Source organism: Conger conger, chromosome 7 (genome assembly GCF_963514075.1).
Source record: "Conger conger chromosome 7, fConCon1.1, whole genome shotgun sequence".
NCBI classification, from domain to species: Eukaryota; Metazoa; Chordata; class Actinopteri; order Anguilliformes; family Congridae; genus Conger; species Conger conger.
Window position 1 is genome coordinate 60,331,326 of NC_083766.1, and position 72,089 is coordinate 60,403,414.

The 72,089-nt window shown below is 40.3% G+C and overlaps 7 protein-coding genes across 7 annotated transcripts; all 7 read right to left on the minus strand.

The window, feature by feature from the left end:
• Positions 1–1,696: 1,696 nt before the first annotated feature.
• Positions 1,697–8,524, minus strand: LOC133133502 (putative gustatory receptor clone PTE01). Its single transcript, XM_061249603.1, has 2 exons — positions 8,477–8,524; positions 1,697–2,724 (listed from the first exon to the last, which is right to left on the minus strand). Exon 2 carries the CDS (start codon positions 2,672–2,674, stop codon positions 1,697–1,699), a length of 978 nt encoding a protein of 325 aa, XP_061105587.1. The 5' UTR covers positions 2,675–2,724; positions 8,477–8,524.
• Positions 8,525–10,890: 2,366 nt separating this feature from the next.
• Positions 10,891–11,868, minus strand: LOC133133503 (olfactory receptor 1D2-like). The gene has a single exon (XM_061249604.1). It carries the CDS (start codon positions 11,866–11,868, stop codon positions 10,891–10,893), a length of 978 nt encoding a protein of 325 aa, XP_061105588.1.
• Positions 11,869–16,227: 4,359 nt separating this feature from the next.
• On the minus strand, positions 16,228–17,205 carry LOC133133504 (olfactory receptor 52B2-like). Its single transcript, XM_061249605.1, has one exon. The coding sequence runs from the start codon at positions 17,203–17,205 to the stop codon at positions 16,228–16,230; it is 978 nt and encodes a 325-aa protein (XP_061105589.1).
• A 2,826-nt stretch (positions 17,206–20,031) lies between these two features.
• LOC133133505 (putative gustatory receptor clone PTE03) lies at positions 20,032–21,009 on the minus strand. Its single transcript, XM_061249606.1, has one exon. The coding sequence runs from the start codon at positions 21,007–21,009 to the stop codon at positions 20,032–20,034; it is 978 nt and encodes a 325-aa protein (XP_061105590.1).
• Positions 21,010–24,343: 3,334 nt separating this feature from the next.
• On the minus strand, positions 24,344–25,321 carry LOC133133506 (olfactory receptor 52B2-like). The gene has a single exon (XM_061249608.1). It carries the CDS (start codon positions 25,319–25,321, stop codon positions 24,344–24,346), a length of 978 nt encoding a protein of 325 aa, XP_061105592.1.
• A 4,159-nt stretch (positions 25,322–29,480) lies between these two features.
• LOC133133507 (olfactory receptor 1496-like) lies at positions 29,481–31,882 on the minus strand. Its single transcript, XM_061249609.1, has 2 exons — positions 30,920–31,882; positions 29,481–29,942 (listed from the first exon to the last, which is right to left on the minus strand). The coding sequence occupies exons 1-2, from the start codon at positions 31,880–31,882 to the stop codon at positions 29,481–29,483; spliced, it is 1,425 nt and encodes a 474-aa protein (XP_061105593.1).
• Positions 31,883–38,172: 6,290 nt separating this feature from the next.
• Positions 38,173–39,150, minus strand: LOC133133508 (olfactory receptor 6N1-like). The gene has a single exon (XM_061249610.1). It carries the CDS (start codon positions 39,148–39,150, stop codon positions 38,173–38,175), a length of 978 nt encoding a protein of 325 aa, XP_061105594.1.
• Positions 39,151–72,089: the final 32,939 nt, after the last annotated feature.

Sequence of the window (72,089 nt, forward strand, 5' to 3'; positions counted from 1 at the left end):
TAATGATCTGTACTGACTTCGTATTGCATTATATTTTAATATACAGCAGGTGCTTATACTTCCACAAATTACATGTTGCAATACAATCCACAGAGCTGCATATTATTAATATATAATATTTCGGCTACAAAACCACGCCACTGGAACAAAAACTGTTACAGTCATCCTCGTTCTCCCATGAGCACATTAGAATGTGCAGGGGAGAACGAAACATTATCTCATTATTTCAGTTTTTGGGCAAATTGGTATAGTTTGGGCCTATTGCTTTCTGATGCCTACGCAACACAGCAGACCAAAAAGCACAGAAAAGAGACATGGTTTGACATGGCCGGTCACACTGTAGTAGGCTACCAGGCTGTGAATACAACGCTTGGTTACGTTAACAACTTGCATATTTTTTGACTCCATCCCGACTTGATTGATCTAAAATGACTGTGTTCGGCCTCCTTATTAACTCTTCCCTTGGTCCATAACTAGCCATCTAATTAATCAAATGAACATGGGCCATTTTACATCACAGCCAAGTAAGCTAACCCGAATCTATCTTGGACTTGGCATTCCTTCAAAGCAAGTCTGCGGGTGATAAGGTTCCATTGGAATGCGTATATGCTATACTCACGTAAACATGAGATTCTACTATATAACGAACTGCTATAGGAACAACGTGTTAACAATTTGGTTTTAAGGTTAGCTAAATGATAGCAGCGCTATTTTACCCAATAGTCTGTGTTGATTCTGATCGATAACACACTACACTGAGACACTGAAGCAGATTCAGCACATCTATCAGGATTCCTATGTCTAATATGTAAGATAATTAAGGCTACACTATATTTGCCTTCTTATCTACGACCTACCCTGTTGTACAAGAACAATGCTGCTTCTTCATATCCGTGTTTTCTGCTTCAATCAGTAACGTACCTATCTTAGTGACGAGGTGACTGACTTTTGAACGGTGATAAGCTTTTTTATTTATTTATATTATTTCAATGCCGAGTCAAAATGACATTCTGCATGTAGCGTTCAAAAGCATAGCCTACTCCAAACCTTTTGGTCTCCTCTCCGAAATGAAAGAAACATTTTTCCAAAACTTCCAATATTTCCTTCTGCAGTTCCAAAGGGTAGTTCACATGCTTTCATAGTTGAGAATGGCATGTTTGTATGTTTTGATACAGAAAACATGACGAATATAGCATCAGTAACCAAGAGGGGCGGGGCTTAGCTAAGCCTCAGAATCTGAATAACTCAATAATTATTTTGACTAAGGTATATGACTCGGACCTGGAAGGTTGGTGGTACATCAACCATTGTAGCCCTTGAGCAAGGCCCTTAACACCAGTTTGATCCATTGGAGATTGTCCCCTGCTTAGTCAAAACAACTGTCGCTTTTGATGAAAGCATTAGGAAAATAACAAATTAAAAGAAAATATAAAAATGCATTTCCCTAGGCGAACACCCCTACGGTGGATCATACCATTTCCTCAGCTAGTGTACGGAAGCATATCCAAGCCGAAGGCGGAATTAAAATGCAAATCAGCAATTATGCTTTGATTTCATGTGCGTAAAAACCACGTTTTGCCGCTTTTCATTTTCATTTTAAAGTTAATTTAAGCACTTTATCTGACCATATTACAATTTAAATGCAAAGTCACACACGAAAATGTAAATGCATCCCGCCCTGTCTGCAACCTTGGCTCTACAGCTGCCCTGACCACGCTGCTACTTTGACTTTCTGGAGCATAGCCAGTATTCTGTTCTTTATTTCTTTGGTTGCCAGGGAATACACAATGGGGTTCAGACAGGGCGGGATGCATTTCGCTAAAGACAAGTTCAGTATTCTGACTTCTGGATCGAGTCGGAAAAAGAAAAGTTCGATGATGCACACCGCCGTGATCGGCGCGTAGGAGATCGCCACTAGAACAAGATGTTCTGTGCAAGTTAGAAGTGCTTTGTATCTACTATCTACATTTTTCATTCTAAACACTGCTGTCAAAATAGACGTGTATGATATCACGATTAAACTAAGGGGTACAAACACAATAATGAAACCCACAGCAGAGGCGGTGCTCCACTGCAATCTGTTATCATTGCAAGCTAGTCTGTACATGGGAGTGTAGTCACAAAAGTAGCTCTGCACATTAACCGAATTACAGAAAGACAGCCGGGTCATAATTATGACCGCGAACACAATACCACTTACACAAATTGACCAAACAGTCCCTAAAATACTGATCATGGCGGTGATTGTGTTTATAGAACTCTGTCTCAGTGGGAAACATATCGCAATGAACCTGTCATATGCAAGTACAGTGAGGGAAAATGATTGTAATGCCACAAAACAGTAATAAAAAAACATCTGCGTCAGACATGCGTTGTATGAAATGAAGTTATCTTTCAGGAGAAATGTCTTTATCATACAAGGAATGACAGATGTACTGAACACCAAGTCGACGATCGCCAGATTTGCCACAGCGATGTATTTCGGAATGTGTAGGCGATGATCTATCCATATAATGGAAAGGATAACATAATTAAACAAAACCGTTACAATATAAACAACGGCGAGGAAAATTAAATATACATGACTAAACTTTAAATAGGTAAGTCCTACAATGTAAAATCCCACTGGTCTAATAATGGAGTCATTTGTGACTGAAGTGGTCAGAATTCCCATTGGTCCTCCTTGGAGTTCAGGACCTTCTGGTTTCTGTCTTTCCACCGGGCCTTGAGAGAAAAACAAATGAATGGCAATCAATGAAAACGACGCGACAATTCAGGCTAATGATCTGTACCGGTGACTTCGTATTGCATTATATTTTAATATACAGCGGGTGCTTATACTTCCACAAATTACATGTTGCAATACAATCCACAGAGCTGCATATTATTAATATATAATATTTCGGCTACAAAACCACGCCATGACTACACGCCGAAGACTGAATATGCTTGAAGCATTTAGCGTATACAGAACTATTATAATTGCATATTTTCCCTAAGCAAATTTGAAACATTTTTAAAGAAAAATGTCAGAAGTAGCCATCTTGACAAAGAGCAATATAGGCCTAACCATCCGAGGAAAAATATTGTATACAGTCTAACGTAAAAGACTGTATTAATACACAGTATTCATACGTCTGAATGTAGTTATCATACAGAACGAACCAATTAAAAAAGAGAACCAAACCGTGGATGCAATGTCACGCATGTGTCTGAACGGATCGCCTCTGCCTCTTCCTCTTCCGATATGGATCTAGAATTATAATAAAAATAAATGACAGCCGCTTCAACGGAAACACACAATTATTTCCGTAGGCTACAGCAACGCATAATGTAGAGCAGTTAATATGTGCCCAAAAACACAACGCAAAAGCAGGAGGACACCGGATAAACTGATGTTTTTTGGTTTTTTTTGTTTTTTTACTTCATGTTTTACTTAGTTCTCTTTCTTTTTTTGTCCGCCACTCAAACATGTTTTTTTCTTATGGTTGTCGAAGGTAAGCCTGTAAGAGACACATTTCCTCCTGCTGAATTAATTTTAAAAAACAAACGATTATGTGCGCAGAAAAGAGATTGGCTTGCAAGTCTACTCACTAGTTCTCCTCGGCATAGGTCACCGTCGAAGCACGTTTTTCTTAATGCGTTTCTCCGCTCATACCGCACAATATATCTCCTGGTGTGTGTGTGTGTGTGTGCGTGCGCGCGCGTGCGTGCAATGCGTACAGTTCTTCTGGGACATCAATTAAAATCCGCAACTGCCCTCCCTTACCTATTGAATACATAATCCCAGGACTGATTAACGTGAAACGGATCAACATTCCTTGTTTTTTTCCGGGAACGACATTCCCATTAGTCAATTATTGCCCTCTTTTGTCATCAGTGCTGTGTCGAATAACCTCCCACTGCAATCTCAATAGTTTTTCCAATTGTCGCTGGGGTAGTGCAGTGCCTAATTGAGTAAATGTAGCAAGCTGGTTGCTATGTAAACTTGATCCTGAGAGTTGATCCTGCATAAAAGTGCTAAATTTTATCCAGAGTGTTCATCACAGTGTTGTTTCCAGAATTACAAATGTTAAACCTGAATTGATTTTCTAATGTTGATCTAGGATTGTCATCATATTGTGATATTCAGTACACCTAATTAAAAAAAATCTAATGTTAATAATGTTAGAAATAGGCCATTTTATATTTCATGTTTAAGAATAAAAGTCTTTATTATTCATTTGTTTTATAGAAAATAATATACTTTCGGCCTATTCAGACATTTTTTTGTTCATAGTGTGGGTCTGATTTAAAGACACTGGAGCAAAAAACTGTTACAATCATCCTCATTCTCCCATGCACACATTAGAGTGAATATTTTAATCCACAGACAAGATAAATGCATTTGATATGATTATAGACCATCAGTACAGTTCTTGGAAATTCATGGCGATTTGAGTTCAATCAAAAGCTGACGAAATTGAACTGTTACAACTTGCTCCAATGGATTGTAACAAATCTGGGGAAGGTTGTAGCAGCATATGAAAAAAATAAAAATAAAAAAAGGACTGGAAAACGTTGTTGTTTTCAAACACATCAAAACATTTTTTAATTCAATATGTTTTTCATCGTATAAATGGTCTATATGTTGTCAAATTAACCACATATGCCACCATTAATATCTTATTAATGTCTATGGATAAGACCGTCTGATACATATGACAGAATAATGCGTGCTTATTTGAAAATACAACCTTGGTCCGTGTTAATTAACTTTACGGACTACATAAAAAAACTCACCGATATTGTGTTCAGGTGTGTTGATTTCTGTGTTTCCATCTCAAGAGATAAAAACGTATTTCTGAATAATAAACGCTGGGTCTTGCAATCACGGAAAAAAGCTTCATATGTCAGGGGAAAGCTGCTTTTAATAGAGGATAGAGGATTAATGGGAGGGATATCATAAAATGAGTGAGGTCTGAAACAATGAAAATTCAAATGAATTATAAACACAAGCTTTCAAGACAATTCAGACGTAACCATTTCAAATTCGCTTTGAGTAGCATGAAACAAGTGTTTGGGTTTACGATATGGGGAGGAGCTCAATGAACCATATAGCCTTTGGTTCTAATAAACAGCTTTCTGTCATATTAACCCCTACTCTGTCAGACGTTTTTAAGGAAAAATGTAGGGCTTTTGACAATAAACAAATTATAATAATTTCCTGTTTAATAAATATATGTGATGTTATATATCAACATAAAGCTAAGACAAAAAGCGATCATTATCAGTAATGTATGCCTATTTTGCATACATTATGAATAAATGATGCCAACAATCTAAGAAAATATGGTTTCTAACAGGAATCACAAACAAAATCCTCAATTTATTACAAGAAACTGATTTCAGGACACCTGGCAACTGTTATTGGTAATGATAAAACTGGACGAGACCCACGCGGGCAAAAGGGTTAGGGTTAGAATGACACTTGCCATAAATTCATCATGTGTCATTTCTTTTGGAGGTTTTCTGTAAAGCCAGCAACGAGTGGTTTGCTTTAACCATCGGTTCCGCGAGAATTTTAGCTTTTACATGCATTTTACCTATCGAAAATACGTTTTATTACCGTCTCAAGAGTTAAAACTCAGCTTTTGAATGAAACTCCGAACCTTTATGCTGTGTTGTCAGTTACGAAAGTTACCGACCAAAGAATGGAATGAGTCTTTTGAGTAATTTGCTGTGATTCACTCCACAGTAAAGCTACTGTGAATTAGATCACAGTACTAATGCAGATACTGTAATTACTAACAGCAGTAGTGATATTGATGCTGTAATTAATACAGTAATTTTATGCATACTGTAAAAAAAATCACAGTACCCACAGGGATTACTGTAACAACTGACTACAGTAGTGATATTGATGCTGTAATTAATACAGTAATTTTATGCATACTGTACAACACATCACAGTACCCACAGGGATTGCTGTAACAACTAACTACAGTAACAACAAAAACTACTGCAATTTAGACAGTAATATTGACTGCTGCATTTTCATTTACAGCAATTACTCTAAAATATCTAAAATATAACATTTAAAATACAGAGAAAAAGAGATTAAAGGTTTAAAGGTCCTTTATTTTAACTGTGCACCCATAGTCAACAATCACACTGTGTGTTATCAAAACACTACATGGGTCAATTTCTTATAAACACCTTACCAAGGCTAGACAAATGATGAGTGAGATGAAAACTGCCATTTCAAAAACTCTTCACTCAAAAAACAAAACAAAACCAAAAAACAAAGATGCTACTTTAAGTGAACAACAACAAAAAACACATCTTTGATTTAAAATAAATTACAAGTTGTAACTGAACCATTATCACGATCAGGTGAGGCCATGGGAGTGTCAATTCAGAATCCGTATCCTATCAAGTACAATAACAGATAGGTAACAGATAATATTTTCCTCATTCATGTAAATACATCACTACGCATGAATATGCTCTAGTTCTATAAGCAAGATCATTTCCAGCCAAAGGTAATCACTGCCTGCAAGACTTACAAAAATGTACTACAAAGTGAAGAGACAATGCAAAAGTGGTCCATTATAAGAACACTTGACACAAACTAACTATATACAAATATACACTATTTACAGTTGGGGGTTAATACATTGCAAAATACAGGTTTAGGAATGTTTCATAGAGATTTTTGGAAAAAAGTTTTTTTCACATCTACACACTCCCTAGTACTCAAAACCAACTGTTTCCAATTTTTCTTGATGGTTTTAGTGACCCCAGGGTAAAGGTCAAAGTCAAAGCATTTTCAATGGACAATTTTCATAATGGGTAGATATGGTAAATAGATCTAAAGATATGACCCCCTCGAAGAGATCATGGCCTAGGCATGGAGGAAGTCCTAGCTTGTAGATGTGAAAATTCTCTAATGCATTGAAAACACAATCAAATTTCACTCCATCTACAGACTTTTCGGGTACCAATGCTAGCTTCCTCACACTGTTTGTGTAGCTCTCTGGGGTTCTGGCAGCCTGGTGGGCTCACTCATTTCTCGTAATAAGGCAGTACCCTACTTACTAAAGTTCTTGTTAAAGCCTCCATGGGAATGTGAACCTAGATTGTCACCTACAATGGCAATTAATGCTCCCTTCACAGTCTCACCTTCACTTACAGCAATACCTTATATTTCAATGTCTTTCATATCTTTCACAAGAGAGGAGAATACCCTCTCCTGTCCAAAATACTCAAAATCAGCCTGTCTGCAAAGCATCACTAATTGAATTGGGTCGATAGATGACCTGTTATGAGGCAGTATATCCCCCAACGTCAGGTACACACCAAGGAGCTTGTGCTTCTTCTTACCAGATGAGAGGGGATTCGTTACCTCAAAGGCATCTTGGTACAGGATAATAGTGAACGGATGGAGATTCTCAGAGGAGGGAATTTTCTCTAACAGTCTTGCCATCCCACACATCCTCAAGCACATCTGGACATACTGAACGGATTCTGGACAAATTGTATTGCTCCTTTACAGATGGTGAACTCAACAGCACTTTCAGAGTCTCTTTAACCGGCACATACTGACAGAATCGTTCTTTACCAGAAGCATCTAAACCAAGACGGACCTGTGCAGGTGCAATGAAACTGAAATTCTTCTTGAAGTACGTCTTACGAGTTGCGTCAGATATGAAATGACCCTCATTATACATTCTCAGAAAATTTTCCCTCGACAGTCCATCTATGATCTTATCAATTGCTTCAGCAGCAATCCCTAGTTTGGACATTTCTTTGCGGAGCCTGACAAACATGTGTGACATTGCATTGGTGCAGATTTCCTCAAACTCCTCTATTAAAGTGGATATTGTAGAGGCAGGTAGAATCATTTTTGCTTGCATTCTCAAGTAAAAGAGGGCCAAATTGGTTAGAAAAACTTGCTTGTCTCTCTCTTCACCTACAGAATCAAAAAGCTGAGAACATTCTGCAGCTTCAGCCAAGTTCTCATTTCCAAAATCAACCAATTAATTGTGCTCACTTGCTTCACCCACCAATTCAGTTACACCAGAGACACAGTCACCCTTATGCTTTCTGCTCACATGCGAAGTAAATGAAGATTTGACTCTGAATCACAACCACTGAAAGGACAAGCTACCATTTCCCCACAACTGATATGCAATTTCAAATGCGCACACAGGCTACTGAAATCTGCACATACAACAGGGCATCTTTCCACACGACAAGTAAAATCAACATGTGTGTGCCTAACGGGCTTGGGTGCTGAATGTTTTTTATACATGTGAGTCTGTAATGCACTGGCTGTCTTCAATTGAGAGGGACATTGTGCAACACCACAGGGGAAACGAAAGTTGGCGCGGTTTCGGTGCATTTTCGCATGTTTCACATAGTTAGGGATGGCGTCTAAAGATGACTCGCAGTATCTGCACTTAAATGCCATGTCATGCAAACTCCACAATACCTGATTTTGCGGTGTTCCGGTAGCTTTTACCCTCCGTACCTCTCCCCCTTCTCGCTAATGTAGCCTACCTGGCAAGGAAAAATTTTGACAATTAGCATAAAGACTACACAATTTTGACATCAAAATGTATATGACAAATTACTTAAACTAAACTAAATTCCTTTGGGCAACTTGTAAATTTGGAGACTGAATGTGCAGTAGGCTAGCTAGATCCACGTCTGGGATCAGGCAACTTGCTAACTAGCAAGTGGCTAGCGAGACGTAGCTGCCACCCTAGCAGACCACTACAAAATAAAAAAGACAACAACTCAAAATAAATTGCTATACTTCCTAATTAAACGATTCAAAACCAAGAAATAGGTACCAACATGAGCCAGCCAAATGAACAAACAGCAGTACTTTCTCTATCCAAGAGAGTGAACTGAACTTGCCTGAAGCATGAACAACCTCTACTGGCACAGCACACTGGAGCAGACTGAAGTGAAGTGTCGGGACGAACGTTAGCGAATACCGATGTGATCCTCCGACTCCCGCTCGAACTTGCTGTAGACTGATTCACAGGATGAACGAATTTACTGTAGAGTAGATCCCACTTGTCCAAGATCCTTGGCGAGTGGAAATGACAAAATCTGGCTCCACAGACACACACTGAGTGGAGGCAGTCAACCAGGAATTACAAGTGTGCTATTTCTGAATTCCGCCCAGGGTGATCGCATAGATATCGCATAGATCGATATTGGTCGGCTGCAGCCAGTTGCTGTACTTTATTAGGCTACAGCAAGTTACATAACACAGCGTTTGTACGCACTGGAAACTTGCTACAGACATTTTTTTGCTCCAACAACCAGACTGTTCAATGCTTAATTCTCGCCAGATTTCTAAAAATATAGTAATAAAATAGCCTAGGTTTTTATTTATGTACAGGAAACCACCCCAATCATTTGTCTCAATTGTCCGCCATGTTGGACTTTTCATGAAGTTGACAAGAGGGGAGGAGTCAGATTGCTTTTTACCGCGTTATGATTCGCGGCAAAATTTTATTACTGTAGTTTGGCGAATTTGCCAACGAGGAACGTTAGTACAAGCACTGAAAACTTGCAACAGGCATTTTTTTGCTTCAACAGCCGAACGTTCAGACAGATCAATGCTTACTTCTCGCCAGATTTCACAACATATAGAAATAAAATAGCCTAACTTTTTATTTATGCGCAGAAAACCCCAACCGATTGTCCGCCATGTTGGATTTTTCACAAAGTTGACAAGAGGGGAGGAGTCAGATTTATATCTACTGCGTTATGATTCGCAGCAAAATTTTATGACTGTAGTTTGGCGAATTTTGACCATAATCCATAGCGAAACTACAGCAACATACTCTATTCACAATTACAATAAATATTTCTTCCATATACAGTAGTGATGCTGTGAAAACCACAGAATCTTGTTACAGTGTGGTTTGACATGGCAGGTCACCCTGTATTAGGCGACCAGGCTATAAATATAACACTTGGTTACGTTAATAACTTACATATTTCTTGACTCCATCACGACTTGATTGACCTAAAATGGCTGTGTTCTGCCTCCTTATTAACTCTTTCATTGGTCCATAACTAGCCATGTAATTAATCAAATGAAAATGGGCCATTTTACGTCACAGAAAAGTAAGCTAACGCGAATCTATCTTGGACATGGCATTCAAAAGCAAGTCTGCGGGTGAAAATGTTCCATTGAAATGCGTATATGCTATACCCAGATAAACACGAGATTCCACTGTACAACAAACTCGGACTAGGAACAACACGTTACCAATGGAAATGTGGGCGATATTTGGTTTTAACGTTAGCTAAATGATAGCAGTGCTATTTTACCCAATATTCTGTGGTGATGCTGACCAATAACATACTCCAGAGACACTGAAGCAGATTCAGAACATTTATAAAGATGTCTAATATGTAAGATAATTTAAGGCCACACTATATTTGCCTTCTTATCTATGACCTCCCCTGTCATACAAGAACAATGCCGCTCCTTCATATCGTTTTTTCTGCTTTTTTATTTATTTATATTATTTCAATGCCGAGTCAAAATGACATGACGTATATAGCTTTCAAAAGCATAGCCTCCAAGCCTTTTCGTCTCCTCTCTGAAATCAAAGATCAATATTTCCAAAACTTCCAATATTTCCTTCTGCAGTTCCATAGAGTACTTCACATGCTTTCATAGTTGAGAATAGCATATTTGCATCTTTGGATACAGAAAGCATATAGCATCAGTAACCAAGAGGGGCTGGGCATAGCTTCGCGTCAGAATCTAAATAAGTAAAAAATCACAGGTCAAACAGCTAGACTGAATTAAATCACTCTCATGAAAATGTAAATGTATGGCCAACGCATCCCGCCATGTCTGCAATCCTGGCTCTACAGCTGCCCTGACCACGCTGCTACTTTGACTTTCTGGAGCATAGCCAGTATTCTGTTCTTTATTTCTTTGGTTGCCAGGGAATACACAATGGGGTTCAGACAGGGAGGGATGCATTTCGCTAAAGACAAGTTCAGAATTCTCACGTCTGGATCGAGTCGGAAGAAGAAAAGTTCGATGATGTACACCGTCATGATCGGCACGTAGAAAATCGCCACTAGAACGAGGTGTTCTGTGCAAGTTAGAAGTGCTTTGTATCTACTATCTAAATTTTTCATTCTAAACACTGCTGTCAAAATACAGGTGTATGATATCACGATTAAACTAAGGGGCACAAACACAATAAATAAACTCAGAGCAGAGGCAGTGGACCACTGCAATCTGTTATCATTGCAAGCTAGTCTGTACATGGGGGTGTAGTCACAAAAGTAGCTCTGTACATTAACCGAATTACAGAAAGACAGCCGGGTCATAATTATGACTGCGAACACAATAACACTCGCACAAAATGACCAAACAGCCCCTAAAATACTGACAATGACGGTGATTGTATTTATAGAACTCTGTCTCAGTGGGAAACATATCGCAATTAACCTATCATATGCAAGTACACTGAGGGAAAATGATTCTAATGAGACAAAACAGTAATAAAAAAACATCTGCGTCAGACATGCGTTGTATGAAATAAAATTATCTTTCAGGAGAAATGTCTTTATCATACGAGGAATAATAGATGTACTGAACACTAAGTCGACGATCGCCAGATTAGCTACCGCAATGTACTTTGGAGTGTGTAGGCGATGATCAATCCATATAATAGAAAGGATAAAAGAATTGAAAAATACCGTTACAATATAAAGAACGGCGAGGAAAATTAAATATAAATGAGTAAACTTTAAATAGGTAAACCCTACAATGTAAAACCCCACTGGTCTAATAATGGAGTCATTTGTGATTGAAGTGGTCAGAATTCCCATTGGTCCTCTTTGGAGTTCAGGGCCTTCTAGTGTCTGCCTTTCTGCTGGGCCCTGAGAGAGAAACAGATGAATGGCAATCAATGAAAACATACAACGACGCTAATGATCTGTAAGGGAGATCAGGGTCCGTTGTGACACTTTGTGACACTATCCGACATATATGTGAAGCATATTGTGGTTTAAAATTATATACGTTATGGTTTGTTCACAGCTAAACACATGACAGTAGTTGAAAAATCTGATGTAAAAAATACCAAAAAAAAAAAAAAAAAAACCTTCTCAAATATTTGTTGAACGACGTCCGAAATTGACATGGAACTGGTCCGTTGAAATCCGAGGTGAAAAAGAGTGGGCAATGTGAGTTATAGGATGCTAGCTTCTTTCTGATCGGGCGAAAACATCGCGTAACAATGGACCCCGTGTCACTACAGACCCTGATCTCCCCTACCCATCACCTATAATTTGCATTGCATTCTAAAATTTTACTGATACGAATGACGACTTCCATGGATTACATTTCTGATACAATCTTTAGAGTTGGATATTTCAATGAGTCTATTATATTTTGCCTCCAAACCCAGATAATTATTGCGTCCATTCTTAGTAAAATTCAGGAAAATCCAAGGAAACGACAGCACTTACAGATTAATAATACACATGAATGTAGTATTCATTCAGAACAAACCGCTTAAAAAAGACAACCAAACCGTGAATTTGATGTCACGCATATGTATTTGGGTAGATCGCCTCTTCCTCTCCCGATATGGCTCTAGAATTATTTCCAAAATGACAGCGGCTTCAACAAACACGCACAAGTATTTCCGCAGGCTGTACAAAGCATAATGCAATAAATATGTACACGAAGGAAAAGTAAGAGTACAATGGCTAAGCTATTCACTTTTGCTTTTTTTTTTTTTTTTTTTTTACTGCGTTGTCTTTCTTTTTACCCCCACACAAAGCATGTGAAACATCCACACTCAGTGAATTTTGAAAAAAAATAAAAAAATAAAACAATGTTCACAGAATAGAATTTACACAGAAGGAAAACGCTACTCACTAGTTCTCATCGGCATAGGTCACTGTCGCAGCTCGTTTGTCTTTGTGTGTTTCTCCGCTCATACTGAAGAATATATATCCTGTTGTGTGTGCAATGCGTGTACTTGAGAGTTCTTCTGGGACATCAATAAATCAGCAACTGCCCTCCCTTGCTAGTTGAATACATAATACCAGGTCTATCCAACCCTATTCTTGGAGGCGTACCATCCTGTAGGTTTTCACTCCAACCCAAACATAGCAAACTGTAGGTAGAAATATAATTGAGCTGTTATTGAATCAGGCGTGCCAAATTAGAGTTGAAATGAAAACCGACACGATCCAAAGGAACAGGGCTGGGTAGCCTTGAATAATCCCATTCATAAGAGGCATTGATTAGGTGACCGTTTACATTGGATTTTAGCCTTTAACGAGACCCACTTATCCATAACAAATTACACATTGAATTTTTGCACATAATTTATATAGAAATTAAACTTAGGTAGCTCGATAACTAGCTTGTCAAACATAACAGTTCTTGAGTTAGCTAGTTAGGTAAGCACAATTTCTATAACGTTAATTCAGTTCTGTAATTCAGTTTTGTTGGCTGGTTTACCATTGCCAGCTAATGTTAGCTTGCCCGCAGGTATATTAATGTAGCTACCCAATGTAACCGTTAAATATCGCCGAATGCTTCTATAAAAATGGCCACAGAAAAGTAGAAGCCACATCAAAAAATGTACTCACGGCTTTCTCGCATAAAATTCTCTAGCTGGCCTCCACGTGTTTACTGCTGTGTGTAAAAGGCTCTGCATCGGCTAGCTAGCGATGCTTTTGTGAATATGTAGTGCTTCATATGTAATATCTCGATTATTTATATACATTGAACCACGATATAGGCTACATCTAGCTAGCTAGATAAAAAGATCCCGAGCTAGCTAGGAATAAAAAACAGCTATGGCTAGCTATGGTTAGCGAGCGATCTATCCGTCTGGCTGCCTCGCTAGCTAGATATTTCTTATTTTGCTAGCTAGGGAGCTAACTTAAATATGTCTACATATGTCATGCTTATCTACTTCTCTACATATATTTATTGCCGAATGGTTTGCTGTCCGTTTCACTAACTAGCTAGCGGTACTGATATTAGTCCACGGAGAGATGAGCTCTAGCTATCTCTATCGCTATCTTAAACGGGAGGGAAATTGGCAATTTGTGTTTCGCTAACTTACATACACCGGTCTAAATAAATGCTTATTGACAGAGTAATGACAAAGCGTATGCCGTTCTCAAAAAGACACGCTAGCGGCTAGCCAGTTGACGCTGCCGTACGCATCAGGGGAATGTATCTTATAGATCGCATCATAGCAACCAACAGATAAAGCTTGGCAACCAAGCTGTCGACTTGACGCTAACTCATGACGTTACTTACGCATGAGGGGAAAGTAACCGGAAATCGGAAACCGCAAACGTGACCCCGGAGGGGATAAGTTTTGTAAGGGGGATATAATTGTGACACTGCCTTTGTTCGTCGCAAATAGCAAGGAGATCCAATTCATGCTAAATTGTTTTGCTAGCAACGGCTGATAACTTATGCTAAATTATCTTGCTCTGTTCGCTAGCTAAGCAACTTAGCCAACATTAGCAGCCAGGGGTGGTACCTATATAAACCAGTTACCATAACGCCTTTACAATATAACGTCTTTTTGAACTTATGGTAGGTATGCTAGTGTTCATAACTGACAGTTTCATTATAAATGTTGAGTGCTATCTTTGGTGTAATGCAGTATTTATAAGGGGTAGTGATCAATTGAATGTGGGTAACGTAGAAAAGAACGTCGACACATTCACCTGTCCTCCGTCTCGCGTGACGGAGTCCCCTCCCGCGTGACAGTGGCTTTTGCTTGAGAGACTAGGTGGCCAGGCTTATCATATTATAATGAATGCAATAGGCTATCATATGCTAATTTTACAATGTAGGCTATTCTCTTAATATTCTGGAAAATAATAGGCCTATCAGCGCAACCTATCGCATAGGTCTGAATTTCAAATTGGCGTGGCCTAACTGGCTCTACTCCATCAACAGTTTTGGGAGCCCGTCGGCAGCTGTTCGCGGGACTGGCAGCCGTTTGCACGATTGACTGCATTCGCCAACTCTAGGCAGTCTTGTCCCATTTGCTCTAACGGAGGCTACCTCAAATTTAAATGAAATGTATTTAGCCTAATTTTTGGAAGGTGGTTTTCCATGACCTTTGCCCCGGTCTACGCTACTTATTTTCTGAAAGCTAAAATACCGTTGAATGCATACTACCTTTTACGGCTTAGAGTTGAGAATAGTGAGAATATATATATATAGATATAATTTTCTCACTGCGAGTCCCCGTGGCTCACATCATTGCTTTGCATATAAATATATTAGCTTAGTTATTTAGACAATGCTTGTTCAGTTGCTTCTGCTAACGTTACAGTTTTGTATATACACTCGCCAAGCACTTTATTAGGAACATTTTTACTTTATTGCACCTACTTATTCACGCGATTATATCATACAATCATGTAGATACAGGTCAGGAGCTTCAGTTAATGTTCACATCAACCATCAGAATGTGGAAAACATGTAATCTAAGTGACTTTGACAGTGGAATGATTGTTGGTGGCAGACAGGGTGGTTTCAATATCTCAGAAACTGCTGCTCTCCCGGGATTTTCACGCACATTACTCTCTGCAAAGAACGCAAATTTATCTCATCCATTGTAATTTTCCAAGTCAAAACTTTCCGCAGAGATTTATATTTTTATTTTTACATGCAAATGTGTGGACTTGATGTCTGACTACAGGTTGCGTTTATGCCTGTTTGATAAATCAGGCAGAGTTTGTTTCTGATCACACATACATTTGCACATGGATTTATTGCCAAATATTGATAAATTAGTTATATACTTGGAGCAAAACATGGTACAGTCATCCCTGGTGTCCCCTATATGTATTCAAGTAAATATTTTTCAACCATATAAAAGATGCATGTATTTGCCATGATTGTAGTCCATCAGTACATTTCTAGGAACATTCCTGGCAATTAGAGTTCAATCAAAAGTAGTAGAAATTAAACTGTTACAACTGTCCCAGAATGATTGTAACAGCTTTTGGGCAGGTTGTATCAATGTTCGAATATATTGAAAATACCACTTTACTGGAAAAGCTATTGTGGCTAATGTATTTATAATCGGTGGGGCATGTTGTAACACAGCATTAAAATGTGCCTGCTCTGTGTTAGTTGTACAAGATAATAGCTGACACGTGTCTTCTTGCGAGTGAAATTGAAAATTTAGTCTACGCCTGTAGTTCCCGCGCTGCAACATTGACTTTCTGGAGCATAGCCAGTATTTTGTTCTTGATTTCTTTGGTTGCCAGGGAATACACGATGGGGTTCAGACAGGGCGGAGCGCATGTGGCTAACGACAAGTTTAACATTCTGACATCGGGATCCAGGCGGAAGAAGAAAAATTCAATAATGAACACGGATAACATCGGCACGTAGAAAATCGCCACTAGAACGAGATGTTCTGTGCAGGTTAGGAGTGCTTTGTACCTGCTCTCTATTTTTTTCATTCTAAATATTGTTGTCAAAATACAGGCGTATGATATTACGATTAAACTAAGGGGCACAAACACAATAATTAAACTCAAAGAAGAGGCAGTGTACCACTGCAATGTGTTATCATTGCAAGCTAGTCTGTACATGGGGGTGTAGTCACAAAAGTAGCTATGCACATTTACCGAATTACAGAAAGACAGCCGGGTCATGATTACGACACAGAACACAACGGCACTTACACAAAATGACCAAACAGCCCCTAAAATACTGATCATGACGGTTATCGTGTTTATGGAGCTCTGTCTCAGTGGGAAACATATCGCAATTAACCTGTCATATGCAAGCACACAGAGAGAAAATGACTCTAATGAGGCAAAACAGTAATAAAAAAACATCTGCGTCAAACATGCGTTGTAGGAAATGAAGTTATCTTTAGCGAGAAATGCCTTGATCATAGCAGGAATAAGGGTTGTACTGAGCACTAAATCGACGATCGCCAGATTAGCCACGGCAATGTACTTCGGAGTATGTAGGCGATGATCTATCCATATAATGACAAGGATAAAGGAATTGGACAAAACCGTTACAATATAAATCACGGCGAGGAAAATGAAATAAAAATCAGTACTATGTAAATAGTTAAATCCGACAATGTAAAATCCCACTGGTCTAATAATGGAGTCATTTGTGATTGAAGTGGTCAGAATTTCCATTTGATCTCTTTGGAGTTCAGGGCCTTCAATTGCCTGCTTTTCCTCTGGGCCCTGAGAGAGAAACAGATGAATGGCAATCAATGAACACATACGACGCGACAATCCAGGGTAATGGTCTGTACTCTGTACCCTGTGCCCATTACCTATAATTTGCATTACATATCAATGTGCATTTTGCCTGTGTTTACGATATTTAGGGTAACTTATACAGAACCAATCGATTTACACATGTTTCATAAACAAATATTTAGAATTCAGAAGTAGCCTTCCTCCTCATATGCGGTTAGTATAGACAACATTATAGACCGTTTTTAGATGAGAAATGTTGGATTCACAAGCTTTTGGCTTGTGTTAAAGCAGCATTTCCCGACATTTTTGACACTGATTAAACTTGCCTCGGAACTGTTTAAACTTGCCCCGTGGCCGAGGCACGTTGGATTACTTCCACTCGGCCGCTTTCGACTGAACTGTAATCACCAGGAATGTCCTAGAACTTCACTGTACAGGAATGTCCATAGCAAATATATATACATATATATATCTTCTTTCCGGATCAAAAATATTTGCTCGAATGTGTGGATATTTTTTAATTCGGCGAAAACCTAAAAGTGTTTGACTGTTTCCCCTCAGTGCAAAATATTCTGTATTTTATATCGTGGGGCGACATTGGCTAAAGAGATCGAAGTGACCCTGAGCAAGACACCTAACCCTCAATTTCTCCTGATGAGCTGGTTGGTGCCTTGCATGGCAGCCAATCTCCGTTGGTGTGTGAGTGTGTATGCGAGTGGGTGAATGAGAAGCATCAATTGTACAGCGCTTTGGATAAAGGCGTTATATAAATCCAGGCAATTTACCATTTCCGTATATTCTAACGGAAAAGACAGCGCTTACAGGTTTCTAATACACATGCATGTAGGTTTCATTCAAAAGAAACCGCTTAAAAAGAGAACCAAACCGTGGATTTGATGTCACGCATATCTCTTCCTATCCCGACATGGTTCTAGAATTATTTCCAAAATGAAAGCGGCTTCAACACACACACACACACACACACACACACACACACACACACACACACACACAATTATTTCAGTATAGGCTGCAAAAGGCATAATGCCGTAAATAGTAAGAGCACAATCGGTAAGCTGATATCCACTTTGTTGTTTGTTTTTCTTTTCTGTTTTACTACGTTCTTTCTGTTTTACCTCACCCAAAAATGTGATTTCTTATTTCGTTATCGTTGTCGAACGTAAGCGTGTGAAACATCCACACTCAGCGCGCATTGTTGAATTAATTCCGGAAAAAAACTGACAGATGAAGTGCGCAGAGTAGAACTTGCACAGAACGAAATCGCTACTCACTAGTTATCATCGGCATAGGTCACTGTCGAAGCTCGTTTGCCTTTGTGTGTTTTTCCGCTCGACTGCAGAACATATATCCTCTTGTGTGTGCAATGCGTGTACTTGGGAGTTCTTTTGGGAAATCAATAAATGCGCACCTACCCTCCCTTGCCAGTTGAATAGATAATGCCAAGTCTATCCAACCCTGTTCCTGGAGGTGTAATATCCTGTAGGTTTTCACTCCAACTCAAACACAGCACCCAGCATGTAGAAATTTAATTGAGCTGCTAAATGGTTGGCATTTATATAGCGCCTTTATCCAAAGCGCTGTACAATTGATGCTTCTCATTCACCCATTCATACACTTCTGTCTTGTTGGTTTTTGGCATTATTAGCACAACAGCAGTGCCCCAGCTGGGTTTGTTGAAGCTACAAGCTGGACCTGTGTTTTAAATAATCAATAGGACATTTAAATTAACGTTTACATTCTGGAACTGGAAATTAATACAAGCTAGTAGAAAGGTAAAGTCATTTGAAAGTAGACCACAGGGAATTGTTAATATCATCATCTTTATTAAATCAATTTGGCCCTTTGAGAAGAAGGTCTCACTGACAGTGGCATATCATAGTGTTACACAATGATCACAAGAAAGCAGGAGGAAATAGGAAAAATGTGAAAATAATGACATTTGAGTTTGACTAAAAGATTTAGGGGGACTTCTTGTTAGGAAGTAATTTCCCACCTTACAAGAGGGTACATTACATTACATTAATGGCATTTGGCAGACGCTCTTATCCAGAGTGACGTACAACAAAGTGCATACCCATAACCAGGGATAAGTGCGCTGAAAGACCCTAGAGGGAAGTACAATTTCAACTGCATATAAATTCTGTATATTTAGTTTGAGATTGTTATTTGTGCTATTGTATATAGGCTGCCTGTGTGAACATTACAAGTACCAAGATTAGATAGTTAGCTAAATGGCTTGTGCGGAAAGCGACCAGTAAAGCAGAAGATTTACGCTTCATATTAGGCGGGGTTGAGAATGGGGGCAGACACATGTTTTGTGTGTAAACACGGGAGTGAAGTAAGGCAAGAAATCCTGCGGGGAGGTCTTGCCTGCCTAACGGTGACATATAGTCAATTAAAAACTCTTCATATAATCCAAGTAATTCTAATAGCATATATTCAGTTGTGTTCCCCAGCCCTGTGTGAGGTAAAATTGTACTACAATTTCAAACACCCCTATGGTGGGCCATACCATTTAAATTTCATAACAGTGCAGATTGCTTGAGATAGCTTAACTCACTCATGATTAGCAATAGTAGTACTACATTAATTGTTATGTCTAAACATGTTCCCAGCAAAATACAACCCATCTTGTTTACTTTGGACTTCACATAAACATGCGGAATGGAGGGCAAACACCAAGGCTTAACATTAAATGGATGCAACTCCTTTGGGGATTTACTGCAACCCTAACCTCTACACCTGCCCTGACCAGACTGCTACCTTAACATTACGTAGCATAGCCAGTATTCTGTTCTTGATTTCTTTGGTTGCCAGGGAATACACAATGGGGTTCAGACAGGGCGGAGCGCATGTGGCTAACGACAAGTTTAACATTCTGACATCGACATCCAGGCGGAAGAAGAAAAATTCAATAATGAACACGGACAGCATCGGCACGTAGAAAATCGCCACTAGAACGAGATGTTCTGTGCAAGTTAGGAGTGCTTTGTACCTGCTCTCTATTGTTTTCATTCTAAATATTGTCGTCAAAATACAGGCGTATGATATTACGATTAAACTAAGGGGCACAAATAAAATAATTAAACTCAAAGAAGAGGCAGTGGTCCACTGCAATGTGTTATCATTGCAAGCTAGTCTGTACATGGGGGTGTAGTCACAAAAGTAGCTAGGCACATTTACCGAATTACAGAAAGACAGCCGGGTCATGATTACGACACAGAACACAACGACACTTACACAAAATGACCAAACAGCCCCTAAAATACTGATCATCACGGTTATCGTGTTTATGGAGCTCTGTCTCAGTGGGAAACATATCGCAATTAACCTGTCATATGCAAGCACACAGAGAGAAAATGACTCTAATGAGGCAAAACAGTAATAAAAAAACATCTGAGTCAAACATGCGTTGTAGGAAATGAAGTTATCTTTAGCGAGAAATGCCTTGATCATAGCAGGAATAAGGGTTGTACTGAGCACTAAATCGACGATCGCCAGATTAGCCACGGCAATGTACTTCGGAGTGTGTAGGCGATGATCTATCCGTATAATGACAAGAATAAAGGAATTGGACAAAACCGTTACAATATAAATCACGGCGAGGAAAATGAAATAAAAATCAGTACTATTTAAATTGTTAAATCCGACAGTGTAAAATCCCACTGGTCTAATAATGGAGTCATTTGTGATTGAAGTGGTTAGAATTCCCATTGGACCTCTTTGGAGTTCAGGACCTTTAATTGCCTGCTTTTCCCCTGGGCCCTGAGAGAGAAACAGATAAATGGCAATCAATGAAAACATACGACGACGCGACAATCCAGGGTAATGATCTGTACTCTGTACCCATTACCTATAATTAGCAGAAAAATTCAGAAGTAGCCTTCCTCCTCATATGCGGTTAGTACAGACGACATTATAGACAATTTTTAGAAAACAATTTCCAGATGAAAAATGACGACATTTTGGACACTGTTTAAACTTGCCTCGCAACTGTTTAAACTTGCCCCGTGGCCGAGGCACGTTGGATTAGTTCCACTCCGGCCGCTTTCGACTGAACTGTAATCACCAGGAATGTCCTAGAACTTCACTGTACAGGAATGTCCATAGCAAATATATATACATATATATATATCTTCTTTCCGGATCAAAAATATTTGCTCTAATGTGTGGATATTTTTTAATTCGGCGAAAACCTAAAAGTGTTTGACTGTTTCCCCTCAGTGCAAAATATTCTGTATTTTATATCGTGGGGCGACATTGGCTAAAGAGATCGAAGTGTCCCTGAGCAAGACACCTAACCCTCAATTGCTCCTGACGAGCTGGTTTTGGTACCGTGCATGGCAGCCAATCGCCGTTGGTGTGTGAGTGTGTATGCGAGTGGGTGAATGAGAAGCATCAATTGTACAGCGCTTTGGATAAAGGCGTTATATAAATCCAGACAATTTACCATTTCCGTATATTCTAACGGGAACGACAGCGCTTTCTAATACACATGCATGTCGGTTTAATTCAAAAGAAAACGCTTAAAAAGAGAACCAAACCGTGGATTTGATGTCACGCATATGTCTTTGGGCCGATCGTCTCTTCCTCTCTCGATATGGCTCTAGAATTATTTCCAAAATGAAAGCGGCTTCAACAAACACACACAATTATTTCAGTCGGCTGCACAAGGCATAATGCAGTAAATAGTAAGAGCACAATAGGTCAGCTGATATTCACTTTGTTGTTTTACTACGTTCTTTCTTTTTTACCTCACCCAAGAATGTGATTTCTTATTTCGTTATCGAACGTAAGCGTGTGAAACATCCACACTCTTTGCGCATTGTTGAATTAATTCCGGAAAAAAAAAACTGACAGATAAACTGCGCAGAGTAGAACTTGCACAGAACGAAAGCGCTACTCACTAGTTCTCATCGGCATAGGTCACTGTCGAATCTCGTTTGCCTTTGTGTGTTCTTCCGCTCATACTGCAGAATATATATCCTCTTGTTTGTGCAATGCGTGTAGTTGGGAGTTCTTTTGGGAAATCAATAAATGTGCACATACCCTCCCTTGCCAGTTGAATACATAATGCAAAGTCTATCCAACCCTGTTCCTGGAGGTGTAAATGGCAAATGGTTGGCATTTATATAGCGCCTTTATCCAAAGTGCTGTACAATTGATGCTTCTCATTCACCCATTCATACACACACACTCACACACCAACGGCTATTGGCTGCCATGCAAGGCACCAACCAGCTCGTCAGGAGCAAATGGGGGTTAGGTGTCTTGCTCAGGGACACTTTGACACAGCCCGGGCGGGGGATCAAACAGGCAACCCTCCGACTGCCAGACGACTGCTCTTACTGCCTGAGCCATGTTGCCCCCTCAAGTGCGCTGAAAAGGGAAGTATGCTTCCAAGTGCTAGAGTGACCGCTTGAACCTCAATAATCAGGTAGCAATACCACAGTTTTGGCAACACTAGTTGTAATATCCCATAACTAGTTGTAACCCCAGGTGTAATATCCTGTAGGTTTTCACTCCAACTCAAACATAGCACCCAGCATGTAGAAATCTAATTGAGCTGCTAAATGGTTGGCATTTATATAGCGCCTTTATCCAAAGCACTGTACAATTGATGCTTCTCATTCATACACTCATACACTCACACACTCACACACCAACGGCAATTGGCTGCCATGCAAGGCACCGACCAGCTCGTTAGGAGATATTGAGGGTTAGGTGTCTTGCTCAGGGACACTTCAACACAGCCCGGGTGGGGTATCGAACCGCCAACCGTCCGACTGCCAGACAACTGCTCTTACTGCCTGAGCCAGCAGCTAGTTAGTAGAATCAGGTGTGCCAAATTAGTGTTGAAATGAAAATTGATAGGTTGGTAGATCCCAAGGAACATGGTTGGGTAGCCGTGAATACATTCATTTGTATGAGGCATTGATGAGGAGACAGTTTACATTGCATTCGGGCATTTAGGAGTCCCAGGTTGAATTACAGGTTTTGAGGTGGTATCCTAGTAAAAGCTTAAACAGCCATCGCCCAATTTTCTCATTACATTACACTACATTCTGGAACTGGAAATTGATACAAGCCAGTAAAGTCATTTGAAAGTAGACCACAGGGAATTGTTTATATCATCATCTTTATTAAATCAATTTGGCCCTTTGAGAAGAAGGTCTCACTGACAGTGGCATATCATAGTGTTACACAATGATCACAAGAAAGCAGGAGGAAATAGGAAAAATGTGAAAAAATGACATTTGAGTTTGACTAAAAGATTTAGGGGGACTTCTTGTTAGGAAGTAATTTCCCACCTTACAAGAGGGTACATTACATTACGTTAATGGCATTTGGCAGACGCTCTTATCCAGAGTGACCTACAACAAAGTGCATACCCATAACCAGGGATAAGTGCGCTGAAAGACCCTAGAGGGAAGTACAATTTCAACTGCATATAAATTCTGTATATTTAGTTTGAGTTTGTTATTTGTGCTATTGTATATAGGCTGCCTGTGTGAACATTACAAGTACCAAGATTAGATAGTTTAGGCTTGTGCGGAAAGCGACCAGTAAAGCAGAAGTTTTACGCTTCATATTAGGTGGGGTTGAGAATGGGGGCAGACACATGTTTTGTGTGTAAACACGGGAGTGAAGCAAGGCAAGAAATCCTGTGGGGGGGTCTTGCCTGCCTAACGGTGACATATAGTCGATTAAAAACTCTTCATATAATCCAAGTAATTCTAATAGCATATATTCAATTGTGTTCCCCAGCCCTGTGTGAGGTAAAATTGTACTACAATTTCAAACACCCCTATGGTGGGCCATACAATTTAAATTTCATAACAATGCAGATTGCTTGAGATAGCTTAACTCACTCATGATTAGTCATAGTAGTACTACATTAATTGTTATGTCTAAACATGTTCCCAGCAAAATACAACCCATCTTGATTACTTCGGACTTCACATAAACATGCGGAATTGAGGGCAAACACCAAGGCTTAACATTAAATGGATGCAACTCCTTTGGGGATTTACTGCAACCCTGGCCTCTACACCTGCCCTGACCAGACTGCTACCTTCACATTACGTAGCATAGCCAGTATTCTGCTCTTTATTTCTTTGGTTGCCAGGGAATACACAATGGGGTTCAGACAGGGTGGGGTGCATGCGGCTAACGACAGGTTCACCATCCTGACATCAGAATCGAGGCGAAATAAGAAAAATTCAATGATGTACACAAACAACATCGGCACATAGAAAAGCGCTACTAGAACAAGATGTTCTGTGCAAGTTAGGAGTGCTTTGTACCTGCTGTCTACCTTTTTCATTCTAAACACTGCTGTCAAAATAACGACGTATGATATCACGATTAAACTAAGGGGCACAAACACAATAATTAAACTCAGAGAAGAGGCAGTGAAAATCTGCAATGTGTTATCGTTGCAAGCTAGTCTGTACATTGGGGTGTAGGCACAAAAGTGGCTGTACACTTTGACGGAATTACAGTAAGACAGCCTGGTCATGATTATAACTGCGAACAAAACAATGCTTAGACAAACCAACCATATAGTCAGTAGAATACTGATCATGACACTGACTGTGTTGATCGAGCTCTGTCTCAGTGGGAAACATATTGCAATTAACCTGTCATATGCAAGTACAGTCAGGGAAAATGACTCTAGCGAGGCAAAATAGTAATAAAAAAACATCTGTGTCAAACATTCATTGTAAGAAATAAAGTTATCTTTCGTGAAAAATACCTTGATCATTGTAGGAATAAGTGTTGTACTGAGAACCAAGTCGACGATCGCCAGATTAGCCACGGCAATGTACTTTGGCGTGTGGAGGCGATGATCAATCCATATAATTGTAAGGATAAAGGAGTTGGACAAAATTGTTACAACATAAATAACAGTGAGGAAAATTGAATATAATACAGTAAACTTTAAGTATGTGTATGCGACTATGTAAAATCCCACTGGTCTAACAATGGAGGCGTTTGTGATCGAAGTGGTGAGAATTTCCATTGCACGTTTGCTGCATTCAGGATCTCTTCGTGCTGTTTTTCCGTTGAGGCCTGAAAGAGACACAGATGAATGGTAATACATGAAAACGTACAAACACCTGGAATTTCTGTACCCATTACCTCTATATTTTCATGCTTAGCTAATGCTCAGATCCATGCTTCCACAGAATTACATTAAAAGGGACAATTGGTAAGAGTTTTGTATTAAGGCATTGTTACAAGACCATTGTAAATCCCTTCCTATCGTGGAAAAAGCCTCACTGACATGTTGATTCACCCTCTGCCTGCGTTTATAGTAATTCAAATCTATATGAACTTAGTAGCGAACATAGTTGCACAAGTGTTGTGTCTCAGGTGGATTTTTGTAAATTCAGCAAGCTAACTAATATCTAATTTGCTTGTTGTTATTGATAACAAACTGGTATCATGTTGTAACTAGATATGTATTCTTTACTTGAATAATAAGCAATAGTATACAGAATTTCAGTGATCGCTTGTCAGGAGTGCAATTTGGGCAAGTTGCAGTTGCCTCGTTTGTGGTACACTTGTTCCATAGCCAAATAAGCTGTTTGTTCATAATATAGTTGGTTAGCTAAAGTGAAAACTTCAAAAAGTTATATAAATAATGTTGTGCAGCACCCTAAAGTTAGCATTTCATAAAGTCACCTGTTCGGCGAACATTTTCTTACTAGAACATCACGAAAAGACGGCTCTGTCGCGTTCGTCACTGTCAACTTTCCAAAACAGTGCATGTTGTGGTTTGAGGGTGTTTTGCTTTAACAGGATGGTCGGGCTATATTTCAATGATATACAGTAGGACTGCCCAACCCTGTTCTTGGAGATTCTAGTTTTTCACTCCATCCACCACAAAGCACTCTTCAGAAGAACATTATTAGGTAGAGTTTTTAGTACTATTCATGTTTTTGTTACTATGCATGGTTGAGATTTAAATAAGGCAAACTACGGTTGTAGCTTGTTGTCTTTTGTATCCGCATTCATAACTTGTCATTCGTTTCATAATTTGATGTTTCATTCCTGAGCTATTGAAGCCGGAATCAGAAAATGCCAATACAAAGCCAACTTTACGGCAATGTTGGAGCGTACTATATATCCTTATTGTTAGCTATAAATAGTTAATTTAGGGTTTACATAACTATATAATTACTCATTTTTAATGATGAAAAAAAGCATTAAGAAAAATATCGAAAGTATTTTTCCAGACAAATAGTAACTGAACTAGTGTAAAAATATTTTGTATAGTTTAACAAAAAAGACTGCACTTAGCCTACACAGTATTGACGTGCATGTAGTTTTCATACAGAAAGAACAGTTTAATATATGTATATATAACCAAACCGTGGATGTGTTGTCACGCGTATGTCTTTTGAGTAGATTGTGTCTTCTTTTTTTTCTGATATGGCTCTAGAATTGTTTCCAAAATGACAGCGTCTTCAACACGCACGTTATTTCCGTGGGCTTCATCCAGGCATAATGGAGGCAATATGTGACAAAGAACACAAACTTCAAGTAAAAGTACAACGGAAAAGCTGTAGTTCACTTTTTTTTGTTGTTCTTTTATATTTTTCAACGCTCTTTTTTATTTTACCTCCGTCCAAAAAAGTACAAAGTTTGCGTTATCGTTATCTAAATAAAACACGTGAAGCATTCACACTCCGCGGCATAGGTCACTCACGGTGCTCGTTTGATTGAATATGCCTCTTCACTCGCACTACAGAATATATATATCCTTGTGTGTGGAATGCGTGCTCTTGCCTGTTGAATACGTAATCTCAGGCTTTCCCAACCCTTCATTCTGCAGGTGGAAACACCATTGAGCTGCTAATTAGTAGAATCAGGTGTGCAAAATTAGGGTTTGGCAGCCCTGAATAATTCCATTCCCAAGAGGCATCTATGAGGTGACAGTTTACAGTGCATATGGGCATTTAGGAGACCCCAAATCGAATTACACATTGCATTTTTACATATAATTTTTACACATAAGTATACACTGCATGTAGGTGTAAGTCTGTTTACCAGACATGGGTAAGCACTAGTATCAAGTAAAGTTTATAATATCTCTCACTGGCTTCACTCAAGGAGTATCTTATCTTGCAGTAGTGCTTAATAATATTAAGAATTTCACCCAAACCCACAATAACAACAGCAGACCAATCAGCTCATGTATCAAAGATAAAATTGTATTAATAGTGTTGACACATTAAATCAGTGTATTAGAAAAAATTGTTGAATATGAATATGAACATGTATGTGTGTATGTTGTATTTGCTATTCATTCAAGTCATGAAATTCTGTTAAGTATGAAATGAAAGAAAAAAACCAAAATATATATATACTGTATGGTTCAAATTCAAATGTAGGCACGAGATGTAATTGTATTGAATGTGTGATGTGTAATATGAAATATCAAGGCAGATCTCAAAGTACCACGAATGAAACATGCGGCGTGTAATATGAAATATCAATGTGAATCTTAGAATACCACTAGTAGAATGTGTGGTGTATAATATTGTAGCGGCCTGGGGTTCTGTACCTGGGCTGGATGGGACTCGGTAGTCTGTGGCTACCCGATCGTGTTTAAAGTTTATTAGAAAATGTGTCTTAGGGCAATTTTCTATGTTTTCGCTGTGCACAGGGCGCAGCCATGTTAGAAACAGTAACGTTGTTCGCCCGTGCAGGGGTAAAGTGGGCGGAGTTATCTTCCCGCCATGTGTCCTAATGTGGTGTTCAGACAGGTCGTCTGATCTGCTATTAAAAACAACCGTTGCCCGACCTGTTTGTCAGTCTGCGAATGTTTGCTGTGAAGAGCATTACTACGAGAGTGTTTTAATAAAATGAAGCTGCCAAGCGATTCGAAAAACGCCACTATGTCTCTGCCTCAGTCTTTGGAGCCTTCGCTCGCCACAATATGAAATATCAATGTGAATCTTAGAATACCACTAGTAGAACGTGTGGTGTATAATATGAAATAGCAATGCAGATCATAAAGTTCAACCTTATCTTGGAGCACCAGCCTGCACACACGCCGTACAACGATTAGCAAAACTACATTTTGGAACTACGCGGTTCAGCAACGTTTGGTACAAATAATTCATTCTCCACATAATTACATCTTAACATGAACATACAGCAAGTATGTATACCAAAAGACACAGGTATTACTTTTCTTCATTCAAATACGTATCCTAGCTTATTCTGCTATAGCACCAACACAGCTAGCTTACATGAACGTATAACACCGTATTACATGAGGTTTGCAAATTTCATGACAGTGAAACATCACGCTTCTAGTAGTCAGCCTATGTTGACTGGTTTACATTGCAATTCATTTCGTTCAACATGTAATCTGTCGTGAACAAATTAGGTAAGTGTCCACGTTTCAACAGTATGTGATAGCTAAACAACTTTCAACTCACCAGGATAAGTTCAAAATAAACCAAAACAGCTCTTCTTAGAAATCTTCAAGATGTCAGTCAACTTCTACTTTACTCTATGAGTTCTGTGTTGTATTAATCTAAGTGATTATAAGCTATTTGTCATAAATCTTATCAAATGTCTCCGACTAATCTCCGTATCTGGGTGGATGGTGTCAGTGTGGGAAAGAGAAAAAAAAAGATCGTTTCTCCGCACGAGGAGGGTCTTAGGGAGTGTCTACAAATACCCAACTACTAATACTAGTGCCAAAGTGAGGGACTATTCACTTTAAGTAGGTGAAACTAATGAGGGTTACATAGGCATTTAGCAAGCCAGGGTGGCTATATCAACTTGGACACACTACATTTTTACACATAATGCATACAGAAATTAAATTTAGATAGCCTTGCTTGTTCATGGATAACGGGCAGGTATACAGATAAAGGTACTTATTTGGCGCTAGTCGTACTAATATGTGCATGATGAGGTTCTGAGGTGGCATGCTTGCCGAGCAACATACGGCAAAACCTAAAGGGCACACATGCATATGTCTCATCTACAAGATATTAGGGGCAACATTTGCTCCAGAGGTAAGAGCGGTCGGTTGCCGATTTGGTCCCCCGCCAAACCTCCATATTTCTTTGGAGCAGTGACATATGTGGAGTTAAACCCACTGACCCATTCTAATGGCTCTAATTTTCAGACCCCGTCCTTGCTGAGAAGTGCATTTATCTCCAACCCGCGGTGTCCTGAACGCCCCTGGAGCGAGGGTGCCAGCATGCGTATTGGAGTTTGTAAGCCCTCAGGACCGTGTCCAGTGCCCAAGGGGACTCCGGCCGCATCTTCCAGCTCGCTCTTTGGGCCTGGGAGAAGTGGCTGACGCTGGCGGTGAACGTGTCAGGGAGATTGTTCTCTCTTACCCGCTGGATGCTGTTGTCCTGGAAGGGGGCCGTGGCGGCACTGCAGGTTCCCATTTCCCTGTGTTCGTTACGCTCCCTGTGGGGTGGCCCGGCGCGCTGTGGGCGGGTGGGCGGCAGTTGGTGCCTTGGCTGCCACATATGAAGGTCCTTTGCACTGGCGGCGGCTCTGGAGCTTACAACCAAAACTACGGCTTGGCCGTTAGCTTGTGCCAAATCCTTCTGCTGCCGTCTGTGTAGCCTGGGCACATCCTTGGCCTCATCAACAAGGTCCTGGCCTCAGGAATCGGGCGGGCCTGGTCGGAGGTGCTTGCCTGTGCACACACATAAAGACACATGCAAACTACTCTTCGACACTAGACGTCCAACACTTAAAGCAACACAGAAGTACAAAATTACTATCTACTCCATATCTGGCAGCAGCATGTTGGTTTGAGGCTTATTTGATATCTTGGACCCTTGATGACAGAGCCATTTAGCAAGAGTAGAAACTGGTGTTGCTAATATGTCAGCTGAGAAGTAAAGTTAACGTTTGAAAGTAGACCACTGGGAATTGTTTTTACACATATAATTATCTTTAATAAACCAGCTACGTCCTTTGAGAACAAGGCTTCACTGTCAATGACGTATTACAGTATTACACAAGGGTCAAGAGAAAATGAAACAAAATAATAATGAAAACACAGATGGTAACACAACCTTTAAACACTCAAATGGATTTAAAGGTTGTTCTTGAGGGTCAGGAAGTCTCCTGTAACCAGAGTGCTGAGAGGGGGGTTGGGGAGTGGTAATAGTGAATATTAAAATATGTTTCCTGTTCTGTCACAGGTAAAATTGGACTAAAATATAAAAAACCCTATCGGGGGTCAGGCCATTTCTTACCTGTTGAGATTGCCTGAGCTAGCTTGACTCACTCTTAACATTACCACATTAATGAAGAGAGAAATACAAATTAAATACAGTTGAACCATGTAATGCTTGGTTTGTGTTCCATTGAGGCCAAACACAAAGCTGTTGATTGTACTCTTCAAGGGTTCTGATTATCTGTATGTTTACACTAGGACTCGGAACTGTACTGTCCTCTCAGGTCCCCTTAGCACTCATACTTGTGTTTGATTTGCAGTTCATTGTACGTCGCTCTGGATAAGAGCGTCTGCTAAATGCCATGTAATGTCATGCAATGTAAAAATGGATGCTATTCACTTGAAATTGTAATTATACTGCAACCTTTGCCCCTATACCTACCCTGCCCACGCTGCTACCTTGACTTTCTGGAGCATAGCCAGTATTCTGTTCTTGATTTCTTTGGTTGCCAGGGAATACACAATGGGGTTCAGACAGGACGGGATGCAGGAAGCTAACGATAAGCTCAGCATTCTGACATCTGTTTCGAGGCGGAATAAGAAAAAATCAATAATGAACACCGTCAAGATCGGCACGTAGAAAATCGCCACTAGAATGACGTGTTCTGTGCATGTTAGAAGCGCTTTATACCTGCTCTCTACTTTTTTCATTCTAAACACTGCTGTCAAAATACAGACATATGAGATGACTATTAAACTAAGGGGCACAAACAAAATCATTATACTCAGGGAAGAGGCAATGGACCACTGCAAACTATGATCATTGCAAGATAGTCTGTATACGGGGGTGTAGTCACAGAAGTAGCTGTACACGTTCACTGAATTACAGAAAGACAGCCTGGTCACGATTATGACCGAGAACAAAACAATACTTGCACAAATAGACCAAAGCGTCACTAAGATACTGAACATGGCCGTGATTGTGTTTATCGAGCTCTGTCTCAGTGGGAAACATATCGCAATTAACCTGTCATATGCAAGGACAAAGAGAGAAAATGACTCTAAACAGCCGGACCAGTAATGAAAAGACATCTGTGCCAAACAGTCATTGTAGGAAATAAAATTATCTTTCATGAGAAATATCTTTATCATACTAGGAATATAGGTTGTACTGAGCACCATGTCAACGATCGCCAGATTAGCCACCGCAATGTACTTTGGAGTGTGTAGGCGACGATCTATCCATATAATGGTAAGGATAAATGAGTTGGATAAGAGAGTCACAATATAAATGATAGCAAGGAAAATTAAATACCAATAAGTGAACTTTAAATGCATAAATCCTACAATGTAAAATCCCACAGGTCTAACAATAGTGTCATTTGTGATGGAAGTGGTCAGAATTCCCATTGGTCCTCTTTGAAGTTCTGTGTGCCTGTATTTTCTTTGGGGCCTGAGAGAGAAACAGATGAATGACTATCAATGAAAACATACAACAACAACACAATTCTGGCTAATACTCTGTCCCCATTAGAATAACTGTTTATCGCGGATAGGACAATACATTAAGGTTGTTCTTTTAATTGAATAAAATCATGTGGACATTTTTCCATTCAACTCGGTTTATTTTATGTTCAATGCAATACAATGCAATAGAGCACGTCATGAAATTAATGTAATATAATGTTTCAGTGTGGTGGCATTTTCGAGAAAGCAAACGTAAATTAAAATCTTCTTGTGAATAAAATAGTAAATTCATAATGGGATTTTTATTAGCAGAGCATTTTAGATGCATGTTGCATGTTATTTACTTTATGCGTAGACCTACTTTAAGTATACATATTTGCTGACTTTTAAATCTATGTTTTGACCAGATTTATCCTCATCCAGTTACTCCACCACCAGCTGTGCTGTATACATAGCAGCGTATCTACCATGCTTAATGTAAATAATGAAGTGTGCTTATGAAGGTGTTAGCTCACTGAGCACTTTATTAGGTATTTATTAGACTTTACTGCTGTAGCCTATGCACTTAGAGTTATGAGGTGTTGTGTGTTCAGAGATGCTCTTCTGTATACCACTGCTGTAATGTGTGGTTATTTGTGTTACTCTCACCTTCCTGTCAGCTTTGACCAGTCTGGTCATTCTCCTCTGACATCTCTCATTAGCAAGGTGTCTCTGTCTGCAGAACTGCTGCTCACAGGATTTTTTGTGGTTTTTTTTTCAACTAGAGACTAGTGTGTGTGTGAAAATCCCAGGAGATCAGCAGTTTCTGAGATACTCAACCCACTCTGTCTGCCACCAACAATTTTGCCATGGTCAAAGACACTTAGATCACATTTCTTCCCCATTCTAATGGTTGATGTAAACATTAACTGAATCTACATGATTGTATGCATTGCACTGCTGCCACACAATTGGCTGATTAGATAATTCCATTAATAAGTAGGTGTAATGAAGTAAAAATGTTCCTAATAAAGTGTGCAGTGAATGTATGTACATTGTTTGTATGGCTAACTAATTAACCAATAAGTACAGTATGGGGATTTGGGATATGTGGATATATTGACAGGGGTTTGGTTAAGTGTTACAGGTTAAGGACAGAGGATTATGTTTGGGATTAGTTGTTATGAATTATAGGCTTGGGGACAGTTTTGCAAGTACAATTTGTGGTTGCACTACACTACTGGTACACAGTCATAAAATAAATGCAATATATCTGTTATTGATCACAATTGTTTGGTAGCCACCTAAAAAAATGCATTTTTCTCGTATCTAATCAATCTAGGCATCTGACATACATAATCTAACAAATTATCTGCATTGTCAGTTTATGTGTGATGCTTGCATTATGTTTTCTACATATATATTACATTATCATGTCATTAGCTAGATAATATCACTCTAAGCAGGATAGGAGGTCAGTTTATACCTAACAGTAAGCAAGTTAACTATCTAGTTACATGTTACCAGCAGACCACCAGACCCATTCTTTTTGGCTGAACACTCAATAAATAGAGAATGGTCATCATAATCATTATCATCATAATTATCAATAAATAAATGAATACGTAATTATGAAGAAAACCTTTACATTAAGGAGTGACGATAAAGTTTGTGTTTGATTTTTGTGCCACCACAACGAAGTTCCTGACAATGACACAACAAAAATTCAAGGCTTCAATGGAATTCCCATACAAAATGAATGGGGGGAATTTCGGCCCTCATTATCGAAACTTGAGGTAGCAATACTAAAAGCTGTTTTTTTGTTTGTTTTGTTTTTTAAATGATGATGGTTAAGAACAACAGTGTTGAGGAATATATTAAATATAAAGAGGTAAATTCCTTTTATTGTGGAGATATTAAAAAAAAAAAAAAAAAAAACGGGATTCGGATCGAGAGACAACAGTATGGATAGGGAAACTTTGAGATGGCCGTTCGGGAAGAGAGCAACGAGCAGTAAAAGGGACACAATTGGGGATTACAAAACTGGCCCCACCCGGAGTAATCTACGGCACCATATCTGCTCCGACAGGGATTGAGAGCCCACGCAGTCTGAGCGGGAGACAACTGAACTGCGCCAGCCTATGGGACGTGGGCTCACAGCCCTGTCACCAGACTGTAACCAATTATAGGCCTGATCATAGAGGTGCATTTTTCATATAGATTTAAATATTGAAACTCCCGTGTTGATTTTGGAAGGTTGAGAAAGCTCTACCGCCCGTCAGGTTTTTTGACATTTCTGGAACTTGTTTTTACATGACATTACATGTCATTTGGCTGACGCTTTTATCCAAAGCGATTTACAGTTGATTTTAGACTAAGCGTGAGACAACCCTTCCTGGAGCAATGCAGGGTTAATCGTCTTGCGCAAGCGCCCAACGGCTGTGTGGATCTTATTGTGGCTACACCGGGGATCGAACCACCGACCTTGCGGGTCCCAGTCCCTTAACCACTACACTACAGGCCGCTAATTTCCAAGTTGTGTAGATTATACACAGACCCCATTACAAGTAAAAATGTCAACAGCACTAACGCTAAACATGCAGCATAAGATACACGAAATGGAAGCCATGAAGTGCCCTTACCGTGTTTGTCTTTGATTGTTAACTTCTTTCTACTTGAAAACGCTACAATAAAATTTCACCCAAATCAAGTCAGTGTTGCTTCAGGGCCTGTTCTGTCATAATTAAGTTATGTTATTTAAAAAAGTGCGCTAATATTTCACCCACACCAGTTCAGACATAGGCGCATGGGATCCTGGTCTGTCACACACAAGTGATTCAATCTTGAGTTTAGTTTGAGGGAGGAAGAAATCGTATGAAACTTGTGTGTCTGATTTTTCCACATCACGGCCTTTCAAATATAATCGAAGTGAATGTAGCCTACATTACAAACGTTAATGGCCGCGTTTCCCGAACTCGTTAAGAACGTTCTTAAGCTAAGAAAGTTCTTAAGGACCTTCTTAGGCCTCCCGAAAGAAGCAAACGCGTTTCCGGAAACACCTTCTTAGCCTAAGATGATCTTTCGTAAGAAGGCTTTGTAAGAAGGATCCGGAGCGTTCTTAAGAGCCTTCTTATCTCTTAAGAACGTTCTTTATCGGGAAGCCCAGCCAACTTAACAGGCTTCGTAGCGACCAAACGCTTGCAGATCCAGCCGCATCAGGCAACTGACACATGAAATTGAGGACGGCAGATTAAAGATTAAAGAGTAAAGATTCCTTTATCACTGTGCATTTGCATACAAGAGAATGAGACACCGTTTCTCAACCAGCATCTGCAGTGCAAATAAAAGAGTCAAATAAACAAAACTGTGAGATCCGTTATCAAGCAAACGTATTTTATTTATTGTGAGGGCTAAAGTTAGATACTCGTGCGCAGTAACGTTACGTTCTTAACGTTCGTAATTAGGAAAATATGTATATAGCCTATTAGGAAACAATAATCACAGCCATGCTAAATTATAATGGCCAAAGTAGGCTATGGCTGTAGGCAACTAGCCTCTAAAAAATAAGGTGTAAACCTAATCCTAAACTAAACATCCAGGAGTTTAACCACCAATTAAATATAAAATAAGGCCACACAGCACACCCGGGCAGTGCTGGCTTGGCTTGTAAGCCGGTGTGCCGGTGCCACCCAAAATTGTAGCTGGCGCACCCAAATGATTAGTGTATTTATGGCGTAAATCCTCCGTGAGTCGGCAGGCAGTAGATGGTGTAGTGGTTAATGTTACCGATTTTCGTGTCGAAGCCCCAGGTTCAAATCAGACCTCCACCCTTTCCACAGTTATTTAACACCTTATTTCCGGTTTAAACATTTATTATTATTGTTATATTTGTGTAATTGGCCATGATTCGCACACAAAATAAACGTAAGAATTTAGAAATGTTACAGGTGAGGAGTGTAACTCCAATGATTTCTACTGGGGAGTTGTTGACCCAAAACAACATGCAGACGGAAGGTTAAAAACTAGATTTATTATACTTACTAAAACACAAGTTAAGAACAGATTAAAATGTCTCAGTGTTAAAAGAGTCCATGTCAAATCCAGCGAGCTAAGAGTCCCGTTCCGGGCTCCGCTTCCCTCCCTCAGCCTCACTCGCAGGCTCCTGCGGGATGTCGGCTGTTCTCCCGGTTCTTGCACTCTTGCGACCAGGCCGTAGGCTTGCAAACCGTAGCCGGTTTCAAGCCAATTTTCTGCTGTCTGTCTCATAGGGTCTGTCTTTGCCAAAATGCCCCATGGTTGGGGTAGTAGTACCGGCAAGAATTTCAATCCACTTTCACCCCTGATTCATACTAAAATCAAAACTTTAAAGTCAAGTAATTTATTCTCCACATCCTCTTATTTCACTCAAAGGCCTTTTTGCCCCGAAAATGAGGAAATTCCTACCCTGTTACATAGCCTACGCATGACAAATTAGAAAAGAAAAGTGTGGATTCAGCCCGCAATTAGTGTTATAATCGCGTTCTGGCGCCTCATTTCCCCGCGCGTTATTCTCAGTGTTGTTTTATTGTAGGACGACACTTGTTACATCAGAACTTCATCTGGGAGCATGTAATTATGTGGAACAATCGATTAGCCTGGCATCGATTGTTTTGAATCCAGCACTGAGGGGGTGGACAGCTCCCATTAAGAACGTTCTTTCAACCCTTCTTAGGCGCAGTCTTAAGAACGCCACTAAGAAGGTGTTCGGGAAACACTTGTAACTTAAGGATCCTTCTTAGCCGAACCCTTCTTTAGAGCGTTCTTAACTCCTTAAGAACGTTCGCTATCGGGAAACGCGGCCAATATCGGCTAACATATCATACCAATCTTGTTCAATTTCTCTTTTGATTCGTAGTTCGCACACCTTGAAAACGTGCAAGGAAATCCGTGAAAGCATATGCTCGCATAACGCAACCAAATAAAAAGTTACAATTTCGAACTGGCGTCAACTGAAAGGAACCGCTCAAAACGGAGCACGAAACCGTGGATGTGATGACGCGTGGGTCTTTGGGTCGATCGTGTCTTCCTCTGCCGACATGACTCTACAATTGCTGCCAAAATGATAGCGCCTTCAAAACAATTCTGCGCCGCCCACGTCCAGGCGCTTTGCAATGAACTAACACAACTATCGTTGTCGAAGGTAATGAAGCGTGTGGAAACATTCACACTTAATCATGGTGTTCAGGAAGAAGCGGACAGATTGACTGCGCAGAGTAGAATTGGCATAGCAGTAAAACGCTACACTCACCAGTTCTCCTCACTGTCGATGCTCGTTCGTCTTAAAATGTATCTCCACTCGTGCTGCTGAATTTATCTCCCCCAAGCCCCCCGCCCCCAACCTTGCCTGTTGAATACGTAAGCCCATGGGCACCCAGGTGAAAAAAGTACTTCGTTTTAGTGTATGCAGTTTACTAGTACAGGAATTACAAATAAAGTACTACTTTCTTGCTCAGATGTACTTAGCACGGGAATATTTAGAAATTGGTTCAAAATATTGTATTTAAAATGTACTTATCATTAGCACCTGGTACAATGATACCTTTTTTCACCTGGGATGTATACTAAAATTAAGCATACTTTTGTGTACTTCTTTACTTGGGTGTTTAAAAGACACTTACTTATGTTTTAGATAGGTACTACAAGGCTATGTAGAGCCTGTGTAATTAACTGTTGACAGGTCTAAAAAACATGTTGATGTGACATGGACATTGGCAAAAGAAAACGTGTATCTTTATGAATTAAAGCAATATATACCATCTCAAATTTCAACAATCCCGTCTTTTTCTATAAAGGTTATATACTACCTCATGATACAACCTGGACAACACAAATTATTGGTAAATAATGGACAGAAATGCAGGAAAAATATAATTAGCATTAGAAATTACTGGGTATTTGGAAATGCAAAATCTAAAACCTTTGGTAACACTTTATAATAATGATCCCCTATAAGTCATTTTTAAGCTATTGGGTGATGATAAATAATCATTAACAAATCATTTAAATACGTTTGTAAATGATTCATGGATTATTGACAAATTATTTGTAATCATTATTAAAAAAATAGTTTTGTAAATGAAACATTTACATGTGATTTGTACAACACTAACTAACAAAACTTCATTTTGCTTACATTTTTTTTACGAATACATGAAAAGGGTAAAATATTTTCAATCATCATTAAGCAATTAGTTAAGTAAGTTAAATATTTGGCCCTATGCCTGCCCTGCCCACGCCGCTACTTTCACTTTCTTGAGCATAGCCAGTATTCTGTTTCTCATTTCTTTGGTTGCCAGGGAATACACAATGGGGTTCAGACAGGGTGGGATGCATGAAGCTAATGACAAGTTCACCATTCTGATGTCCGGACTGAGGCGGAATAAGAAAAATTCAATGATGAAGACCGTCATGAGTGGCACATAGAAGATCGCCACTAGAACGAGATGTTCTGTGCAAGTTGCGAGTGCTTTGTACCTGCTGTCCACATTCTTCATTCTAAAGACGGCTGTCAAAATACAGACATATGACATGCCGGTTAAACTAAGGGGCCCAAACACAATGAGTATACCGAGAGTAGAGGCAGTGGCCCATTGCAATCTGCTATCATTGCAAGCTATTCTGTACACAGGAGTGTAGTCACAAAAGTAGCTCTGCACATTGACCGAATTACAGAAAGACAGCCTGGTCATGATTATGACCGCGAACACAATAACACTTACACAAAATGCCCAAACAGATACTAAAATACTGAACATGACTGTGATTGTGTTGATCGAGCTATGTCTCAGTGGGAAACATATCGCAATTAGCCTGTCATAGGCAAGTACAGTCAGAGAAAATGACTCGAGTGAGGCAAAACAGTAATAAAAAAACATCTGAGTCAAACATGCGTTGTAGGAAATGAAGTTATCTTTAGCGAGAAATGCCTTGATCATAGCAGGAATAAGGGTTGTACTGAGCACTAAATCGACGATCGCCAGATTAGCCACGGCAATGTACTTTGGAGTGTGTAGGCGCTGTTCTATCCAGATAATAGAAAGAATAAAAGAGTTCGACAAAATCGTAACAATATAAACGACTGCGAGGAAAATGAAATATAAATCAGTAAACTTTAAATACGAAAATCCGACTACGTAAAATCCCACTGGTCTAATGGTGGAGTCGTTAGTGATCAAAGTTGTCAGAATTCCCATTGCACGTGTGTGGCGTCGAGGATCTGCGCCTGATTGCCTTCCTCTGGGCCCTGTAGGAAAAACAGATGAGTGTTGTAGAAATTCCTATTTGTATTACTTTTGCTCCGAGCTGACGGAGATGCGCAGGTCAGCCGAAACCAGATCCAGCATGACTGCATGACAAACCGAGGTGCTCCTGAGAGCTGAACTACAACGTGAAGTAATCTGAATATAAACAACCGGTTCTATCTCGTATTAACGTGATCTTTAACAATAGAATGAGGAAATACATTGAATACATTCAATTAATTTATTCAACCTATTCAACCCTTGTAGCCTTGGAGATATTTGTCCGAATGAGATTTCTTGCTTGCACCATAATTTACATTTTTGAGCAGCGCGCAGGAATTCGGAATTTAGCTACGTATGACAATATAATGCTGAAAATATAAAAATACGTTTTTATGTGCTATTTGCTATATGTGCTCAAATATAACTGAGAGCATTGTATAGTGCATAAACGAAAGTTTCGAAAAATGTGACAAGTAGCCGCCATGATAAATAGTCATAGAATCATCGAGTGTCAAATATTGAATACAGACAGCAAGATTGAAGACAGCACGTGTAGCAACAACATTAAAGCACTCCCATTTCTGATAAATAGCCAAATTTCCAAAGAGCCAAATTTCAGAGGTGATGGGTGTCTGGCAAAGAACCAAAAATGTGCCTATCAATAGCTTATGTCTTTGTAAACATTTTGCTTCGATCCTCCGTTTATGTAGCTTGATCCATAGGTAGCCTACATTCAGCCTGGTGTTTTATTTCTTACGTTTTCTAGAATGTATTCTATCCATTGAACATTGTATTTGGTGTACTAACTCTGGAATGTATGCGCGTACTAACTCTGGAATGTATTCACACTCAGTCCTGACATCTGAATGAATTGCGAAGAAACGGAAAACACTACTCACGAGTTCTCCTCAGCATCGGTCTGTGTTGAAACCCGTTCGTCTAATTTGTCTCTCCACTCATACTGCAGGATATATAGCCTGGTGTGTGGAATGGATTGTGTAGTTGGAAATTCTTTAGGGACGTCCATAACAAAATAACTGCCTAGCTAGCCGTTTGAATGTCTAATCCCGTTGGTATCTAGGCTTATTCAGTTACACACATTTGTATTTACAGCAAAACAGCTCAGGGAGTTTACCTGCCAAATGAAAAAATAGTATACTTAAAATGGCAATATTTCTAATGATCGTTTTTGGTTGCTTTGGCGACATCTGCGTTGGTAAGTAGTAATTACAGCGGAATTGTCACTGCAAATGCCATGTAGCCTACCATTACAAATTATTAATATTGTGATTATCGGGGTCACTCTTGATATAGCCACAATAGCCACAAAAACGATAAGACTGTTTATAAGATACCTCTGTAATTGTACTCCCTTACAATTACAGGGAATGTATGGTATTTTGTCTCTGAACTCTAGTACATTGGATTTGAAAATAAACAAATACAGACTTTTACCCTATACTTGAGTGTATTGACATCCATATCGGGTGTGTAGGACTTATACCCCTTTATATACATATTCCCTCCATTTTAGGGGACCAAAAGGAATTGGGCAGTTGGCTTCTCAGCTGTTTTCAATTAGACACAATCCTTTTCTTATTGATATGATATATCAAACATCCATGGCATAGTGGAGCTTTGGGTAGGTCTCAGGTTAGTTCTGGTGAAAAAAGTACAGTAAAGTCCAATTCGTTAAAGTAATAATATATTTCCTGGTGCTAATGACAAATGCATTTGAAATGTACAATTTCGAACCTATTTTTTGTACTGAGTGCACTTCAGTGCTAAAGTAGTACTGAAATGGAAACACAATTATGTTGTAAAAACACATTCAAGTACATATCTTTGGCACTTCATGTTCATACATTCAAATGAATCTCTAAAAGCGATGTAAATATATTTTAAGCAGGCTATAATTAAGGCATGTTATCAGCATTCTTTACATATGCTTAATGATATACACTCACCAAGCACTTCATTAGGTATTTATTAGACTTATTTTTTAGACTTCTACTGCTGTAGCCTATCCATTTAGACTTATTATGTGTCGTGTGTTCAGAGATGCTCTTCTGCATACCACTGTTGTAATGTGTGATTATTTGTGTTATTGTCACCTTCCTGTCAGCTTTGACCAGTCTGGCCATTCTCCTCTGATGTCTTTCAGTAACAAGGCATTTCTGTCTGCAGAACTGCTGCTCACTGGATTTTTTTGTTTCTTTCACCATTCTTTGCAAACTAGAGACTAGTGTGTGTGTGAAAATCCCAGGAGATCAGCAGTTTCTGAAATATTCAAACCACCTACCACCAATGATCATTCCACGGTCAAAGTAAGTTAGATCACATTCGTTCCCCATTCTGATGGTTGATGTGAACATTAATTGAAGCTCCTGATTTGTATCTATATGATTTTTTGCGTTGAACTGCTGCCACACAATTGGCTGATTAGATAATCGCATAACTAGGTGGAATAAAGTAAAAATGTTCCTAAAAAAGTGCTCTGTGTGTGTATATAGTATAAGTACAAACTTTAATGAAGCATACATGAAGTATGCTGACAATAAGCTTTAACAGGTTAAACAAACTTTCATAACTGAGTTTTAATGCTTTCAAAAGTTATATCCTGTTACCATCGTGATTGAAAATTGTACCCTTAAAAAAATTAATGGATGGAAAAAAATATATAAATAATGTATTTTTGTAAAACTACTTCTGAAATATATTAATATATTCTGTGTTATTCTACTGTAAATAATCGATTTAATCACTTTATATTGCATTTAACTGCTTTGACATGCCTTGCCAAAGCACTCACATTTAGACCCCTGTGAACCGCAATTAGTCTCCCACCTGTGCTGGTATCACAGAGGTAAAAAAACTGAGCTTGCAGCTTCAACAGTTGCATGTTTACACCCAGGTCCACACTGTCATTGCACCCATGAACAACGTAAGCTCCCAAAGCTAAATTGCGGTACAAATACATTGTCAGTAAAAAATGCAGTCTGTGTAAAACTCAGGATGAGAGGGTCAGATAAGTAACAACCTGCAATGTAAACCTCATCAATGTGATTTTTGTACCAATGGGATTACATTTCATAAGATGGGAGGGGGGTTAGCAGTTGGATATTTTAATCACTGTCCCAGAAGAATTCCCAGGTACACACATTCTACACTCACACCAGGACATAAATTATGCAGTTTGAGGGGAGAAGCACATTAGTGTCACTGGCTTCAACACTGATCTATGGTGAGGAGAACTGGTGAGTAGTGTTGATCTGCTGTGCTACTTCTACTATACGCCTTCATTAGTTTCATTTTTCATAATTCTCTGAGATGCCAGGGCTGTAACTGTTTCCATGAGCTTACTTTTGACGTGTAAGTGGAATAGCCACAGATAGTAGGAGAGATCGGGGCACAACCTCACACTTTTAGCTTAATTATCCCTCTATGGTACACATTATGAGTTTTTTTGTTGTTGTTGTTCCATTTTACCTGAACATCAATTCTACAATGATTTCATTCAAGTTTAACCTTTCACATTTTTTTGGGTAATTGTCATTTATAAATACCTAAGGAAAGTAAATGCGTTTAATTGCTAATTAAGTAGTCAGAATGCAATCACAATATTTATTTTCTTATTTTATTTAATTCATTTTCAACTCCAAAAACAATTTACCAATTCATTTTTATCCCAAACATGAATGTTATAGAACGTAGTAGAACAATGAGCACTGATGAAAATGACTTGCTTGCAGAGCACCTCAGCCACTGAGGTTTTATTCCTGTACCTGACATCATCTTAAGTCAATCTTAAACATATCAAAAGTTGAGGATGGCGGCAAACTTCTAACACCCGATTTTGGGGATGTCAATTTATGCCTAAATTAACTTTCTTTCATTTTTCATGATTTATATCTTCCTTCATAATCACCTGATTACATTTTATGAGGAAACAAGAATTATAAGAATTGCTTAGATTTACTTGGACAAAAAATGGACAGTGAAAATGTGTTTTTGAGAATCAGATATCACAATTAAGGCCTGATATCTTCAAAATGAAAATAGATGAATGTGTCTTGACACCAGATGGGAATTCTACATTATAAGAATTCCCAAGATACCAAATACCAAATTATTTGTTTGCATGTAGAATTATGGCCATTTATTCATTGAGCGATGTAAAACCTACATTGATCAATATGGATGTAAATACCCACAAATTAGAGCTGACAGTCTGCCCTTTAACGTCATTCAATGTTTAATTTCAAATCCAATGTGCTGGAGTACAGAACCAAAAGAAGATAAATGATACCACTGTCCAAATACATACGGGCTGCACTGTATTTCGGCATGTGGGTTTGAAGCTAGCATGAATTTGTGGCATAAAATTACTAGAGACTAGAGAAACTACTTATTACTGCCATAGAAGCCAAACAATTTTACCTACAATATTGTGACAGCAAAACAAAACAAAAAAAAAAAGACGGGAAGAGATTTATTCTCTTTCCACGTCAAAATAATGTTTTTTTTTTTTTTGTGGTCAATTTTGTCCTGTGAGCTCAAAGGGAAATATGGGTTTGAAAAATAAAATGGTGTTGAAAGATGGTGTAACCAATGTTACAACTGTCCCTGGTCTCCTCCACTATATTCCAAACGAGTCAACTGGTACATTAGCCATTGTCAGGTCATGCATTTTTCACAGATTTTCATTCATCTGTTTTTCTTTCAGGGCCCAATAAAAAAGCAATCAAGCTGAATGCCGCAAATGTGCAATGGAAATCCTCGTCACTTCAATCACAAACAACTCCATCATTAGACCAGCCGGATTTTATGTAATTGGATTTACAAATCTTAAGTTTGCGCATTTATATTTAATTTTTCTTGGCTTCATTTATATTGTAACAGTTTTCTGTAACTCCTTTCTTGTTTCCATTATATGGATTGATCATCGCCTACACACTCCAAAGTACATTGCCGTGGCTAATTTAGGTATTGTTGACTTGATGAGCAGTTCATCCTTTATTCCTAGTGCGATCAACACTGTTATCACAAAAGATACCTTCATGTCCTACAATGCATGTATGACACAGATTTTCTTTTATTATGGTACAGTATCACTAGAGTCATTTTCCCTCAGTGTACTTGCCTATGACAGGCTAATTGCCATATGTTTCCCTCTGAGGCATACTTCTATCAACACTCCCACACGCATGATCAGTATTTTGGCAGTGGCTTGGTTATTTTGCGTAAGCGTCATGGTGTTCTTGGTTTTACTGTTGGAAAAAAATGATTATTGTGATTCACTCACTGTGTCCAACTTTTTCTGTGAGTACGCACTTGTGCACAGTCTATCGTGCAATGATAACACACTGCCATGGGTGGCTGGCTCTTCTCTCAGTTTATTGATTTTGTTTGGGCCCCTGGGTTTAATCGTCATCTCATACGCCTGTATTTTGAGAGTCGTGTTCGGGATGAAGAATGTGGAGAGCAGGTACAAAGCACTTGCAACGTGTACAGAACATCTCGTGCTGGTGGGGATGTTCTACCTGCCGACCATAATTTTGTACATCATTGAACTTTTCTTATTCCTCGTCCATCCAGATGTGAAAATGGTCAACTTGTCGTTAGCCTCATGCATCCCATCCTGTCTGAATCCCATTGTGTATTCCCTGGCAACCAAAGAAATCAGGACCAGAATACTGGCTACGCTCCAGAAAGCCAAAGTAGCAGTGTGGGCAGGACCAGCGTAGAGCCATCTTCATATCATATGATATGATAACATCAACGTAGATTCAGGTCTCTGCATTTGGCTTCAATTGCGCATTAAGACTTGAGGTGAGGTGTGTTTTGTAGCGAAGTGGTTTTTTCTTGAAAATAGAAGATCACCAGTACCCCACCTACACCCCTGAAGCAAGAATTCCCTTTGAAAGTTTAAGAATTGCATTGACAGCTCTCTCTAAAATGCTATTTTCAGCTGTATTGTCTTGTGGTGGGATTTCTTTCCTCAACCAACTGTCACGCCCCCCTGCTCCATTTTATCATTTTCCCCTTTTGCCTTCCATAAGCGGCACCTGGAGCTTATTGCTGCTTTGGGCGGTGGTAAATCTCACACCTGTCATAGGACACCTGTCTTGGTTGGTTTTTGCACCGTCAACATTGCAACACCAACTGCATCCAACACTGCTCTCAGACTGATCTCTCATACCCCATTTTAGCTGACTTTAAATAAATAACTGGTTATCCTGTAAATCTTTTGTCACGTGTCTCATTTTCCTGCTCACGACTAAAACGAGCGGTCGGAACACATCCTACCTGTTTAAATAAAGGTAATTACATTTAAAAGAAACAAAAACTTTCTACATGTAATTTATTTTTTACTTCTTTGCTGAAATGTAAGAATAAATTTTTTTTTTTACAGCCCAGCGAGTTTGCATCACTGAGGGATAATAACAGAGCTTGAAACCAAGTTATTTTCGGTCCATTTGTTTTCAGCAAAATCTGAATTTTAAAAAGTTTATTTTGTTTCTCACAGAGATAATGTTCTTGAACTGGTTTGAGTGAAAAAAAAAAGCAAAGTTTGTACCTTTTCTGCTACCTTCCAAACATTGAAATCAGCACAGTAGCCTGTCTGAAAACATATAATCCCTGTGCCTGTGTTTGCTAGCATAATAGTAAACATGTGGAAATTGAATATTGGGCTGCCTGTAGCGTAGCCGCTAAGGTACATGACTTGGACCCGGAAGATTGGTGGTTCAAGCCCCCATGTTGCCAGTATAAGGTTTACACAGCCGTTGGACCCTTGAGCAAGGCCCTTAACCCCGCATTGCTCCAGGGTGGAATGTCCCCTGAGGAGCAGGGACTTGTCTATCGTGGTGGCACAGCCCCCCCAAAATATGATTACACTCCCCAACGCCATTGGGCTAGAGCACTCTCAATCTGACAATGCCCAACGCCATTGGATCAGAGAGCTGTCAATCTGACAATGCCCAACACCATTGGATCAGAGGGCTGTCAATCTGACAATGCCCAACACCATTGGATCAGAGCGCTGTCAATCGTTACCTGTTTCGCTGCCAATTGCTAACTGGAAATTTGACAATGCTCAACGCCATTGGATTGCGTGCTCGCTGTCAATAGCTGCTTCATTGGCGATGTAGAATCGCGGTGCCACGTTTTTCAAACAGGAAACGAGACACGATTCGATCACAGCCCATGTCTCTGTTCCTGGTATGTACACACTCAATTATATATTTTGAAATATGCGGACTGAGGTGGGCGGCACGGATGGTGCAGTGGGTAGCACTGCCGCTTCACAGCAAGGAGGTCCTGGGTTCGAATCCCCGTCGACCGGGGCCTCTCTGTGCGGAGTTTGCATGTTCTCCCCGTGTCTGCGTGGGTTTCCTCCGGGTACTCCGGTTTCTTCCCACAGTCCAAAGACATGCAGGTTAGGCTGATTGGAGAGTCTAAATTGCCCGTAGGTATGAGTGTGTGAGTGACTGGTGTGTGTGCCCTGCGATGGACTGGCGACCTGTCCAGGGTGTATTCCGGCCTTTCGCCCAATGTATGCTGGGATAGGCTCCAGCCCCCCTGCAACCCTGTTCAGGATAAGCGGGTTAAGATAATGGATGGATGGATGGACTGAGGTGTTGTCGTTCTCTGCTGCAATAATATGCAAAGGCGAAGTAACTACAGATAACAGCAAGAGTCATGAGTGATGAAACCTTGATTGGAAGGCCTACTGAAGCCTTGATTGCCCTAGTAAAGATGACCCTCGCGGGTATAACGGCTTCAAAAGCGGCCAAAAGTTCCATTATAATATTACGTAGCTAGCCAGTTAGTTAGCTTAGCTAACGCCACTTCGGCAGACGAGTGAATAGCTATGACTCTTCTGTGTTATTCACCAGCGGTGCACAACCACATAAATACAAAATAGAAAAAATCTTTGGACAGTGGTACAATTCATGTTCTTTTGGCACTGAACACATTGGATTTGAAATGAAACAGTTAAAACAAGGTCAAATTGCTGACTGTCACCTTTAGTTTGAGGGTATGTAAATGCATTTGAGTGATCCCTGTAGGAATGTTATACCCCTCCCCTTTTAGGGGACCAAAAGAAATTGGACAGTTCCAGTCCCTTCTCAGCTCTTTCTGATTAGAAAGAAGGAAGTCAGGGAAGAAGGTTGCTCAATTGTGTTACAATAAAGCCAGTGGTATCATTTATTTTTTTAATGTTGGTGTAACTCTTTAAGTTATGTTACTGGATTATTTCATGCTGTATTCACCATGCCGAGTTATTCTGCTCTAAGGCAGTATAATATTTTATACTGCCTTAGCCATCATACATACAATGCCTTTCTTTTTCTAAATCCAGGCAGGTGAAGGCTCCTCATGGGACATTCCCCGCTGGAGCAATGCAGGGTTAAGGGCCCAACGGCTGTGTACACCTTATGCTGACAACATGGGTTACATTGCATTACGTTAATGGCATTTGGCAGACGCTCTTATCCAGAGCGACAAACAGTTGTTTAGACTAAACAGGAGACAATCCTCCCCTAGAGCAATGCAAGGTAAAGGGCCTTGCTCAAGGGCCCAACGTCTGTGTGGATCTTATTGCGGCTACGCCAGGATTCGAACCACCTTGCGGGTCCCAGTCATTTACCTTAACCACTACACTGCAGGCTGCCCCATGTTCCATTTACGCATGTTTACTATTATGCTCGGGAAACACAGGCACAGAGATTATATGTTTTGAGACAGGCTACTGTGCTGATTTCAATGTTTAGAAGGTAGCAGAAACTGCACGAAATTAGCATTTTTTATTTCACTCGAACCAGTTCAAGAACATTATGTTTGTGAGAAACAAAAGCAACTTTAAAAAACAAATGGATCAAAACGAAATTGGTTTCAAGCCCTTATAATATCCCACAACGATGCAAACTATCTCTGTCATGGGCTGTTCTCAGAAAGAAAAGGCCTTTAAATAATCAAGTAGACATTGTATCACAATATTTGCCTCATAGATCTAGAACTTAATTCGTACATTTCAGCAAAGTAAAAAAAAAAAATTAGAAAGTTTATTTTTCAAGGAAAAGTTTTTTTTTCTTTTAAATATAATTACCTTTATTTAAACAGGTAGGTTTGTTGAGGAAAAGAAATCTCATGACAATTGTATAATACAGTATTACGCAAGCACACCACAAGATACAGCTGAAAATAGCATTTTAGACAGAGCTGTCAATGCAATTCTTAAACTTTCAAAGGGAATTCATGCATCAGGGGCGTAGGTGGGGTAGTGGTGATGAGTGATCTTCTATTTTCAAGAAAAAAAAAATATTCAGCAACAAAACATTTGGGCCCACCTAAAGGCCTTAATGTGAAATTGAAGCCAAATGCTGAGACCGTTGATGTTATTGATATGAAGATGGCTCTATGCTGGTCCTGCCCACACTGCTACTTTGACTTTCTGGAGCGTAGCCAGTATTCTGGTCCTGATTTCTTTGGTTGCCAGGGAATACACAATGGGGTTCAGACAGGACGGGATGCATGAGGCTAACGACAAGTTGATCATTTTCACATCTGGATGGACAAGGAATAAGAAAAGTTCAATGATGTACAAAATTATGGTCGGCAGGTAGAACATCCCCACCAGCACAAGATGTTCTGTGCATGTTGCAAGTGCTTTGTACCTGCTCTCCACATTCTTCATTCTGAATACGACTCTCAAAATACAGGCGTATGAGATGAGGATTAAACCCAGGGGCGCAAACAAAATCAGTACACTGAGAGAAGAGCCAGCCAACCATGGCAGTGTGTTATCATTGCACGATAGACTGTGCACAAGTGCGTACTCACAGAAAAAGTTGGACACAGTGAGTGAATCACAAAAAGACATTTTTTCCAACAGTAAAACCAAGAACACCATGACGCTTACGCAAAATAACCAAGCCACTGCCAAAATACTGATCATGCGTGTGGGAGTGTTGATAGAAGTATGCCTCAGAGGGAAACATATGGCGATTAGCCTGTCATAGGCAAGTACACTGAGGGAAAATGACTCTAGTGATACTGTACCATAATAAAAGAAAATCTGTGTCATACATGCATTATAGGACATGAAGGTATCTTTTGTGATAACAGTGTTGATCGCACTAGGAATAAAGGATGAACTGCTCATCAAGTCAACAATACCTAAATTAGCCACGGCAATGTACTTTGGAGTGTGAAGGCGATGATCCATCCATATAATGGAAATGATAAAGGAGTTGCAGAAAACTGTTACAATATAAATGAAGCCGAGGAAAATTAAATATAAATTAACAAACGTTAGATCCCTAAATCCGATAACGTAAAATCCAGCTGGTCTAATGATGGAGTTGTTTATGATTGAAGTGGCAAGAATTCCCATTGCACGTGTGTGACATTCAGCTTGATTGATTTTCCCCTGGGCCCTGAAAGAGAAACAGATGAATGATAATCTTTTAAGAATACATGACGTGACAATGGCTAATGTACCAGTTGACTCGTTTGGAATATAGTGGGGGGAGAACGGGGACAGTTGTAAAATTGGTTTAGTTGTAACACCATCAATTTGACCAATAAAGGAAGAGTTGCGGCAATGTGATCACTACTGTTCAGACCCATATTTCCCTTTGAGCTCACAGGAGAAGTTTGATTACTCTGTGTTATATAGTTGGTGTCTTAAGCCAAAAAACGTGATTTTGACGTGGGAGGCGAATAAATCTCTTCTCATCTTTTTTTTGTTTAGCAGTCACAATATTGTCGGTAAAATAGTTTGACTTCTATGGCAGTAATAAGCAGATTCTCTAGTCAATTTGATGTTACAAATTCAGGTTAGCTTCAAACTCACATGCCAAAATACATTGCAGTCCGTAAGTATTTGGACAGTATAATTTACGTTCTTTGACTGTGTACTCCAGCACATTGGATCTTAAATGAAACGGGGAATGAGGTTAAACGTCTGAGACCGTTTACAATAATGCCAAAAAGTGCCAAAATATCTACCCATGCTTTGGTCTCTAACTTTACAATATCAAAAAGCCATTCAGAGAGTTCCACTGAATATATGATGCTCATGACTTTCTCTAGACACTCATGGTTATAAACCAGTCAGAACTGGAGATCCACAATCAACTTGGCAGGAGTTTTAGGAGAGCGGAACGCTTTAGGAGTATATATTGTGTGAGTACTACTGTTGCACATACATTTTTATAGTTAAGCTAGTTATATATTGTTTGTTTGTTAGTTCTATGTAGTTTAATGCACAGTTTTGTTTTCCAACTTGGGCTTTCATATAATTATATAAATGTATTATGTTTTCTGTGATGTGTGATATTGTTTTTGTTTTTTTTCACATGCTAAGACCTAGAATATATGAATAAAAACCCTTGGAATACATTATGTGTTGGTTGTGTGTTATAAAACACAAGAATTTCACTTACCTTATTTAGATTCTTTCATTGCAGTTCACACGCAAAATTCAATGAAATGACAGTTTCATGGTTTGCTCATATAGCTTGGACTGTTCTGAAAAAAATAATAATCATGGTGAAGGTAAAGGCAAACGGTTTCATTAAGAAGAAAGAAATCTTGGACTGGGCTTTGCTTGACTCTGTCCATACTTTTCATAGAGTACATCATTCCGCTGCCACACTCAGTTGTTTTTTTCATAGATAGGGCTTTGACGGATGCCTATTGTTTTGGGTTTTAGATGGATGTCAAATAGATGCCTTTTGACTGATCCCCATCATGGCAGGCCTGAATGTTTGTTGTAAAAAGCTTTTAAAATGAAAAAAGGTGCACCGTGTCTTCCCCTACCGATATCACTCTTGATTTTATTTAAAAAAAATAACAGTGCCATGCTATTCCTTTACTCTTTAAATATGCAAAAACCTGAAAGAGTGAGGTTGTCCCCCGATCTCTCCTACTCGCTGTGGCTATTCCACATACACATCAAAAGTAAGCTTGTGGAAACAGTTACAGCCCTGGCATCTGAGAGAATTACAAAAAATGAAACTAATAAAGGCGTATAGTAGTAGCACAGCAGATCAACACTACTCACCAGTTCTCCTCAGCATAGGTCAGTGTTGAAGCCAGTGACATTAATGTGCTTCTCCCCTCAAACTGCATAATTTATGTCCTGGTGTGAGTGTAGAATGTGTGTACCTGGGAATTCTTCTGGGACAGTGATTAAAATATCCAACTGCTAACCCCCCCCCCCCATCTTATGAAATGTATTCCCTTTGGTACAAAAATCACATTGATGAGGTTTACATTGCATGTTGTTACTTATCTGACCCTTTCATTCAGAGGCTTATACAGACTGCATTTTTGACTGACAATGTATTTTTACCGCAATTTAGCTTTGGGAGTTTGCCTTGTTTAGGGGTGCAAGGTATAAACATACAACTTTTGTATGTAGCAAGCTTAGTTTCTTTACCATTGTGAACCACTTTACCAACTTTACCAACAACCACAGATTGTTGATACTCAGGGTATTCTAGCTGCCAACTGTGGTATGCTAGTTTGGTTGTAGTTGATTGTACTCTTCAAGGGTTCTGATTATCTGTATGTTTATACTAGGACTCGGAACTGGACTGTCCTTTCAGGTCCTCTTCGCACTTATACTTGTGTTTGATTTGCACTTCGTTGTACGTCGCTCTGGATAAGAGCGTCTGCTAAATGCCATGTAATGTAATGTTGACTAACTGGCCTAAATGTGAGTCCTTTGGTAAGGCAAATCAAAGAAGTTAATGCAATTTGAAGTGATTAAATTGGTTCTTAACTGTGGAACAACACAGAACATATGAATATATATATAAGTAGCATTACAATAACAAATATTATTGGCAAAAAAAAAATGATTTCAGAAGACTAAGGGGTGCCAAATGCGCCATTTCAGCAGGTATTTTCCCCCCACATTTAACAAAAAAAAAAAAAATTTAAGATTCTGACATTTAAGGAAAAATGACCCTTTTTCCTACATGCATAATGTTCGAAGTGAATGGTGGTAATGTTATAAATGTGGCATTTCAAATAAATTTTATAATTATTCAATTTTTAAAAATTATTATTTTGTGTATTTACTGTGTTTTTAAAAGTATCAACATTCAACAAAATGCATAAAACTTTTAGCCGAATATGAAATTGTAGATATAAGCAAGTTTGTTAAATGTATAAAGCATTTACTAAATATATAAATTTACTAACTGTATGAAATATATAGCTGAATATGTCACTAAATGGTTCAAACATTTGCTAAATGTACAAACGATTTAGTAATGTTTCAGTAATTTAGCCAAATCTTTACAAAATGTATGTAATGTATGTAACATTTAGCTCAGTGTATAAAACATGCAAATTATGGCATTTTAGGTCCCATAGAAAAGTTTTTGGTATGGGTTTGTTGGGGGTGTTCATGTAATCATTCATCATTTCTGATGGGGCCACCATTCTTCACAGCCAAAATTTCAACCAGCAAATTAATTCCTTCATCAGATTTTATTTGATCAGCTGAAATTGTATAGTTTCCTCATCATCTCTCTCCCCAACCCTCTTTTATATGCATGCTTGCATGCACACACATATACAAACAAACAACTTTTTTCAATAATAAAAAGGCAATACCCAGCCGCCTAAGATGCATCTCTGCTGAAATAAAATGCTGCATCATCAAAACAGACATATTCTAAATGAATCTAAATAAAAAAATAAAAAGTAAGAATCCAGATTCTGACCTTCCCACCAGGTTAAAAATGTTGACCTAATCGCTGCTGTCAATTGAAAAATATCTGCTTTGACATCACTGATTTACATGTGGCCAGCAGTCCAACCTAATTCAATTTTTTAACCCATTGACAGCTCATCTGCCTTGTGTTGACACCTTAATGATTAACACTGCCACCCATTGTTCGACCCCACACTGAGCCTTGTGTCTCCGGTCCCACAGTCTGAGTGAGCAGTTGCAGTCATTTGGCATTTGGCAAGAACACCCACTTCCAGCAAATGTTCAAAATGACTCATAGTGGTATTTTAAAGGGGCAGCTACATTGACTGCATATGCACAGGAACACTCAGTTTGCAAATCGCCCTCACAAAATCTCCACATTTCATAACACATTGCAAACTAGCCAATCTGTAGCAAGATAGCGATTTCAACCTGAAACACAAACACAAATCACATACTGCATCAGGTGGCTAAACACTCAGCTAGCCACCTTTGCAATATGTTACATTCTATTAAAACATAGGACAGTATGTGACATAAGGAAAGCTTTGTGTGTGTGTTGGTGATTGGCTTATGATACAAACACACATCTGGAAGCACTATTCGTTCATACATTAAGCTAAATATTTAGCTAAATGCTTCATGCACTTGATACATGTTTTGTATATTTAGCTATGTGATTTATACATCTTGTTAAATATTTAGCTAAATGTTCTATGCACTTAAATATTTCTTTGAATTTAACTTAATGCTTAAACATTTAATTAAAAGTCCAAAAGCACTAAATAATGAAACACTTAGCTTACATTATTTTTGGATAACACGTACAATAAGATAATAGATTTAGGGGAAATTTCTTAAATGTGAACAAAATGGGATATTTAAAACCAAGGAAGCTGCATTGTGGACAAAATAAAAAATAAAACATTAAATTTTATTATTTGTTTTTAAGGCAATGAATGGTCTAGCACCTACATACTTGTCTGAACTCCTCAATATGTATACCCCAGCTAGATCACTTAGATCATGCAATCAGCAACTTTTGGATGTCCCTATGTCGAGGAGAGCTAGGAGGTGTCGTGAGCCATGGACCCCTTGCCGAGCTCAGACCTCACGTTCCCACGAGCAGTACCTCACAATGAGGTGTCTCGGGGACGAACTCAAGTACTCCGAACGTCCTGGAGCCCTGGTAAGTTCTACTGAACTTCCAGCCCAGTCTCGAAGTGAAGGGTGTGATGCAAATCTGGTAATCGATGTCCTGTATTCAATGTATTTCCTCTAAAGACTCTTTATCACATATGATTATAGTAAGATATACTTTATTGTAATCAATCAAAAGAATAGAGTTATACAGATTACAGTGTACATATCATCTTTTGCAGTTTGCTAATCACATGCAAGTTACATATACCCCTCTTAGCTCTTTCTAAATTACCTTTCCACCACGATGTTTAAAAATCAAGGTACACCCTTCCTATATCCATCCTCTTTGGCCTTAGCCGTATCCTATAGCTCCCCCTTCTTGACGTTTAAAAAGAAACTATTCCTAGAATATTATATTTATCTAAATATGATAACTTCTCTACATTTTTCTACTTTATATAGTACCCTAATGAGAAATAAAAGATATATAAAAGTAAACTTATAATATGTTACTTTTCCTACTTCTACAAGTAATATAGATTATAATTACCACTCCAGCTTGGTTATAATTGTTCTGTGTGGCTCTTTCTTCACCTGAGTCCGCACCGCGTACGTCACTCCTCTCTCCATATCCATATCCTGGAGTGGCGCGCAGAGGGAGCGCGCCACTCCAGCTTGACTGTCTTGCGTTGCTCTCTCTTCAACAGCTCGTAGATATCTTCTGAAGCCAAATTCTGGGATCCTGCTCTAAGGTCTAAAAACTTATCCCTTATATATCTTTTTTGCATAGAAAAGTGTACCTTTTTTGATAAGAAATGCCCCCATTATGTCAAGCGGGAAGACATTTATCTTTTATATAACCTGTTTTTTAATGATCATATTAATTATTTCTGTTTTTCCAATTGTCATTTTCTCATACCTCAAAAGAACTGTCCCCAATATTTTATTTCATGGGCCCCTCTGGTTTGGGAATTTCCACCATCTTAATATATGAGTGGAAAAACACTAGCCCTTATGTTGTTTTTAATGAACCTATTCATCACTGGTGTCTGTGTCAGTTTCATAATCTCTCCTTGACTTCCTCCAAACTGATCTCATGCAAGCCAGACGTTAAAGCCTGCCACCATCCCAACACACTCTTCAGGTGCCCCTCTCCGCGGCGCCTTAAGGGATCTACAAAGGACATCCAGCTAATAGCTGAGTGTAAATCATCCGCCATTAATCATTAATTTTCTTTCGGTATTGACATCCCTTCCGTTTTCCTTATTTTTGTTTTTCTTTAGCCAGGCATTGTGCCCCTCCCCTGTAGGGTTGGGGTATTCTCAGTCAGAACTTTAACCTTGCTCCTTAAAACCCTAAATCTAAGTCCCCCGACTTCAGACTCCTCTACTGACAAGCATGGCTGCTCATTCTCTGAACCACATATTTTTCTTCTTACGGGCGTTCTTACTACCACCTCGATGGCGTGTGCGAGGGGTTAACAATGCATTCCTTTCTAACCCATCCCCCGTCAATCTCTCATCAGGGGGGCCTAGGGCCGGGTCCTCGACAGAGGGGTGACCGGGCCTTTGAGGTAGCTGGCCCCAAGTTGTGGAACAGCCTACTGCCACATATTAAATCTGCCCAAAACATAGATATTTTTAAATCCCTGTTAAAAACCCACCTTTTTAGTGAGGCCTTTATGTCAGACATAAATGGGGAATCCAGATGATGTACTTGTATTTCATTTTATTTCATTTCATTTAATTTTATTTCATTTCATTTTATTTCATTTTATTTCATTTTATTTCATTTTATTTCATTTTATTTTATTTCATTTTATTTCTTTTTATCTCATTTCATTTTATTTCATTTTATCTTTAATTTTATTGCCTGGTTTTGTTTTGTACAGCACTTTGGTCAACCATGGTTGTTTTAAATGTGCTTTATAAATAAAGTTTATTATTATTATTATAAAATAATAGCATTTAATTCAGCATTTGGCATAGTATAGAACACTTTATTGTGTGATAATATAGAAATTGTGACGGGGCCACCATTCTTGACAGCCAAGAAGTGCAAGCGGAGAATTACATTTATTTTTCTAATTTTATTGGCAGAGCTGAAATTGTATAGTTCCCTGATCAGCCCTCTCCCCCTCCCTCTTTCTTACACATAGGCCCACATACATGCTTGTTTGCAAACACATACAAACATGCACAAACTACTCTTCTGCAACAATACAAATGCTGTACAAACACGCTACATACAAGACATAACATATTATAGTACATCACTATAAGAGATTTAAAAATATATGCAGTTACTTTCGTGTTTTTCGCGTATTATTTTTCTTGTTGATTTTGTATCTGTTTACATTTTGTTCACTGCCCTGTGCACTTCAAAACATTATTTTCCAAAATATGACAAAACATACTGGTCAACTGCTCAAACAACACTTACAATAATGGTTGAAAGCTGTCTTTAAAACTTCTTGTCCTGTTCAGATAAGGTGCTTTAAGTCATATTTATTGCGGTTCTCCAATGTTAACAGTCCACAGATCGCAACCAGGAGTATTTGAGCTAATTTAAGTTTGAATTGAAGACTGGGATTTTCCTTGACTTTTGTTGATCATAAAATAGCAACGCTGTCTCCAATTCGCGTGTTACCATTTCTGTTATGTGTATCCTAACTGCTCAGCTGAAAGCTGTACTGGACTTCTCTGTAAAAAATCACCTATTTTCTTGACCCTTATAATTAAGTATTTGAGCAGTGGGGCATTTCTGCTCCTTTGGTTCTGTACTCCACCATGTTCGATTTGAAATTAAATAGTTAATAAGAGGTTAAAGTGCAGACAAGCAAAATAGCATACATTTTGCAAGTGTTACTTACGGAACTCTCTGTATAAAAACAGCAAATAACCATCCAGTCAATTGTATCCTACAGTGGTGTGAAAAAGTGTTTGCCCCCTTCCTGATTTTTTTTTTTTTTTTTTTTTTTTTTTTTTGCATGTTTGTCACTTAAATGTTTCAGATCATCAAACAAATTTAAATATTAGTCAAAGACAACACAAGTAAACACAAAATGCAGTTTTTAAATGAAGGATTTTATTATTAAAGGTCACTTTTTCACACAGGGCCATGTAGGTTTGGATTTTTTTTCTCCCTTAATAATAAAAACCTTCATTTAAATTTTGTGTTTACTTGTGTTGTCTTTGAATAATATTTAAATTTGTTTGATGATGTGAAACATTTAAGTGTGACAAACAAAGAAGAAATCAAGAAGGGGGCAAACACTTTTTCACACCACTGTATATAGCCAGTAGGCCTATACGATTCTTAAATCGTGAGCTCGCATGATTTATCAACTGCTGGGAGAAGTTTTCATTTTCAGATATCTCAGGTACTTTTTTATTTGCTCCAATATCTCTTCGGTTTTTAGAGAGTAGACAATTGGGTTTATAAGTGGAGGAATACAGGAAGCCAGGGACGTGTTAATAATTCTGGTGTCCGTATCAATGTTCACATTAATCCATGCCACGATGTAGGTAATGTAAAAAGGAACGAAAAATATAGCAACCAACATTAAATGCGAGGAACACGTTTTAAACGCTTTCCACCTCCCCTCTGACGATTTAATCTTCAAAATGGCGTTAATAATAAACATGTATGAGACAGCTATGAAGCCAGGAGGAGCAAAGTAAAAGACTACAGTGTAAGTGATGGCCATAGACCAGTTTGTAGAATAACCGCAAGCAATGTTAAAGACCGGTCCGTGATCACAGAAGAAGCTGTTGACAATAGTCGATTTACAATACTTCAGTGGGAGAATCAAGGCAGCCATCACCACATTTATGATAAACGGTATTGTCCAAGCCACAATAATAAAAAGCATCATTTTACAGTTGGTATTTAAAACGCTGCTTCGCAATGGGAAACAAATAGCGATGATCCTGTCGTAGGCTAAAACACAGAGAGAAAATGATTCCATCGATGTAAAGTAATGAACGAAGAATAGTTGTGCTATGCAAGGGTTGTAATACACAAATTTTGAATCAAAGACAAACATATAGGTAGCTTGGGGAATGAGAGCGGAACTGAGACAAATGTCCACCACAGCCAGGCTGAACACGGCCATGTACTTGGGCGTGTGGAGGGTTTCTGCGAAGCATATGACTAACATCAAGATTGCATTTGACACAAGTGTCAGGACGTAAACAACAGCCAGAAATATAAAATAATATTCTCCATTTTTTAGCGCGTAGAAACCTCTGATGTAGAATCCGACCGGGCGGGTGATGTTACTCAAGTCTTGCGCCGTTGTTTCCATTGACATCCGGCTTTACTTCTGTTTTCAATCTGAACCTCAAAAACAAAACAAAAAACAGACAAACTATGTTCAAGTTTAGAGCAATTTCACATTTTCTCGGAGTGACACTTAGTGACACTAAGAATATTCTTTTATTTGCGTTCGTAAGGTCTCCATATCATATGTTTTAAGTCGCTGAAAATCATTTGACAAAATTCGTCCCAGAACGTGCTAGCAAATAGGTAACTTGGTTAAGGACATCACGGAACTTACTGCAATCTTTAAGCGTAAATGTCGAACATATTCCTTTCAAGAATACTCTATACTTACTTGTTGGAGGGGCGAAATGCAATCCCAGTACACAATGCAGTCCAAGCTGAACTCTTAAGAATGATCCGCAGTTGTCATACTTTTATAGCTAGTGCGGGACGACAGGCAGGATGATAATACAACTCTTGGGGTTCACCTAGCCTATGTGATAAACTAGTTAACTTTGTCTATTACATTAAAGCTGCAGCATAATTTGTCACATCTGCAAGCCACATCTCTTGTGGTGCAATTCATTACCCGTTACTTAATTGAGATGTGTGTGTGTGTGTGTGTGTGTGTGTGTGTGTGTTTGTGTGTGTGGTTCCCTTTTCCGCTAATGACTGCTCAGTCACTGCCCGTTTCCGCCGCAGTCTGAAGACTCATCTCTTTACACTGCATCTGTATTACTCTGCTGGAGTACCCAAATCTATTATCACTTGTATGTCACCTGTATATCATATTCCAGCCCTCTCGTTGTATCTGAATTTTAATGTAGCTCTCACATTTACCTTTTCTATTGTCAGACATGACATACTTACTGACTTGCTCTGTTCACCATATGTGCTACATTTCATGGTGTTCTGGTTACAATAAATGTAAATGCGTGCTTGCGTGCACAAATACAAATGTACACACACAAACTGCTCTCTTTCAACAATAAAAAGGCAATACATACAGCAATCATCTCAAATTTACGTCTCTCAACAACCATTGCACAGGGCGGCCTGTAGCGTAGTGATTAAGGTACATGACTGGGACTTGGAAGGTCGGTGGTTCGATCCCCGGTGTCGCCGCAATATGGTCCGCACAGACGTTGGGCCCTTGAGCAAGGCCCTTAAGTTATGTTGATCTTGACTGCTGGGTCTATCAGTAGCCTAACGTGGACCGTTTATTCATATTTAAGAAGTGTCCTGGACCTATTTCCACTTCCATTATATTTGTTCTAGGATGTTCCCATAAACAGTGTAATCTAACGATAAAGCAGAATATAATCTGCCAGAACAATTATCTTAAATTCGATTTTGATTCTACGTTCTTTTTATGTCTAGCCAGAGATGAAATTGAAGCGCAGTTGACGCTTATATTTATGAGTATAAACATTAATTTAATGATGCGAGACTTGGGGAAAATTCCAACGATACATGCAACTATTGCACTCTTCCAGTGGTTCTCAATCTCGGTTCTGGGGTCCCCTATGTGTGCTGGTTTTTGTTGCAGCCAACCCCTTGCTTACGGCCCTTTTCCACTGAAAAAAAACTTTCAGGATAATACCACCTTTTGACTGATTACGCCATATATACTGTAACAAGTCCACGCCCTTGTTATGTGGGATTTCCAGTAGCGTGCTCACGTTCTTTGTCAGTTGGCAATGGCGGGCAAAGACAGGAGTCCATGGAGAGTAAAGAAGTTCCGTTTATTGTAGAATGGATTCCGCATCACTTTTCAACCGTTGTTTCGATAGAGATACTGAAGAGACAACATGAAAGACAAATTGTTAATCTATGTAATAATTGTTATGCTCTCATGCAGTGGTCTAGTTTATGTTGATGACGTGACGTCAACGTTTCACGTATGTTTAATGACATCACTGTTTTACGTGAGGTTATATATGTAAGTGCGTGAATAATAAAACCTTCTTCTTCCCGGTAAATGAGACCGACGGCGAGCGTGTGCTTTATTTCCCGTATACAACTAACTTGTAAACCGGTTATCCTGCCCTAAGATGACAACGCCAACAGGTTATGGGCCCAGGAGGGACGTTGGAAACCGATGGAGCAGGTTGTGTTTCGACGGAGATGAAAAGAATGACGAGTTATGGGAGACAAAGTTTTTGGGCCACATGCGTCTACAAGGGCTGAAGGACACCATATTGTACGAGCCTGTCCCCAGCTATGAAAGGGATGACGATGAAGAGGAAGGGGCAGACGAGGAGGACGATGCAAATAAAAATGAAGAAGCTTACGCAGAACTAATTCAATTTTTAGATGATAAAAGTCTCTCCCTGGTTATGAGAGAAGCGGCTGATAATGGTCGAAAAGCCTTGAAAATACTAAGGGACCACTACGCACGTAAAGGGAAACCACGTGTGATTAGCTTGTACACCGAGTTCACTGCAGAAAGCTGCTAACGAGAGTGTCACGGACTATATTATTCGTGCAGAGACCGCTATAACAGCACTGAGGAATGCTGAAGAGACTCGTAGTGATGGTCTTTTGATTGCAATGATTCTGAAGGGGCTGCTGGAGTCGTTTAAACCTTTTTCCATCCACATAACGCAGGGTGATGAGAAAATAACGTTTGCTGATTTCAAAACCAAACTGAGAAGTTTCGAGAGCACTGAGAAGCTAAATGCTAGCTCAAATGATGACGGCGTGATGAAAGTGACCTCGGGAGTGAGGGGAAGAGAGAACATTATTTGTTATAACTGCAACCAGAAATGGCATATAGCCAGGGCATGCCCAAACGAGCAGAAGGAGCGGCCGAAACAGTGGTGCAGCTTTTGCAAAAGTGCAACACACAAAGACGCCACGTGCAGACGGAGAAGGAGCGATGACGTGAAGCAAGCGACTGATGTCGAGGGTGAACAACATGGATATGCATTCAAGATAAGTGACAGTCGGCTCAGAGGATCGAGACCGAGAGGCCTGATGGGCAATACAGGCGCAACTTCACACATAATAACAGATATTGGAAAATTCAAGAACTTTGACGACACTTTCCAGCCAGAAAAGCACTATTTGGAATTAGCTGATGGACAAGGACCATCGGTGTAGCGTCAAAAAGAGGTGATGCGGAGGTGTTCCTGATGAACAGTGAGGGCAAACGGGTGAAGGCGACACTGAAAAGGTCCCTGTATATCCCATCCTATCCACAGGACATTTTCTCAGTGAAAACTGCAACAGCCAATGGCGCTTCAGTAACCTTTCAACAAGGAAGTGACCAGCTCATCCACAAAGACGGGACCAGGTTTGACATCAAAGAGTATAACAGACTGTACTACCTAGACACCTACAGTGATGATGGTGATGATGGTTGTCATGCATGCTATGATATCCAAACCTGGCACGAAATCCTAGGTCACTGTAACTATGATGATGTCTCTAAACTGCAAAATGTTGTAGACGGAATGAAAATCAAGGGGAAGGTTGATAGATCTAGCCTAGACTGTGAGGTCTGCACACTAGGGAAATTTGCTCAGAGTAGAAACAGAGAACCTGATGTAAGAGCAAAGGGAGCACTTGAGCTTGTGCACACTGATTTAGCTGGTCCTATTGATCCAAAAGCAAAGGATGGTTTTCGCTATGCTTTATCATTTACAGATGATTACACTAGTGTAGTATTTATGTATTTTTTGAAGGCAAAGAGTGATACTTGTCGAGGACCCGGCCCTAGGCCCTCCTGATGAGAGATTGACAGAAGATGGGTTAGGCAGGAATGCATTGTTAACCCCTCGCACACTCCAATGGGGTAGGAGTAAAAGCTCCCGTAAGAGGAGAAGTATATGGTACAAGATAAATGTACAACCGTATATGGATACTGAGGAGTCTGAAGTCAGAGGACTTAGATTCAGGGTTTTAGAGAGCAAGGCTAAAGGCCTGACTGAGGCCATGTGTAGAATGTGTTCTAGCATGACCATGGAAGATGCTGAACACGCAGAACGGAAAATTGGAGACCCAGGGAGTTTTGCACTACCAAAGCAACTGAAAAGGTCATTGCAGACACTGCCCCCTATGGGAAAATCAAGTGTATTAGGTCAGACAATGGCACAGAGTACACAGCAAAAGAGTTTCAAGAGTTGTTGACTAAGAATTATATACGACATGAGACCTCAGCTCCTTACTCGCCCCATCAAAACGGTACAGCTGAAAGAAATTGGAGAACACTATTCGAAATGGCGAGATGTATGATTATTGAGAGCAAATTGCCTAAAGAGTTGTGGACATATGCTGTGATGACTGCTGCAATAATTCGCAACAGGTGCTACAATAGTCGCATTAAGCAAACACCGTACTACATGTTAACAGGGAAAAAACCTGATCTTTCTAAAATGAGAGTGTTCGGATCGGTATGCTATGCATACAAGCAAAACAAGAAAAAGCTAGATGCCAAATGTGAGAAGGGGCGGTTTGTAGGGTTTGATAAGAACAGCCCTGCACTACTAGTCTACTACCCAGACACAGGGAAAGTACTCAAGCACAGGCTTGTAAAGTTCATTACGAAGAGCGTAAGTGAACATGAAACTCAGACTGATCTAATGATGACCGATGATGTTTATGGGAAGAGATCCACATCCCCCATGCCAAAACCCCAGATCACTGATCAGACTCCAACAGTGAACCAAGAGTCTGACATGGCAAATCCAGAAATGACTCTCACACAAGAGACAGACAACAGAGATGACATACACACAAGGGATAGTCATAGTACACGTTATCCCAGAAGAGATAGGAATGCTCCAAAATACTTGAACGACTATGTGTCAGATGTTGATAGTGAGGACCAAATACTAGCCAATATTGACTACTGCTATAGGATGGTGTGTGGTGTACCACAAACTTTTGATGAAGCCATGGGCTCAACAAAATCACAGATTTGGGCCAGTGCAATGAAAGAAGAGATCAATTCTCTTAGAGAAAACAACACATACACATCGACTTACTACATATAAGGCAAGATATGTTGCAAAAGGTTACAGCCAAGTAGCTGGACTACAAGGAGACTTTCTCTACAACTGCGAATATGACATCAATTCGCACCATGATACAGATGGCAGCTCAATATGACCTTGAACTCAGCTTATTTACATGCTCCAATTGACTGTGAAGTGTACATAGAGCAACCAGAAGGGTTTGAGGTAAAATCAGAGACAGGTGAAAAACTAGTCGGTAAACTGAACAAATTACTATATGGTCTGAAACAGTCAGGACGGAATTGGAATAGAATGTTAAACGATCACCTCAGTGAAAATGGGTTTACTCAAAATCCAGCAGACCATTGTGTATACACTAAAGGAACAGAGAGTGATAGAATAATAATAATCATTTGGGTAGATGATCTACTTATTGCAGCCAGGGACAATGAATCACTCAATAATGTGAAGAGAATGCTGACAGCAAAATTTAAAATGAAAGATCTAGAGAAACTTAAACATTTTTTAGGTATTGATTTCAAGCAGAGTGGGGGAGAAGTGAGGATGAACCAAAATAGGTACTTATCAAAAATACTGGAGAAGTTTGTCTGAGTGTAAACCAAGGTCGACTCCATGTGAACAAAAACTGGATTTTAATGGTGATGGTGAACTTATCGATCCTAAGAGATATCGGGAGGAGATAGGGAGCTTGATTTATGTAATGACATGTACAAGACCAGATCTAAGCTGGATTGTCAGTAAGCTATCACAGTACCTGTCACAGCCAAAACAACAACACATGATAGCAGCCAAACATGTGATGAGATACCTGAAAGGCACGATCGATAAGGAGTTATGCTACAAGAAAAGCAAAGAAACACTCAAACTGGTGGCATATAGTGATGCTGATTGGGCTGCAGATCTAAATGATAGACGCAGTACAACAGGGTATTGTTTAGGTCTCACTGATAGAGGTCCAGCCCACGGTTGCATTATCTACTTGTGAAGCTGAATATATGGCTTTAGGTGCAACTACACAGGAATGTCTATATCTTGTACAACTACTAAATGGTATGGATAATATGTGCAAATATGAACCAGTGAAAGTGTTTGAGGACAACCAAGGGGCAATTGCTTTGTCTAAAGATCCCGTAAGTCGCCAGAGGTGCAAACACATTGATGTCAGATTTCATTTTGTTAGATCTGCACTCAACGATGGTAAAATAAATATAGAATATTGTCCAACAGCAGACATGGTAGCTGACATCATGACTAAGCCTGCAACTAAGATAGATAAGTTTGGAGGTTTTTTGTTTGGAATGTAGGTTAAACCTAGTTGAGAAGAACTTACCCTCATGTAATGTTACAGACAAATGTGAAAATGTGTTTATTTGATTTATTCATTATGAGAGCAAGTGGGGGTGTTAATCTATGTAATAATTGTTATGCTCTCATGCAGTGGTCTAGTTTATGTTGATGACGTGACGTCAACGTTTCACGTATGTTTAATGACGTCACTGTTTTACGCGAGGTTATATATGTAAGTGCGTGAATAATAAAACCTTCTTCTTCCCGGTAAATGAGACCGACGGCGAGCGTGTGCTTTATTTCCCGTATACAACTAACTTGTAAACCGGTTATCCTGCCCTAAGATGACAACGCCAACACAAATAACCCGCGAGAGCACCTCGCTAGCTCCAATTACTAGGTGAATTACACACAGCCGCTTGCCGGGCTGATTATTACTCCTGATTTTGTGAGTCTGTCTCAGGGTTTACCCCCAAAGTTTCCCCAATGGCTCCAACATACACTTCATCAATCAAGTACACGAACAACCAACCCCTCGCTTTTCGCGCGCCAGGGTTTTATACCCAAATGTATCACTTAATGCAGTTCTCGCTTAGGTCCGCTCCGGACTGCCTAAACTGGTTGTGTTTTCTCACCCTAATTTGTACACACAAAATCAGAAACAACATTCAAGATACAATGCAGATCCATAAGCAACCTGGTTCATTATGAAGCACATGAAAACCCTTTACAGTATATGCTATACTGAACACTTAGCATAATGTTATTGAAATGTAAAACACATTTAATTCTGCAAAAATGTATATTTCCAAGGTGATGACGTTGAACTTGTGACAGCTAGCGCCCCCATGTGCATCTCGCCCTACACAACAGAATTCACTGCGAACACAAATCTGTCACAATATGTTGAAATTAGTATAATTTTTTTTCATTTCTATCTTTTGAGTCGATTTTCTAAAAACAAGACGATATTACAGGACTAATTTTCCTCAGAGTAAGCCTGAAACTGCAAATTAGGGCTTTTTGGGGGAAAAACTTACTCCTTGTGGCAAAAAGTCATTTATAAATTACAATTACTTTAAAAAAAGGTGAGAGGTTAAGTTTGAATAAAATCATAGTAGAATTTATCAAATACAATAGAATCATCATGTGTACCATAGAGGGCTAATTAAGCAAAAATCGTGTGAGGTTGTACCCCAATCTCTCCTACTATCTGTGGCTATTCCACGTACACGTCAAAGGTCAAAGGTAAGCACGTGGAAACAGTCACGCAAAGAATTACGAAAAGCTAACCATTAAAGGCATATCGTATAATTAGGGCAGCCCGTAAACACTCTCCACCAGTTCACCAGGTCAGTGGAATTCTTCTGGGACATCAATGACATCAATTAAAATCCACAATTACAATTCCCATTGGTGTGGAAATCACATTGATGCGGTTCAGAAGTAGCATACTTTTTTCAATAATACAAAGGCAATACACACAAGTAACATAGAAAGACATCCTAATTTTAAATAGCTTCAACAAGCATCGTACACCAGTTATATTACTGTTGATCAATCTTACTGTAATTGTTGTGTAATTATTCATATTTTGTTCTTTTATATTTTCACTGTCCTGTGCACTCCAATTAACCATTTTCCATAAGAACATACCGGTCAATATAGGTCATGAGACACATACAGTTGTGTTCAAGAAAATAGCAGTACAACTTCAATAACCTGATGAACCACTGTTATTAGTAGTAGTGATATTTCTGCATGGCAAATCATTTACTTGTAGATGTAGTAGTGTAATAGAAAAACAGCAGATCCAACTGTCTCATGACTCTTTCATTGAAAGGGGCGTGTTCAAAATAATAGCAGTGTGGAGTTTAATTAGAGAATTAATTAATTCTGTGAAAAAACAGGTGTCATTAATTGTCCTTTATTAAGGAGGAAGGGAAGCAAATGTTTCACACATTATAAAATATATTTCCTTCTGAATTGCAAAGTAAAAGTGCATTTTTTCCACTAGCCGTGTGTACTTGAAGAGCTCCAGGGAACTTAAGTATTGTTTCTGTTTTCTGCGTGTGAGCAGTAGCTTATAAGGAAACCTTGTTAGTCTATCAGCAGTAGTAGATTTGTTGTCAAATTACTGCGTTAGTTAGACCAGGTGTGTTGCATTTTCTGTCATTAGTTAGCAAATCTTGTGTGTTTTTCACCAGCTGCCGGCAGTTTCGCTCGGTTCTGTTATTCTGATTAGGTGATCAGAATCAGTTAGATACTTTGGACGCTGCAATTGTTAGGATAATTTTTAGATCGCTAGTTTGCATTAGTAATTAGCGAGCGATGCTAGCGTCGCTCCCTCCCATTTTGGAATGGTATGGTATGTCAGCACCCCATTACGGTCTGCTCTCTCCTTTTCAGAACGTGCTTCCAGCGACGTGGCCCTCCACGACGACGGAACCCCACCAACCTCTGCTACCCCTCACTGACCCCCTGTGACAACTTCACAGTTGCAGGGGGCTATGGAACTGCCAGTCTGCAACACGGAAGGCTGACTTCATTACTGGTTATGCCTCCCTCCTGTCCCTACAGTTCCTTGCCCTCACCGAGACCTGGATTACACCAGAGAACACTGCCACCCCCGCTGCCCTCTCATCCTCCTTCACCTTCTCACACACCCCCCGGCCCTCTGGCCGTGGAGGTGGCACTGGCTTGCTGATCTCCCCCTCGTGGAAATTCTCTGCGTTTTCCCTCACTGACCTATCCCTATCCACATTTGAATGCCACGCTGTCTCAATTACTCACCCTGTTAAACTTTATATTGTCATTGTTTATCGTCCTCCAGGTGCCCTGGGAAGTTTCCTTGATGAGCTTGACACTCTACTCAGCTCATTCCCTGAGGATGGCACCCCACTTATCCTCCTGGGAGATTTCAACATCCACCTGGAAGCCTCCCAGTCTGCTGCCTTCTTACCACTACTTCACTCCTTTGACCTCTCTCTGCAGCACTCTCCCCCAACTCACAAGGCTGGTACCTTCTTGACCTGATCTTTCTGAGGAACTGCTCCTCTTCTAACCCCACTGTTACCCCTTTACACAAGTCCGATCACCACTTAATTTCCTTCTCCATCCCCCTAGCTGCTCTACCTCCCTCCCCTTCTCTCACCCCCACTGTTTCTGTCCGATGTAACCTCCGCTCTCTATCACCCTCCTCCCTTGCCCCCAGAGTCACCGCTTCCGTCCCTCCTCTTGAATCCTTCTCCAAACTATCCACTGATTCCGCATCCTCCGTGCTGCATTCCTCTCTCTCCTCAGCCCTTGACTCTCTCTGTCCTCTTGTCTCCCGGCCTGCTCGATCCTCCCCTCCCAGCCCATGGGTTTCTGACCTTCTACATTCCTCCAGGCCAAGCCTACGTGCAGCTGAAAGGAAGTGGAGGAACCTGTCTTCCTACCAGTCTCTCCTGGCGGAATTCTCCTCCGCTATCACCACTGCCAAAAGAAATTACTACCAAACAAAAATCCAGGACTCCACTTCTAACCCTCGTCAACTGTTCTCCATTTTCTCCTCTCTCCTCAGCACACCTCCCCCACCATCTCAGTCCTCGCTCACTGCTGATGACTTTGCGGTTTTTTTTTTGACGAGAAGGTTGCAGATATCCGCAGCACCTTCGCGACCACCACCACTTCTATGCCTGCCTCCATTTCTGTGTCTGCCCCCTGTTTCTCCTCTTTCTGTCCCCTTACAGATGCTGATGTGTCTCACCTCCTGCTCTCCCACCGCCCTACTACTTGTGCCCTGGACCCCATCCCCTCAAACCTCTTTCAGGCAATCACGCCTGACATCCTCCCGTTTGTCACCTCCCTTGTTAACTCCTCTCTGTCCTCTGGCTGCTTTCCCTCATCATTCAAGAGGGCCTACATCACCCCGCTCCTAAAGAAACCTCCTCCTCCTGCATTCAAAACTACCGTCCAGTATCTCTCCTTCCTTTTCTATCCAAATCCATTGAACGAGCCGCCTCCAACCAACTCTCTTCCTTCCTCTCTCAGAATAACCTGCTGGACCCCCACCAGTCCGGCTTCAGACCTGGCCACTCGACGGAGACTGCACTCCTCTCTGTCAACGAGTCCCTTCAGGCTGCACAAGCAACCTCTCTCTCCTCTGTCCTGATCCTTCTTGACCTCTCTGCGGCGTTCGACACGGTCAACCACTCCATCCTCTTAGCCTCCCTGGCATCTACAGGGATCTGTGGCACAGCCTTAGAGTGGATCCAGTCTTATCTCTCTGGCCGGTCCTCCTAGGTGTCCTGGGCTGGAGGAGTGTCAACCCCTCGCCCCCTTGTTACAGGAGTCCCCCAGGGCTCAGTCCTTGGACCCCTCCTCTTCTCCATCTACACAAGATCCCTTAGCCCCGTTATCTCTGCTCATGGCATCTCCTATCATTGTTATGCCGATGACACCCAACTCTTTCTCTCCTTCCCCCCATCAGACACACAGGTCTCTACCCGTATCTCCGCCTGCCTGAGAGACATCCAGAGCTGGATGGGCAACCACCATCTAAAGCTCAACCCAGATAAGACGGAGGTGATCTTCATCCCTGTTTTAACCGCTCCCTTCTCTGATTTCTCCATCTCACTAGGGGATACCACAGTGACCTCATCCCCTAGTGCAAGAAACCACTCCGCTCCTTGTTCAAGCAATGGTCCTGTCCCGCCTGGACTATTGCAATTCTCTGCTGGCTGGCCTTCCAGCTTCTGCCATCAGACCCCTACAACTCATCCAGAATGCTGCAGCCCGTCTGGTATTCAATGTTCCCAGACATTCACATGTCACCCCCCTGCTCAGCAACCTCCACTGGCTGCCTGTTATGGCTCGCATCAAATTTAAAACTTTGGTGCTCGCATACCAGGCAGTTAAAGGATTAGCCCCTGTGTATATTCAATCCCTTATGAAGACCTATACACCAACAAGACCCCTCCGTTCTGCCACTTCGTGCCGTCTGGCCCCTGCAGGTACTGTCCCCGACCTCCACGTGACACTGAAGAGGCGTGTCAGCCAAGACAGCCCAACAATGTCACTGAAGAGCTTTTTGACTACCTCAGCAACTTCCGCCAGGTATATAGGTGCAGATTCCCCTTAGTCTTAGGGCTCTGCCTCTTCCACAGAGGATGTGTTGTTCAGGTTCAGAAGCTCCTCAAAGTGCTTTTTCCACTGCCCAACCGGGTCAGCAGTTCTCCTCCCCTGCTGAAAACAGCCTGAGAGAAGCCCTGCTTTCCCTTTCTGAGTCGTTGGATGGTTTTCCAGAACTTCCTCAATGCCAACCGAAAGTCTTTCTCCATAGCCTCCCCGAACTCCTCCCATACCCGGGTTTTTGCTTCAGTGACTTCCGAAGCCGCAGCCATTCTGGCCACCCGGTACCTGTCTGCTGCTTCAGGGGACCCCTGGGCCAGCCAAGCCCGAAAGGCCTCCTTCTTCAGTTTGACGGCCTCCCTCACTTGGGGTTCTTGGGTTGCCACCCCGACAGGCACCGATGACCTTCTGGCCACAGCTCCTGCTTGCCGCCTCTGCTGTGGCGGCTTTGAACATGGCCCACTCAGACTCCATGTCCCCAGCCTCCCCCGGGATGCATGAGAAGTTCCTCCGGAGGTGGGAGTTGAAGACCTTGCGAACAGGGGCCTCCGCCAGACGTTCCCAGTTCACCCTCACAACACGTTTGGGTTTACCGGGTCTGTCCGGCAGCCTCCCCGCCACTTGATCCAACTCACCACCAGGTGGTGATCAGTTGACAGCTCTGCTCCTCTCTTCACCCGAGTGTCTAAGACATACGGCCGCAGGTCTGATGATACGACCACAAAGTCGATCATCGATCTTTGGCCTAAGGTGCTCGGGTACCAAGTATACTTATGAGCTACCCTATGCCCGAACATGGTGTTTGTTATCAACAATCCATGACCAGCACAGAAGTCCAATAACAAGACACCGCTCAGGTTCAGATCAGGCAGGCCATTCCTCCCAATCACCCCATTCCAGGTTTCTCCGTCATTGCCCACGTGACCGTTGAAGTCGCCCAGCAGAACTATGGTGTCTCCGGGTGGCACCCTTTCCAGGATGCCGCCTAGTGACTCCAAGAAGGCCAGATACTCTGAACTGCCGTTTGGTGCATAAGCACAAATGACAGTCAGAGCTTTCCCCCCAGCAACACGTAGTTGCAGAGAGGCGACCCTCTCGTTCCCCGGGTGGAACTCCAACACAGTGGCGCTCAGCCGGTGGCTTGTGAGTATCCCCACACCCGCCCAGCAACCCTCACCTTGAGCAACTCCAGAAAAGAACAGAGTCCAGCCGCTCTCCAGGAGTTTGGTTCCGGAACCAGTACTGTGCGTGGAGGTGAGCCCAACTTTATCTCGTTGGTACCGCTCCGCCTCCCTCACTAGCTCCGGTTCCTTCCCCACCAGAGAGGTGACGTTCCACGTCCCCAGAACCAGTCTGCGAAGCCGAGGATCAGCACGCCCGGATGCCGACCCCTGCAGGTGGTGAGCCCACAGGGTGGCGACCCCTCGTGACCAGTTTGGGCTGTGCCCGGCCGGGCCCCATGGGATAAGGCCCGGCCACCAGACGCTCGCCGACAAGCTCCCTTCCTGGGTCTGGCTCCAGAAGGGGGCCCCGATTTCCCTTATCATGGCCGTATCATGGAGTCTTTGAAACTAGTCACTAGTTTTAGGTCATAGTAATTTAATCACATTAACTAAACAAAGTAACTCTACCTCTTTTTCGATACTTCTCTATTACTCCACCTCTCTGTTCTATCTCTAATTGCTTGCCTTGATTCAGTGAAGTGTTCGCACCTGTTCTCCCCTATCACTATGTCCCTTAATTCTGTGCAATTGTGTACTCCCTACTCCTGAGCCGTTTGTATAACATAGGTGTGTTTGTGATTCCAGTCCTCGTTTTTGGTTCCCCCTCATTGTTGTATGATTACCCGTTCATGTTTCTCCCCTGATGTTTATTTGTGAGATCATCCCCACTCCCTTGCCTCGCACATTTCTTGTAAGCCTGTTTATTTGACATTCCCGAGACACCCTTTGCTTGATTACAAGTTTGACTTATCCCTTCTGTTTTGTCTGCCTTATTGATTTTTGGGTTTTGATCTTTGCCCTTTTGTACCTTTGCATTACTGGTCATCTGGATTTTTGACTTTGGACTGTTTATTCACTATTCTTTTGCATCTTGATTTTGGCATTGTTTGTTCTCTTATTTAACTGCCTTTTGATACTGCACTGAATAAACAACGATTTCTAAATATCCCATGGTCTGCTTTTGGGTCTCTTGAACAGTACACCCAGCCCCACAGGCTGAGTGAACAATTGCAGTCATTTGGCATCTGGCAAGAACACCCACTTCCAGCAAATGTTCAAAATGACTCATAGTGGTATTTTAAGGGGGCAGCCACATTGACTGCATATGCACAGGAACACTCAGTTTGCAAA

Coding starts and splice junctions, on each gene's coding strand:
- LOC133133508 (XM_061249610.1), bottom strand. CDS start 39,150: ATGGGAATTCTGACAACTTTGATCACTAACGACTCCACCATTAGACCA.
- LOC133133502 (XM_061249603.1), bottom strand. CDS start 2,674: ATGGGAATTCTGACCACTTCAGTCACAAATGACTCCATTATTAGACCA.
- LOC133133504 (XM_061249605.1), bottom strand. CDS start 17,205: ATGGAAATTCTGACCACTTCAATCACAAATGACTCCATTATTAGACCA.
- LOC133133507 (XM_061249609.1), bottom strand. CDS start 31,882: ATGGGAATTCTGACCACTTCCATCACAAATGACACTATTGTTAGACCT. Junction 29,943..30,919: donor AAGTCAAGGTAGCAGCGTGG/GCAGGGTAGGTA, acceptor TCCTGAGGCCAG/GACCTTGTTGATGAGGCCAA.
- LOC133133505 (XM_061249606.1), bottom strand. CDS start 21,009: ATGGGAATTCTAACCACTTCAATCACAAATGACTCCATTATTAGACCA.
- LOC133133506 (XM_061249608.1), bottom strand. CDS start 25,321: ATGGAAATTCTCACCACTTCGATCACAAACGCCTCCATTGTTAGACCA.
- LOC133133503 (XM_061249604.1), bottom strand. CDS start 11,868: ATGGGAATTCTGACCACTTCAATCACAAATGACTCCATTATTAGACCA.